A 72,089-nucleotide genomic window follows, 5' to 3' on the forward strand; every position below is an offset into this window, starting at 1 on the left:
AATGAGCTGCACAGTGAGAGAGGAGCTCCTATGCAACAAAAAGGGGTTCTTCAATTACAAACACATGATGCCTTGCTAGCTCAAAATAAAATTCTAACTCAACAGCTGGAGACTCTGACTAAAACTCTTGCACAATTACCTAAAGAGTTGAAAACTGCTGCACAGGTACAAACCCAGTTGTGCGAATTATGTGGAGGTGATCATATCAATGGTCAATGTGCTTTTCCAGTGGAAGCTGATGGACAAATTTGTAAGCACCAAAATATGATGTCACAAACTTGTTTCACAATCGGCAAGTATGACCGAATCGTTCAAGTAATAAAACTTGGTAAGACCAAGTATCGTTCTTCCCAAAGGACTCACGGCCTAGTTTAGTTATGTGGTTTCTTGATTAACTAAGACTTACAAACGAAATATTTGGGTTTTAAATGCAAGACAGAAAATAAACATGTATGCATGAATTGATCAATGGCAAAGATAAAAGATAAACACTTTCAATGGAATATATGAATGAATATGTTGTTGGGGGTCAATTTCATCTCATCCACTCTCATATATTTTAGGAATTCCTCTTTCAAATCATCATTGTTAATGCCACTCTCTAATGTACCATTCTAGATGGCTTCTCCCTAATCAAATAGTTCATACAATTCCTAGCATTCCTAATGATTAGTTCATGAGTGCAGGAGCTTAAGGCAACCAATATAATGTTGTCAGTAAAATATTGGGAGAAATTCCCCGGATCTAGATTTCCCCGTACGTGTCCGTATCAACAAAACCAATAATCATGCATTAGAATGAGTTAAACAATGCAAGCATTGAGCAAAGAAGAAAAACCCTAACTAATGATGAAAAGAAAGCATATGTCTTAATTCAAAGATGTATTCAACAAATCCATATATGAGAGCTTCAAGAGATTACATTGATTCCCCAACAAACATACAAGGTTTAGTTCACCATATTCATGGTGAACCTAGATGAATAACAATGAAAGTATGAAAGAATAAACCCAATAAAGGTGAAGAGGTAGCCTGAGCATCCAAGATCCTCCTTCAAAGGGGTGAAAGAGAGAGTGTTTTCCTTGTTTCTGCCAAAGATACCTAACTAAAGGACGTGCAAGCCCTTATATACTAATCTAGAGTTACAAAAGATTACAAAAGCCCAAGCCCAAAAAGTGCCGCTCAGCGCCATTTACCGCTCAGCGGTGGTTACGCGTCTTCTTTCTTCCCCTCAGCGGCCATTTGCCCCTCAGCGGTTCCAACGCCACCTCTTGAGTGCCGCTCAGCGGTAGTTTGCCGCTGAGCGGTGCCTTCGACTTCTCCTTTTTGCACTCTTTCTTGTCTTTTCTAATGTCCTCTCTCTTATTCTTCACTTCTTTCACCAAATTCACCTCAAAACCTGCACAAAAACACTCAAATCAAGCATAAACCTGTCCAGCTCTCTTATTTCTGAAAATATAAACAAAATGCATGATTTCAAGCTAGTTTCTAAGTCTAAAGGTTGCTTTTAGTATCACTTTTAAGCATGAAAATAACAGTTTTTCAACTGTTATCACAACCCCAAACTTAGAACTTTGCTTGTCCTCAAGCAAACAAAATGTAACTCCATCTCCAACCAATTCATATGATGGTTCACTCATTCAAAATCCTCTTTTCAAGATAAGTAATAACTTCACTCAAACTTAAGACCAAGAGTTCAATCAAGATGTGCACATGCTTTAGTGTTCACAAAGTCATTTAAATTCCAACAAATGCTATTTTTCATGAATGATCAATCAATTAAGCATGGATGTTCATGTGCTTATGGAATATTTCCTCACTAGGTAAAGTGTTTCACTAAACACACAAGTGTATAAGAGGTAAAGTGTTTCACTCATTCACTCCACTATCACAATGTCACATGAATCAACTTTGCCTTTCATTTAACCACAATCAAATACATTCACAAGCATGCATCATCACAAGGACTTTTCAATGGCTTATAATGTGGCTGGGCTAACAAGAAAATTGGTTTTTCTGGATCACAAAATCCTTGAGTTAAGAGAATCATAACAACACAATCTTCTTATTCATTCCCAACTTTCTTTTGCCTTTGCTTTTGCATTTGCATTGAGCTTTGCTTCTTTTTCTTTTCTTTTCTTTGCATATTCTTACTTTTTAGCTGTTAGCTCAATGCTTTTTCCTTTTTCATGTGTTCCCAATAACCCCAAACTTGAACATTTAACAATACCACACAAGATCTTCTACTTAACTCAAGGTAAAGATTTTCAATCAAGGGTGTTCAGTGTATTTTTAAGGCTAAGGGTTCAAAGGATAGAACACAACGTGTTCTCTTTTAGAAGGCTAACTTTATGAATTTGGCCAATAAAAAGGGTTTCAAAAACACGGCCTTTGATCATATGATGCAAAACAAGCAATTGATTCAATCATAGAAAACCTGGGCAAAGTCATTCATGCTTTCAAAGTAATAGCATTCAACAATAACAACTCTGGAGCTCAAAACCTCACATATAAGCTCATTCACATTTGACATGCACATCCTGCTTAATTTCACAATCACAATCATGATATTATGCATTTGTTCACAAAGCTTGTGAATCACCTGTATAAGCATTTTAATGTGCACATCATCTCAACATCAATCAATCAATAAGCATCATCAAGCATTACTTATCACACAATCACAGTTAATAGCAAACCATCATAACAGACCAGGTGTTCAATAGAGTACATCAAACCCTAATCTAAAAACAAAAACAAATAAGTTCAGAAAACTTAAACCATAAAAGCATAATCATATGATAGCATTCATCAGTAAATGCTATCTCAGCTCCTCATCAGTCCGAGCTCTCTGTATCTTCCTCTTCCTCTTCATCATCATCTTCATCAACTGCATCCTCCTCCTCAGCTTCATCTTCCTCCATATCTCTGGCTGAAGCTTCAGCTGCTCCAGCTCCTCCATATACTGGTTCTTCTGGCCAAGCTACCACATTATGGAATTCATCCATAGTCCACCTGTGTGCTGGAGGAGTATCATACATCCCCACTATCATCTCAGCCGTGGCCACCTGCCCTCTGTGGATAGACTGCAACTGAGCACCTATAAGAGACATATACATGTCCCTCATCTGGAATGGTTCTGCCTCATGAGTATCAGCAGAAGTCCTGCTCTGTGCTGGCCTTCTCTCTCTACGAGCCTGGCGTGGTGGCACTGGCTGGGCTGCCTCCTCTCCTCCACAGTACTGTCTGTAATAGGCCTCATCTATAGCTTTTCTTGGCCTCTCAAATGGTGGAACAGAAGTGTCCACCCCAGCTAGCTCGCAAAGGTGAGTGATCAAAGAAGGATGTCCCAGTGGTGCTTTGTTGTTTGAGGTGTTAGCACACACACTAATCTCATCAGCTATCACCTGCCCAATATTAACATTCAAGTTTCTGATAACACAGTAGATGAAGAGTGCCCTGCTGAGAGTAATATCTGACACATGTGAACATGGCTGAATGTTGGCATGAGAAAATGCCATCCAATACTTTGCAAGAGGAGTCAAATCTGTCCTCCTAATGTTAACCACTGAGCCAGATCTATTCCTTTGGAAGTGTCCTCCAGGTATACACAATACTCTCTCCACATCCTCATAATCAGCACCTTCCTCCATGCTAAGAGCAAACTGGCATTGCTCACCAGCCCACACAGTATCCAGAAAGTTATTTATGGAGTCAGGATCATACCTGATAGCATGGCCTCTAACATAGCCCAAATAATTCTCAGCTGGATAATCACCAATCTTCTTTGCATTGGTGTAAAATTCTTTCACCACAGCTATGTTGGCAGGTGATGGATAAGTGGCTAGCTTCCCCCAATCATTCCCTAACACTTGCTCTCCAAATTGAGGAGCAAAGTTAGGTATCATTCCAACCTTTCTCTCCATTAGAAGTCTCCTGTCCTGAACCACCCTAAAGTGCTTCTCATGTTTCCTAGAGAGGAACCTGCCATTATGGGGCTGCTCTGGTTCCTTTTCCTTTCTCTTGGTTGCCATGGTTTTCAATCTCTTTCCTGAAGACGATGCCATTCCTGCATTCAAACATTAATCCAAAACCACAGAACATGATGTTAATCATTAGTAAACACAAAACAAAACTCCTTTTGAAGCTAAACCACCGCTGAGGGCCAGAATTTCCCCTTAGCGCCACCAGTGCCACATTCAAACACGCAACAAACCAGAAAAAACAAATCTGGCAGAGTGCCGCTCAGCGGTAAATGCCGCTCAGCGGTGATCTGCAGATTTTTGCAAATCTCGTTTTTAAACTGTCCTAACTCCACCCAAATGCAATTTTCAGTTTTCCAGTTCATAATCAAGCAGTTTAATCGGTTCAAACATCAAATATATCATCAAATCATGCATAGAAATCAAAACCCCTAAATATTCATGCTTTGACAATCACATTCAAATTCAAGAACCCTAGAATGAACAAAATGCATTTTACTTACTTGGGTGGAGATACTAGATGCAATGAGAATGCCTTCAAACTAGAATGCTCTCTTCCAACCCCAAACTTTGATGGCACACTAGTGAAAAAGTGAATAGAAGAGAGATTTTCTTAAGAGGGAAGAGTGAAAAGATGTGGAAAACCTAGGAGAAGGTGTGTGGAAGTGTTTGTGCAGAGAGAAGTCTGGAAATAAACCCTAAAACGCAGCTTGGGGTATAAAAATACCCTAATGGGCTCGGGTCCCGCTAAGGGGAACTTAAGCCCCTCTGCGATAGTACCGCTCAGCGGTAATTGCCGCTCAGCGGCACTTTCGTGAAATGCTCCCCTCCTTCTTTTCTTGACCTACGTGCCTTCCCTACATGTCTCTCATAGGTTCCCTGCAATTCAATGTTAAAAATGCTTATGCAAATCCTAACTAAAAATAAACAAACAAAAACAATCAATCAACTGGGTTGCCTCCCAGGTAGCGCTTGTTTAACGTCACGAGCCTGACCCAAAATCCACCAACACCCATCAGTAGGTGTTTCAAACTTACCAGCACCCATCAGTAGGTGCAAAATCTTCTCACCAACACCCATCAGTAGGTGTTACAAACTTAGTATCCTTCAGTAGATACTTAATCACCTAGCATCCTTCAGTAGATGCTAGATCCAACAAAATAATGTCCAGAATAATGTTCACAAATTATAAATTACAAAACCAAATCAAAAGTTTGTAAATTCACTGGGTTGCCTCCCAGCAAGCGCTCTTTTAATGTCATTAGCTTGACCCAGTAAAGCTCAAGTTCCTTCTTCTTTTTCTTCTTCTTCCTACTGAACTTCTTCAGAAATTTGATCAAACCAGGAATCTGTTGCAGTGTCTCAATCATAGGAACTTTAATCTCCAATTTCTTGAAGATTTCCATGAAGCACTTAAATTTCTTTTCCTTCCTATGATTCTTCTTTAGATGAGGATGTGATTTTTCATGTGATTTCTTCTTCTTTCCTCTCATCTTCTTTTTCTTCCTTTTTCTCTCCCTAAATTTTCTCTTTTTCTCTTCTTTTATTTTTTTCTTCCTTTCTCTTTTTCTCCTCAACTTCTTTATCTTCACACAAATTTTCTTTCTCTCTTCTCTCTCAACCAATTCTTTTTCTTTTTCTTCATCTTTATCTTTCTCACTCAACTCTTCTTTCTCTTTTCTCTCTACCCTTTCCTCATCTCCCTCTAATTTTTCCTCATCAAGAATCTTGTCACTTTCAGTGATAATGAGTTGCCCTTCCTCCTTAAGGTTAACATCAGTATTAACATCATCATTTAATATCTGACTAATGTGACGAAGTTGCATCTCCATTCTTTTACATGATTCTTCAATGCTTTTCTGAGTAGAGTCGGAATTTTTCAAAAATCGTTGAAAGGTGTCCTCCAAACTTTCTGATAGAGAGGATTTTTGCTGCCATTGTTGTTGTGGTTGGTTCTCAAATTGTCCAGCAGCTTGCCAAAATTGGCTTTGATCCATGCTTGAGTGAGGTTCCCACCATTGGTTGAGATTACTTTGGTAGAATTGAGTGCCCCTATAGTTAAACTCTTGACCAAATTGCATTCTGCAGACATTAGGCACAAAACCCTAAAAACAATTGTTAGCACAAAAAGATAGAGAAAAAAAACTAAAGATTTAAAAGATATAAGAAGATAAAAGATTTAGAAGATAGAATCAAATAAAATAGAATAAAACCTAATCTAAAAAATAAAATCTAATCTAAAAAGATAAAAATAAAATCAAATCTAACCTAACCTAAAAGATAGAATAAGAATAAAATAAAATCTAACCTAAAAAGATAAAAAGATAAAATCTAATAAAATAAAATAAAATCTAATCTAAAAAAATAAAATCAAATAAAATACAAACTGAAAAATATAAACAGAAAAATAAAATAAAATAAAATAAAAATTCGAAATTTAAAATAAAATAAAAAAAAATAAGTCAAAGATAATCAATAATCACACAAATTAACCAGTTAAACCACGAGTCCCCGGCAACGGCGCCAAAAACTTGATGGACAAATTTGTAAGCACCAAAATATGATGTCACAAACTTGTTTCACAATCGGCAAGTATGACCGAATCGTTCAAGTAATAAAACTTGGTAAGACCAAGTATCGTTCTTCCCAAAGGACTCACGGCCTAGTTTAGTTATGTGGTTTCTTGATTAACTAAGACTTACAAACGAAATATTTGGGTTTTAAATGCAAGACAGAAAATAAACATGTATGCATGAATTGATCAATGGCAAAGATAAAAGATAAACACTTTCAATGGAATATATGAATGAATATGTTGTTGGGGGTCAATTTCATCTCATCCACTCTCATATATTTTAGGAATTCCTCTTTCAAATCATCATTGTTAATGCCACTCTCTAATGTACCATTCTAGATGGCTTCTCCCTAATCAAATAGTTCATACAATTCCTAGCATTCCTAATGATTAGTTCATGAGTGCAGGAGCTTAAGGCAACCAATATAATGTTGTCAGTAAAATATTGGGAGAAATTCCCCGGATCTAGATTTCCCCGTACGTGTCCGTATCAACAAAACCAATAATCATGCATTAGAATGAGTTAAACAATGCAAGCATTGAGCAAAGAAGAAAAACCCTAACTAATGATGAAAAGAAAGCATATGTCTTAATTCAAAGATGTATTCAACAAATCCATATATGAGAGCTTCAAGAGATTACATTGATTCCCCAACAAACATACAAGGTTTAGTTCACCATATTCATGGTGAACCTAGATGAATAACAATGAAAGTATGAAAGAATAAACCCAATAAAGGTGAAGAGGTAGCCTGAGCATCCAAGATCCTCCTTCAAAGGGGTGAAAGAGAGAGTGTTTTCCTTGTTTCTGCCAAAGATACCTAACTAAAGGACGTGCAAGCCCTTATATACTAATCTAGAGTTACAAAAGATTACAAAAGCCCAAGCCCAAAAAGTGCCGCTCAGCGCCATTTACCGCTCAGCGGTGGTTACGCGTCTTCTTTCTTCCCCTCAGCGGCCATTTGCCCCTCAGCGGTTCCAACGCCACCTCTTGAGTGCCGCTCAGCGGTAGTTTGCCGCTGAGCGGTGCCTTCGACTTCTCCTTTTTGCACTCTTTCTTGTCTTTTCTAATGTCCTCTCTCTTATTCTTCACTTCTTTCACCAAATTCACCTCAAAACCTGCACAAAAACACTCAAATCAAGCATAAACCTGTCCAGCTCTCTTATTTCTGAAAATATAAACAAAATGCATGATTTCAAGCTAGTTTCTAAGTCTAAAGGTTGCTTTTAGTATCACTTTTAAGCATGAAAATAACAGTTTTTCAACTGTTATCAGAAGCCGTGGAGGATGTTAATTTCATGGCTAATCAATTTCCATACCGTCAAGGAAATTACAATCAAGGGTGGAAACCACATCCAAGCATTGGTCAAGGACAAACTGGGCAAGCTAATCAATATAATAAGCAGCAGCAGCAACCAACCTTTTGGTAACAGTTATCTATGCTTAATGAAAGATCAACAAGGTTGGAAGAAACTCTTCAGCAATTCATATAGAAAACTGAATCTTCTCAAAAGAGCACTGAAGCTGCTATAAAGAATTTGGAGATTCAAATGGGTCAGATTACCAAGCAATTGGAAGAAAGGCCAAATAGAAATTTTGGGGTTAATACTGAGGTTAACCCTAGAGAAGAGTGCAAAGTGGTAAAGAGTGTGAATGAAGAGATAATCGAGTTAGAAGAAGGAGAAACAGAAGAAAGAAGAGAAATAGAGAGCAAAACTACTTTTCCTTTTCCAATCAATCAAGAGAAACAAATGGACTTCACAGAATTATTCAGAATGGTGGATAATGAAGCACCTTGGGAACAGATTCTACAGAAAATTGCAGTTTACATAAAATCTGATGAAGAAATCTCTACAAAGAAGAGACGTAGAGATGATGAGGCAAAAGAGTGTATAACTGTTAAGAAAGAGTCATTCCCTCCTAAAGCATCAGATCCAGGCAGTTTTTCTATCCCTTGTACTATAGGGAAGAAAAAGGTAAAGAAAGCTCTCCTTGATTTAGGTTCAAGTGTTAACTTGATGCCTTATTCTTTGCTGGAGCAAATCGGCAATGTTAAAGTGAAACCTGCAAAGGTTAAAATAGTAATGGCCGATGGATCTTCAAAGGAGCCATGTGGGATTGTAGAGGACATTATAGTTTGTGTGGGCAAACTTCAGTTCTTGGCAGCTTTGTGGTGATGAAGATGGAGACCGAGAAAATACCTATCATACTTGGAAGACCGTTTATGAAAATGGCCAGGGCTATCATAGATGTAAATGAAGGTATAGTGGTACTCCAGGACAGAGAAGAGAGAGTGGTGGTAGATGTCTTCGAAGATGAGACGCAAGCAAAGGAGGAAGAAGCTAGTTATAAAGCTGCATTTCGAGATGCACCCATAACTAGCCGTAAAGATGAAAATCTTGAGGTTTCAGGTAACCATTGTTTGTTGTTTCAGGTACCCCAGGAAGAAGAGATTGGAAGAGGACAAGAAATTCCTAGAGACTGGAAGAAAAGAAGACTCCAACTTGGCACACCTGTAAGAATCAAGAACAAGTTGTGGGTTGTGAAGGGCTTTAAAGAGAAGGAGATGATAGAGATAGAGTCTCCATATTCTAGAAGAACTAAAACAGTTCAAAGGAAACAGCTAAGGAGTTGGTGGAATGACAACATCAACTATAAAGAAGATGGAACTTGAACTTTATTGGGTCAAGCTAATGACATTAAAAGAGCGCTTGCTGGGAGGCAACCCAGTGAATTTAAAGACTTTTGATTTGGTTTTGTAATTTTTAATTTGTGAAATTATTTTTGTAATTATTTTGTTGGAGATAGTATCTACTGAAGGATACTATGGCTGTAACACCTACTGATGGGTATTGGTAAGAAAATTTTGCACCTACTGATGGGTGTTGGTGGATTTTGGGTCAGGCTCGTGACGTTAAACAAGCGCTACCTGGGAGGCAACCCAGTTGATTGAATATTTCTGTTTGTTTATTTTAGTTAGGGTTTGCATAAGCATTTTAAATATTGAATTGCAAGGAACCAGTGAGAGGCATGTATGGGAGGCACGTAGGTTAAGAAAAGAAGGAGAAGAACACATCACGAAAGTGCCGCTGAGCGATACTTTACCGCTGAGCGGTACTCTCGCAGATTGGGTTTTAGTTCCCCTTAGCGGGACCCGAGCCCATTAGGGTATTTTTAAACCCTAAGCTGCGTATTCTGTCACACTTTCAGATTTTTCTCCGCACAAACACTCCCACATACCTTCTCCAAGGTTTTCCACATCTTTTCACTCTTCCCTCTTAAGAAAATTTCTCTTCCACTCAATTTTTCATTAGTGTGCCATCAAAGTTTGGGGTTGGAAGAGAGCATTCTAGCTTGGAAGCATTCTCATTGCATCTAGTATCTCCACCCAAGTAAGTAAAATGCGTTTTGTTCATTCTAGGGTTTTTGATTTTGAATATGATTGTCAAAGCATGAAGATTTAGGGGTTTTGATTTCTTTGCATGATTTGATGATATATTTGATGTTTGAACCGATTAAACTGCATGATTATGAACTGGAAAACTGAAAATTGCATTTGGATGGAGTTAGGAAAGCTTTAAAACAGGTTTTTCAAAAATCTGCAGAGTTACCGCTGAGGGGTAAACTACCGCTGAGCGGCACTCTGCCAGATTTGGTTTTTCTGGTTTTTTGTGATCTGGAATGTGGTACTGGTGGCGCTAAGGGGGAATTCTGGCCCTCAGCGGTGGTTTAGCTTCGAAAGGAGTTATGTTCTGTGTTTTACTAATGATTAACATCATGTTCTGTGGTTTTGTTTGTGTTTTGAATGTAGGAATGGCATCCTTATCAGGAAAAAGATTGAAAACCATGGCAACCAAGAGAAAGGAAAAGGAACCAGAGCAACCCCAATCTAGCAGGTTCCTCTCTAGGAAACATGAGAAGCACTTTAGGGTGGTTCAGGACAGGAGACTTCTGATGGAGAGAAAGGTTGGAATGATACCTAACTTTGCTCCTCAATTTGGAGAACAAGTGTTAGGGAATGATTGGGGAAAGCTAGCCACTTATCCTGCACTTGCCAACATAGCTGTGGTAAAGGAATTTTACAACAATGCAAAGAAGATTGGTGATTATCTAGCTGAGAATTATTTGGGCTATGTCAGAGGCCATGCTATCAGGTATGATCCTGATTCTATCAATAACTTCCTGGATACTGTGTGGGCTGGTGAGCAGTGCCAGTTTGCTCTTTGCATGGAGGAAGGTGCTGATTATGAGGATGTGGAGAGAGTATTGTGTATATCTGGAGGACACTTCCAAAGGAATAGATCTGGCTCAGTGGTTAACATTAGGAGGACGGATTTGACTCCTCTTGCAAAGTATTCGATGGCGTTTTCTCATGCCAACATTCAGCCATGTTCACATGTGTCAGATATTACTCTCAGTAGGGCACTATTCATCTACTGTGCTATCAGAAATTTAAATGTTAATATTGGGCAGGTGATAGCTGATGAAATTAGTGTATGTGCTAACACCTCAAACAACAAAGCACCATTAGGACATCCTTCTTTGATCACTCACCTTTGCAAGCTAGCTGGGGTGGACACTTCTGTTCCACCATTTGAGAGGCCAAGAAAAGCTATTGATGAGGCCTATTATAGACAGTACTGTGGAGGTGATGATGCAGCTCAGCCAGTTCCACCACGCCGGGCTCGTAGAGAGAGAGGGACAGCACAGAGCCAGACATCTGCTGATACACATGAAGCAGAACCATTCCAGATGAGGGACATGTATATGTCTCTTATAGGTGCTCAGTTGCAGTCCATTCACAGAAGGCAGGTGGCCACTACTGAGATGATTGTGGGGATGTATGATACACCTCCAGCCCACAGGTGGACTATGGATGAATTCCATAATGTGGTAGCTTGGCCAGAGGAACCAGTGCATGGAGGAGGAGCTGGAGCAGCTGAAGCTTCAGCTAGAGAGATGGAAGAAGATGAAGCTGATGATGATGATGCATTTGAAGATGCTGAAGATGAGGAAGAAGAAGAAGATACAGAGGACAACTCAGACTGATGAGGAGTTGAGATAGCATTTACTGATAAATGCTATCATATGATTATGCTTTTGTGGTTTAAGTTTTCTAAACTTATTTGTTTTTGTTTTTAGATTAGGGTTTGATGTACTCTATTGAAAACCTGGTTTCTTATGATGGTTTGCTATTAACTGTGATTGTATGATAAGTAATATTGAATGATGCTTATGATTAATTGATGTTGAGATGATGTGCACATTAAAATGCTTATACAGGTGACTCACAAGCTTTGTGAACAAATGCATGATATCATGATTGTGATTGTGAAATTAAGCAGGATGTGTATGTCAAATGTGAATGAGCTTATATGTGAGATTTTGAGCTCCAGAGTTGTTATTGTTGAATGCTATTACTTTGAAAGCATGAATGATTTTGCCCAGGTTTTCTATGATTGAATCAATTGCTTGTTTTGCATCATATGATCAAGGCCGTTTGTTGGAAACCTTTTTATTGGCCAAATTTGTAAAAATTAGCCCACTAAAAGAGAACACTTTGTGTTCAATCCTTTTGAACCCTTAGCCTTGAACATACACTGAAACCTTTGATTGAAAAATCTTTACCTTGAGTTAAGTAGAAGATCTTGTGTGGTATTGTTAAATGTTCAAGTTTGGGGTTGTTGGGAAAACATGAAAAGCATTGAGCTAAGAGCTAAAAAGTAAGAATATGCAAAGAAAAAGAAAAGAAAAGAAAAAGAAGCAAAGCTCAATGCAAAGGCAAAAGAAAGTTGGGAAAGAATAAGATGATTGTGTTGTATGATTCTCTTAACTCAAGGGTTTTTTGATCTAGTAAAACCAATTTTCTTGTTAGCCCAGCCACGTTATAAGCCATAGAAAAGTCCTTGTGATGATGCATGCTTGTGAATGTTTTTGATTGTGGTAAAATGAAAGGCAAAATTGATTCATGTGACATTGTGATAGTAGAGTGAATGAATGATTACCTCTTATACACTTGAGTGTGAGTAAAACACTTGACTTAGTGAGGAAATATTCCATGAACACATGAACATCCATGCTTAATTGATTGATCATTCATGAAAAATAGCATTTGTTGGAATTTAAATGACTTTGTGAACACTAAAGCATGTGCACATCTTGATTGAACTCTTGGTCATAAGTTTGAGTGAAGTTGTTACTTATCTTGAAAAAGAGGATTTTTGAATGAGTGAACCATCATATGAATTGGTTGAAGATTGAGTTACATCTTATTTGCTTGAGGACAAGCAAAGTTTTAAGTTTGGGGTTGTGATAATGATGGACAAATTTGTAAGCACCAAAATATGATGTCACAAACTTGTTTCACAATCGGCAAGTATGACCGAATCGTTTCAAGTAATAAACTTGGTAAGACCAAGTATCGTTCTCCCAAAGGACTCACGGCCTAGTTTAGTTATGTGATTTGTTGATTAGCTAGGACTTACAAACGAAATATTCAAAGTTTAATATGCAAAGACAGAAAATAAACATGTATGCATGAATTGATCAATGGCAAAGACAAAAGATAAACACTTTCAATGGAATATATGAATGAATATGTTGTTGGGGGTCAATTTCATCTCATCCACTCTCATATATTTTAGGAATTCATCATTCAAATCATCATTGTTAATGCCACTCTCTAATGTACCATTCTAGATGGCTTCTCCCTAATCAAATAGTTCATACAATTCCTAGCATTCCTAATGATTAGTTCATGAGTGCAGGAGCTTAAGGCAACCAATATAATGTTGTCAGTAAAATATTGGGAGAAATTCCCCGGATCTAGATTTCCCCGTACGTGTCCGTATCAACAAAACCAATAATCATGCATTAGAATGAGTTAAACAATGCAAGCATTGAGCAAAGAGGAAAAACCCTAACTAATGATGAAAAGAAAGCATATGTCTTAATTCAAAGATGTATTCAACAAATCCATATATGAGAGCTTCAAGAGATTACATTGATTCCCCAACAAACATACAAGGTTTAGTTCACCATATTCATGGTGAACCTAGATGAATAACAATGAAAGTATGAAAGAATAAACCCAATAAAGGTGAAGAGGTAGCCTGAGCATCCAAGATCCTCCTTCAAAGGGGTGAAAGAGAGAGTGTTTGCCTCGTTTCTGCCAAAGATCTCTAACTAAAGGACGTGCAAGCCCTTATATACTAATCTAGAGTTACAAAAGATTACAAAAGCCCAAGCCCAAAAAGTGCCGCTCAGCGCCATTTACCGCTCAGCGGTGGTTACGCGTCTTCTTTCTTCCCCTCAGCGGCCATTTGCCCCTCAGCGGTTCCAACGCCACCTCTTGAGTGCCGCTCAGCGGTAGTTTGCCGCTGAGCGGTGCCTTCGACTTCTCTTTTTGCACTCTTTCTTGTCTTTTCTAATGTCCTCTCTCTCATTCTTCACTTCTTTCACCAAATTCACCTCAAAACCTGCACAAAAACACTCAAATCAAGCATAAACCTGTCCAGCTCTCTTATTTCTGAAAATATAAACAAAATGCATGATTTCAAGCTAGTTTCTAAGTCTAAAGGTTGCTTTTAGTATCACTTTTAAGCATGAAAATAACAGTTTTTCAACTGTTATCAGATAACAGTTGAAAAACTGTTATTTTTATGATTAAAATTGACACTAAAAGCAACCTTTACACTTAGAAACTAGCTTGAAATCATGCTTTTCTTCATATTTTTAGAAATAAGAGAGCTGGACAGGTTTATGCTTGATTTCAGTGTTTTTGTGCAGGTTTTAAGGTGAATTTGGTGAAAGAAGTGAAGAAGGAGAGAGATGAAATCAGAAAAGACATCAAAAAGTGCAAAAGGAGAAGCCGAAGTCACCGCTCAGCGGCAGTTTACCGCTGAGCGGCACTCAGGAGCTCACGGGAGATCCGCTGAGGGGCAAAATGGCCGCTGAGGGGAGAAAACAAGACACGCACTTACCGCTGAGCGGTAGTTTACCGCTGAGCGGCACTTTAATGGGCTTGGACCTAATTTTTTGTAATTTACGAATGGTATTTAAGCTTTAGGGTTTCCTAGGGTTAGGTATCTTTGGCTGGAACGAAGCAAACACTCTCTCTTCTACCCCTTTGAAGGAGGATCTTGGATGCTGAGGCTTCCTCTTCACCTTTTTAGGGTTCATTCTTTCATTCTTTCATTGTAATTCATCTTAGTTCACCATGAATATGGTGAACTAAACTCTGTATGTTTGTTGGGGAATCAATGTAATCTTGTGAAGCTCTCATATATGGAATCTGTTTTTACATCTTTTAATTAAGACTTATGCTTTCTTTCATCATTAGTTAGGGTTTTTCCTCTTTGCTTAATGCTTGCATTGTTTAACTCATTCGATGCATGATTATTGGTTTTGTCGATACGGGCACGTACGGGGAAGTCTAGATCCGGGGAATCTCTCCCAATATGATATTGGTTGTCGTTAAGCTCCTGCACTTATGAACTGATCATTAGGAATGCTAGGAATTGTATGAACTCGTGATTAGGGAGAAGCCTTCTTGAAAGGTACTTTAGAGAGTGGCATTAACAATGATGATTTGAATGTTGGATTCCTAAAATATATGAGAGTGGATAAGATGAAATTGACCCCCAACAACATATTCATACATCTATTTCATTGAAAGTGTTTATCTTTTTCTTTTTGCCATTGATCAAAAACTTCATGCATACATATTTAATTTTCGTGTTTTGCATATATAAAAATCCAAATATTTTGTCTTTAAGTCTTAACTAATCAGTAACCCACACAACTAAACTAGGCCGTGAGTCCTTTGGGAAGAACGATACTTGGTCTTACCAAGTTTATTACTTGAACGATTCGGTCATACTTGCCGATTGAAAAACAAGTTTGTGACATCATAATTTGGTGTTCATAAATTTGTCCATCAGTTAAACAAGTTTTTGGCGCCGTTTTTCGGTGTTCATAAATTTGTCATCAGCAGTATTGCTCAAGAATGGGGGTATGAGTTCTGGTTGTGTTAAGCTTTTGTTCGTAAGAATTAATTATTAGGGATGACGAAAGATGTTATGATCTATAATTCAGGATAGGCTTTCTTCGCCGAGGAATCAGGTTTTAAGTATTTTAGATAGTGACATTGACATTAATGAAGAAGTAGAATTCATATATACATGAGAGCAAACTAGGTGAAATCTAACCCCAACAACATATTTATCCCATAATATCAAATTTGTTCATCTTTGCACTTTTGTCCAATTGATCAAGTTGCATGCATATTTACTTTTCTGTATTTGCATTTTACACCAAAAGAGTTGTTTCCAAGTCTTATTTAATCAAGAAATCACATAACTGTTTAGGTCGTGAGTCCTTTGAGAAACGATACTTGCTCTTAGCATCTTTATTACTTGATACGATTCGGTACACTTGTTGGAGTCTTAACAATAACTCAATACAGATTATCAATCAATTACCAATCAACATAATTCTCCCCCTTTGGGCATTAGCAAAAAAGGTAAGCACAATGATATTGATATAGAAATAATCAAGCATACAGAGATGCATTAAATAATCATCAAGAAACATATAATGATGCTGCCCTGTCAAAGATATGTTAGCAAAAATCAAAGATGAAGTTTTGATGATGAACAAATTTGCACAAGTCAAGATCCATAAAGACAAATTGAAGATCTCTGTATTTTATAAAGCTTTTATAATAATCAAAGTTGATGTAATAGTGCTCAAATATGTATTAGGGTTGATTCTTGTAATTTATATTTGATTTATTTAGTTAATTGATTATTACTGAGAATAATCAATTAACACTAGCCGTTGGGGGTTTCAGATTTGAAAAACTAGCCGTTGTACTCATTATTAATCGATTAATATTTATGTTAATCGATTAAATGCGTTAGATGGCCCGTTTCCGAAGAATGGAAGGGTATTAGGCTGAGTCTATAAAATGGCTCACTCTTTATCTCAAAAATAACTCTTCCCTTGAGCAAAAGATCTCTGAACTCTTTGAGAACTCTGTGAGATTGTTGAAGCTAAGGAAACTCTTGTCTGCAAAGTCTTGAAGTGCTACTGCGGTGACAGAGGAATAGCTTGTTCATCCTTGGTGTGTTCGAGGAAGTGCGTGGAAGAGAATCATCCTTCGTGAAGCATTCGGAGGAGGTGGTCATCCTTTGTGAAGATTCAAAGGAAGTGTAAGTTCGTCTCTTGTGGTTTCAAGAGAGGTGGTATTTCTAAACTCTTACAAATTGTTTTTCTTTGTGACTAATATTTGTAAGTGTTTTGTGTTAGTGAAAAAGGTTTATCTTGTTTGAGATAAGCGACTGGACGTAGGATCCTAGTGATCTGAACCAGGATAAAATCACTTGTGTAATTTTTCTCTTTCCCTTACTCTGTCATTTATATTTAATCATTCGCCTAGTAAGAAAAATTAAGAGAAAAATAATAAAAGGCACAATAAAAGTATATAACCAATTCACCCCCCCTCTTGGTCTGTTCCACGCTAATAATTCCGTTGCAGCGATTCTAACAAGATATTCACATGAAATTAAGATTTTGTCCCCCTTAAATGAAGACATGTGAAATATATCAATGATATGCAAAGCTTCCCCTGTGATTATGCATATTTCAATCTCAAAATACAGATGCACAATGCAGTAATCATAATATGTCAGAGCATTTATCAGTATGTATTAACATTGTATCAGATCAAATATATTACAGGAGTAACATAGCAATACTGATTCAATCAAATAACACATTTTAATCTCTTATTATCTCAGATATTTTATGCAGCAGATAAACATAGAGATATAAGAAGAAATAAATAATCAACAACAAATAAAACAAGATCTAAAGATATCAGATATTCCAGTTTTGGAATCTTTAAACCCCTGTTGATTGTAGCATATTGTTGAAAATAGAATGACTTAATTTCTCACACCAAGAAGGGGGGGGGGGGTGAGTTGGTGAAATATAAAAACAAAGTTTTCTTTAAATGTTTTTCACAAAGTTGATGCCTTTAAAATCTTTCTTGAAACGCAAGGAAAAAGATTTGTTTATGCAGCGGAAATATAATCGATTTAATGCAGTATGCAGTCAACTGAATAAAAAGTGCATGGATAGAAAGATCAAACACTGGATTAAAACATGTAGCATGTAAGCAATAGAACATGTTCTCCATGCTTTAAACAGATTTATACATTGATTAAAACATGTAGCATGTAAGCAATAGAACATGTAACATGTAAACATCACATGTGTTATTAAGTATGTTGTCATCATCAAAAACCATAAGCTCTGAGATTGTAGGTTCAGCTAAACCAATGCTCTTCCTATCAACAATCTCAGCACATATTTCAGATTATCCAGTTTCATCCAACCAGCAAGTGATATTCCTGCAAAACCTTTCAAAGTCTTTCCAAATCAAGCATTGTAGAATCAATGTTATACAGGAATTAATGTGTGAGTATGCAAATGTCTGAATGTAATAGTAATCAATAGTTCATTCGCATACGGGCACAATTTAATCGATTTAGTGCAATCAATTTTGTTCAATTCACTGATATACTCTTTGAATTACATATTTGATTAACACTGATTTTATTAATATCAAACTTGAAGTACAATCATATAAAGCCAAAACAAGAATGACATATAAAGCCATCTATTACAAAAGAAAACAAGACAATACACTCAACACAGAAAATAAATCACTAGAACCAAAACAAACTAAAACAAGCACTCCTAGTAACCCTATTCTGATTAAGATGTCTCCTAGTTACCAATGAGGAGCATTGGTGTTTTGAAAATGATTTTGATGATGTTACAAAGTGAGGAATCAGAAGACCTCTGTTGTATGAGTTTAAGAATTTCTGTATAAGAGAAGACACCAGGACCGAGCAGTCAAGACCGAACGGTAGAAGGCACGAACGAGACCGAGCGGTTGGAAGGTGAAGTGGTGGTAGAAAGAATTGAAGCTGGAAATCGAGCAGAGGCATGACTTAGACCAAACGATCACTATTAGTCAACGGCCAAATGCAGATGCAGACCGAACGGCTACAATCAGACGAAGGCCAAAAACAGCTGAAGGCAGAACACTGTTCATGGCCGAACACAGCTAGCAGACCGAACGGAGTTGAACATTGGCGAAACTCGGTTGAATACCAAACGCTCACTAACACTGGCCGAACACAAGTTGAGGACCGAACGATGTTGAACACAGTTGAAGGCTAAACACTGCTAAAAGGTTGAATGACGCATAACAGTTGAAGACCGAATGATGTCAAACACAAGCCAAATGATATTGAGTCCAAACACTAGAATAAAATGATGTGTTGGAAGGTATACCAGAATTAAGCAGAGCAGTGGAAAGTGTATGAGAGAAGAAGGGAACCGAACAACAGGAGGTTGTGACGAATCAAACCGAGCGGTAAAAGGTGAAGAACTCGAGCCGACCGGTTAACGTGTTAAATATCCTAACCGGTCCAAGTCTCGCATATAATCGATTATTACTTAAAATAATCGATTATCACTGGTAGTTGTAATGCGTAATTCATCTTTTCATTTTCAAACCAGTAGATTATAAATCTCTTTTCCAGAACCTTCCAAAGACAACTTTGCGAATTTGAGAATACAGTGAAATCTGAGGAAGTTCTCAAGTGCTAGTTCTTGCTCTTGTCAAGTCTTGCGAATAGGAGAAGCTCGCGCTTTGTGTGTCAAAGGTCAGAGCGGTTCTCTTCAAGTTGACAGAGTTGTTGCTTTCGGTTCGTTTGTTGAAGGAAGGTGTTATCATTTCATTAATCTTTATTTGAAATCTTGTAATTTGTACACACAATGTTTTAGTGAAAAGGTTAATCACTAATTATAGTGATTAACGACTGGACGTAGAATCTGTTGATTCGAACAAGGATAAAAATCATTTGTGATTTTTTCTACTCCCTACACTCTTATATTTTCTTCTCATCAACTGTTTGATAAAAAGTTTATAAGAAAATTAAAGGAACCATTTTTTAAATTGAGCGAACAAGCTCTTTGCTTTTAACAATCTGTATCGTACTCTGTTTTAATATTTCCACTGCGCAAAATCGGTACCGATTGTTCCAACATGCTTTCCCTTTGTTGTTGAGCATCTTCAACTTTTCTTTCAAGCTGATTAACTTTTTCAGTCAGAATTTTGAATTGATGAGCTGCAAAACTCTCAAAACTAGTTTCAGGGAAGAAATTTGTGTGGTCCTCATTGGCAACAGGTGTACTTCTTGAACCATAAACCAAACCCTCTTCACCTTTGAAACACCATCCTCTCATTGTATTAGTCAATCCAAGAGATGCAATAGTGTTCTTGTTTATCATGTTTGTGCAATTGCAAGAAAACTTTTGCTCTCCACTAATATCCACTCCTTGAAGCATAAGTATTCGACTTACAAAAACAACATAGGGCAGATAATCAGATTGCCTGAGTGCAACATTTGTCATATGATCTTTTAATACCTCCACCCAGTTGGATACTCATTCTATCTTATAGCAATCTTCCAGGTAGAATTACCCATGCAAGAAGGTAAGCTGTAATCCTTTCTTCCATGTTCAATCCTTCATGCACATAGAGTCTTTCAATAGTATATCTTCTCGGAAATCTCAGCCAGTTTCTGTAGATATCTCTCTTTTTCAGCCACCGATTTGTCTCAGAATTTAATAGATGAGAGAAGATGCCTTCTGCTTCTAGTCCCGCAATTTGTTGCCATACATAATTGTTAATGTAAATATTAACACCTTTCACTCTTGACTGAATAACACCATTTGTTATCCTCAAGTTGTTGTAAAACACCCTTACCAGGTTAGGGTACCAGTCGCCCTTCATTTGAACAAATGTAAAGAGTTCATGAGTTTCAAGCCATCCTGGAAACTGAAAGCCCTCTCTTTCAAACATACTTAGATTCAGATACTTGGGTGGAACAACAATCTTGACTCTTCCATCTAGAAATCTTTCTCTAGTCTCATCATCACTGATCCAACCTGAGGGATCAGGTCCTCTTGCAGTTGCTACTTCTTTGCCTCTGCTTCTCCCTGATGGACGATTTGAAGACTCCATGTGATGCAGAGTTCTTGGTCATTCTTCTTTAGTCTAGGGTTACAGGATTATGAGCATAAAACACCCTAAATACTAATATAGTGAAATAAATGAGACATCCATGAGGGCGCGAACAACAATGATTCAATCAGGCCCAATTTAAAATTTCAAAAATAGAAAGTCCATAACAGAAATTCTTAATCGGTTCCTTTAAAAAAAAAGTCGACTTCATGTTTTAATAGAGTGATTTCAGAAAAAAGGAATCTCATACATAGAACATATTCGACTCAACACATAATAAAATCAGTTAAAATACTCGTAACCAGATTTTTACAGAAACAATCGGACATACAACACACATGCATTTGACAATCAATCATCCAAACAATCATTATGCATGTTGCAATGAAAACACAGCAGTTACCACTTTTAGAATCTCAAGAATTTTTTATTTCATCTTGAAAGTTCATCCTTGAGTTGAATACTGCTTCAGCAACTACTGCTCCTTTCCTGCCAAACAATTAAAAGGTTTTAACGCTGGTACCCATTTGAACTTGGACCCTGTCTTATTAGTAGCAGGAGGTTGTTCATTGGGAACCCATTTGTATTTTCTCTTTGGAACTCCAACATTTCTAAAATAGCAATTTTTAACATTGTGACCAAGTGTGTTGCAGTAAAAGCATGCATTAGTAGTAGGTTTACCCAGATTAATAAATTTGTTTGAGTTTATCCTATTACTTTTAGCCTTATAACCAATACCTTGCCTGTAAATAGCTCTTCCAAATGATCTTAACACATCACCAAGATTTTCTTTGCCTTTTGTAAATTTAGCTAACATGCTAGTTAAGTAATCAATTTTCTCAAGGTGTACTGGACAGTTATCACAGTCTTTCTCAACAATTCGTATTTTGGTCTTAACTATCTTTGCAGATTTCAAAGCATTTTCAAGATCTTTTTCAAGCTTTTCATTATCCTCTACTAGATTATCAATTCTGTACTCATAGTCTCTTTTCTCAGAGGATAATCGATTCACCTTATACTGGAGTCGCATGGCTTCTGCATGTATCTCCTGAAATGCTTGGTGAATTCTTTCTGCTTGTTCTTCAAGTCTGGACCAGTCAGGCTTGATATGACCATCCTTTCCACATTCATAACATTGTACAGCGTTGCTTCTTGAGGTCTTCTTTCCTCCTCTTGAAAAGCCTGCATTGTTAGTTGTAGAATTTTTATTCTTCATGAATCTGTTAAATTTTCTCACCATCATATTCATGATTTCCTTTTCTGGTACTTCTGCATCTGATTCAAGTGCAGGTTCAAGATTCTTTGTAGCTTTCTTGCTTGTGGCCTTTAGAGCAATTGATTTCTCTTCTTCAATTTCTTCTTCCTCCTTTAGCCTTCTAATATCCAATTCATGTTCTCTGAGTTTTCCAAATAAGGTGGCCATATTCATGCTGGTCAAGTCTCTTGATTCAGATATTGTAGTGACTTTCGGCTGCCAGCTTCTGTTGAGGCTTTATTGGATCTTTATATTGATTTCTTCTTTATCAAACACTTTCCCGAGAGCCATGAGGTGATTGACTATGTGTGTGAATTGCTTCTGTACTTCATAGATAGTCTCTCCCGCTTTCATTCTAAACAACTCATACTCCTGTATGAGAGAATTCTTTCTGGCCCTTTTCACTTCATTTGTTCCTTCATGTGTGACTTCAACAACCTCCCACATTTCCTTAGCAGTTTTACATTGGGAAATCCTGAAAAATTAATCCATGGTTAGTGCTGATGCAACCACATTTCTAGCCTTAACATCATATTGAGCTCTTTGGTTCTCATCTTGAGTCCACTCTGAAAAAATTTTCAAAACAACTTTTCCATTTAAAATATGAGTGGGCTCATATGGACCGCTTAGAGTTGCATCCCAAACTCCTTTATCCACCGATTCAAGAAAGATTTGCATCTTTACTTTCCAAAAAGCATAATTTTCTCCAGCAAATAGTGGTGGTTTATTTGTCGAAGCACCTTCACGAAAGGTCTGAGAATTGAAAGCCATTTTCCAAGATCAGTCAATTTAACGACAATATTAATCGACTAGCTTTTTCAAATATTTTATGAAAACCATCTCTGGTGCCAATTGTTAAAATAGAATGGCTCAATTTCTCACACCAAGAGGGGGAGTGAATGGGTGAAGTATAAAAAATAAAACTTTCAAAATCTTTTTCACCAGAAGAGATGCCTTTAAACTTTTCTTGAAACACAAGTTAAAAGATTTTCAGTGCAGCGGAAATTTAATCGAATGAGTATAAAGTATAATCGATTGAATGTAAAAGAGTAGGGATAAGATAGATCAAACACTGAGTTTTTATACTGGTTCAGCCAAGCCTACATTCAGTGTCCTTCCAACCACAGGAAGCCAATGCACTATAATGGTCAAGGTTTTTACGACAAGGTTTTTATCGAGATCTCACGTCAAAAATATAAAGCACCTCTCTAACCCTCTAATCAAAATATAGGCAGTACATAAACAGACTAGCAGCAAGAATCCCCTCTCCTGCAGTCTAACTCGTTTGAGGCACCCTCAAAGTCAAGAACGCAGCACGTCCTTCTTCCTGTAATCAACACAGGGAACTCAACCCAATCTTCAATAGATTGTAGAACCCGATCTTGTAGTAGACACCCAAATGTGCAGATAGATCAGACTTTGAAACTCAGCAATCTTTCTCTTCAAGAAATCACAAGTAGTTGACCACCCCGGTCAAACTAGTTTCTTGGTTTTTTTCCTCTTTCTGTAAGAATCAAAGTTTGTGCAAAAAAATATGAAAATGTCAGAATCACAAAAGTTCTCTACAGAACTCAAATTCGCGTCAATTTATAGTATAACACATCTCTGACACATTTTAATTGACTAAGCTACTAATGCAGTCGAATATAAAAATTTTGTTATAACAATTAGTAGCAGCCAAAGCAATTAATTGAATTCACAATTAATGCAGTCGAATAACATTTAATGTTTGGTCAACAAATTTAAAAATATAGCCGTTGTCACAGTTATATTGTAACACCCCGATTTTTGAGATGTCACGGTTTAATTTTTTTTTTCAAAACTTTTCTATAGAATATTTATTTCAGATAATCAAACTTTATTGATTGAAATGCGAAAGCAAAACATAGTAATAAATGTTGTCTGTTCAAAACGAAAATCTCAAATAATCTCTTTTACAATAAAAAATAGGGTTAAATATGTTTTTAGTCCTTAAACTATTGGCCGTTTCTGGTTTTCGTCCCTCTTTCAAAATAAGGTACAATTTGGTCCTCATTCTTTTCGAAACTCTAGTTTTAGTCCTCGAAACTTTGGTTTTAGTCCTCGAAAACTAACCCCGAAAACTACCACATTTTTAACGATGTTGGTTTTCGATGACTGATGAACCAATATTTTCCTCACTTCACTTAGTTTAATGTGCTAGAATTAGTCGGGGAATTATGCTTAAACGTCCGGTATTTTCCTGTTTTTCCTAATTGTGCTTAATTTGATCGGAAATTCTTATTTTAACTAATTTGAATTATCTGAGCTTATTATTTTGCATTATTAATTACGGGAAAATTTTGGATAACTTTTTGGGACATTAGAAAGCGAAATGAGAAATGGAAATTGAGCCAATGCATCTTAGCCATTTTTATTTTCGCTGGCTGCCGCGTGAATGTTGTGTCAACTTGTGTGTCTTCGTTTGAGTTCAATTCTTATCCGTTTTCCATGCAATTTTTTTTCATAGTTTCGTCTGGATGTCTATTTTAACATATAGTTTTTACTTTGTTCAAATTCATTCTGTCTGTTCCCAGTATTTATTTTACTCTCATATGTCAGTCCAGTGATTACTGCTGTTTGTGTCGACTTGTGTGACCTCGTTTGAGTCCAATTCTTATCCGTTTTCCATGCAATTTTTTTTCATAGTTTCGTCTAGATGTCTATTTTCATGTATAGTTTTTACTTTGTTCAAATTAGTTTTGTACTGTTCCCAGTAATTTGTTTACTCCCCTATGTCAGTCCAGTGATTACTGTTTGAGTGTTCTAATATGGTTGCATTGATTTATTTTGTGTTGAATAGAAAAGTTGTGCTGATCCGTGGAGACTTGAGCTGGAATATGCTGTTTGGTTTGGCTAAAAGAAAAGAAATAGAAGAAAACACATGTGTGCTTAGAAAAAGAGAAGCTGCCACCGAGAAAAGAAACTTCACTTTCATTTAATGAAGGGGTGCACCCAGCAAATTAAAAAGCACGCGGGCAGCAGCATCCAAGGGGCAGCTCCCATCCAGCTTGGCACCACGGAGAGGAGAGTCCAGCGCGGCCCACAAAGCAAAGAGGCCTTCACACGGTCCAGCAAGAAGGAGACCCGTGGAGCTGGATGAAAAAGGAAGTGTGAACCAGCCGCCACTCTCGGAGATTCTTTGTTTTTAGGCTTTTACTTTGAACGTTTCTTTGGGATGTAAGGATTGGGGGGAGTGTATTCACGCCATTACAGTTTGTAGAATGAAAGACGCACATAGACATTAGGAAGAGGGTTGACGGCCAGGGAGAAAAAAAAAAGACTCACACGGTGATGGATTTTGGGTGGTGCACATAACTTACTTCAACAAGGTTACGTCTTGGAATTTTGATTATTTTCTTAGAAAAGATGAAGGCTATTTACTTTTGGAGCATGTGCTGATTTCAATGGGACAATGGTGACACATTTTTCTATAGCGGTGCACTCATATTTTCTTTCCTTTGCTTTGCTTTTAAAAAAAAAGACAACACGCTGATTTCATATATTATCTTCATTTCTATTCATCACGAAAGATGGATTTTAAGATTTTACAATTTCATTTCTAACTTCTGCATTGCTGATTTGTGCGTTCAGCCCTTTTTTTTCTGCATTGAATAATTCATTTCCAAGTTGCATTGTGCATTCGTTTACTACCAGACGCATATATGTGTTTCCTTAAGTTTATTTCCAGCAGCACGAAAGCTTTCATTTTTCTTTCTTAGAAAAGGGATGGCGTGTTTGAAAGAAAGAGGGGCAACAACACGTTAATGAGATTAAGCACACAGCTGCACATTTAATTGGTTTGGTTGTCGTTTTAAAGTTGGAAGCAGAAGCACATTGAAGAGAAGCAGACAACTCAACTTTGCTTGTCACGCTGATTCATGGAAAGGAGCGAATTTGTGGCTGTCACGTCCAACATCATTAGTAAGAGAATTCATTTTTTTTAATTGTTTTTAAAGAATGGAATGCGCTGATTTCAATTTGAAGCAGAGGAGGCACATTGGATGTTGCTTTCTTTTAAAAAGCATTACGGTGATTAGGTGCTGGAAGAGTGTTCCATGAGGTGATTACTTGGCATGGAGAAAGGTACAGCCTCGGGATGGACGTCTAGGAGAAGCATATGTGGGACGTTCATTTTCTTTTAGAAGGAGCTCATTTAATTAGTTGAATATGTCAAGGCCTCGGATGGAAAGACGGTGCAACACGAATTTTATTTTACAGCAGCTTATTCACTTATTTAAGTTAACTGTTCAAACGCATTTTCTTGGTGTCATGTCCCTGATGAACTGCTTTTGATATTTAGCTTACTCGTTGCATTGAGATGGATTCATGCACTTTTGTATTTCGCTTTATTCCAAGGGGTTTTAAGTGTTTCAGTTTACTGTTTTCATTCACTTTAATGTTGTCTATTCTGTTCGGCTTCTTTATATTCCCGTATTTTCAATTTCCTCACTTCCTTTAGAGACTGTTCGTTCTCAATGTAGAACCTTCGGTCATTTGTACTTCATGCTTTCTGCATTTATTTCAATGTTTTCAATTATGTTTGGTTGTATTTAATTTTCAATTTTAATTTAGTTCATCTGCATTCACAAAACTCTTCACCCCCCACTATGTGTGTGATCTGAGACTCGAACCACAATTGGTCCTTGAGAGACGACCTAGGAGTCACTTCCTAGTCTATACTGCATTCTTTTATGCACAACTTTTGTTGGGAGGTGCGACCCTCTCATCAAAATGGCGCCGCTGCCGGGGACCAATGGTTCGGTCTTAGGTCTTTTTGTTGTGTCAGTGTGTGTTGTGTTTTGTCTTGTGTTGCGTGATGTGTTTTAGGATGTTTAGTTAGTCTTGTTTGGGTTTACTTCTTTTATCGATTTTTGTGGTTTTAGATTTTTATCATTTTTCTTTTTGTATTTTTTTGCATTTAGTTGTTGTTTCTGGAAGTTTCAAATTATGTAAATAATGGTTTTTCCCCATGTTATGTTTCTATATGTTTGGTTTAATCTTTGTTTGAAGTGGAAGTCTAGGTCTGAGACAGGTTTTGCACTACAATAGAGGAGATGACAGATTCTCAAGACTGGATATATGATCTGATCCAGAGTCTTCCCAAATTCCATGGGTTGGCACATGAAGATCCATACAGGCACCTCAAGGAGTTTTGTTTGGTGTGTTTGTCGATGAGGCCTCCTGGTGTTTCAAAGGAGACAGTGTTGATGAAAGTGTTTCCAATGTCCCTTCAAGGTGCAGCAAGAGACTGGTTCATATACCAGTATCCTTTTGATAGTTGGCAGGAAACACAACAGAGATTCCTCAACAAGTTCTTTCCAGCAGCAAAGGTAAGCAACATTAGGAGGGAGATCACTACCATTGAGCAATTTCAAGAAGAAAGCCTGGCAGATTATTGGGAGAGGTTTAACAGGCTCTGCACAGCCTGTCCAAACCACCAAATTTCAGAGCATTTGCTCTTGATTTACTTTTATGAAGGGCTCCTGGACAATGAAAGGATATTAGTGGATGTAGCTGCTGGTGGATCTTTGATGGACAGAACTCCAACAGAGGCAAAGAAGTTGCTCTGCAAGCTGGCGGGTCAAAATCCAAGTGAGGTAGTAAAGGAAAAACCTGAGCAGGTTTACTGTAAACTTGAAATCCCTACTCATGTATCTGAGGTTCAAGTAAATTTTAATGCTTTTGAATTGGTAAAACTTGAACCATTTAAGCCTGTTCTGGATTCTGATATTGATACACATGTGCACACTCATGTTGTGGATTCATTATTCCCTGTAGAGCACATTGACATACCTGATGTTCACTATCCTTGCACTGACCTTGATTTAAATGATAGCTTTGAGGATGCAGCTGATGACTTGGAGATTGGTAAGAAAATTTTCAATGAGCAAAAACAGGTTTATTCTGAACTTGAGATTCCAAACACTTTACCTGATTTGCTTATGCATTCAAATGCCTGTGATTTGATACACACTGATTCTATAGGATTCATGACTGATACTGATACAGATTTGATTGATCATTCTAAAATTTTTGATTCAGTATCAGCCATTGAACCCATTGGTCTAAGGGTTGTTTTGAATGGACATGATTGCTGTGATGAAATTTTGAATGATAATAGCCTTGAACTGACCTTTGATTCTGTTGATGATGCATATATCAATATTGATTTTGAGGTGGAAACTGTGCAATCTGATAACTCTATAGAGTTAGGACTGAACTTTGATCTGACACAGTTCTCTGAGAACTTTGAATGTGATTGTGAATCTGGTTCTTGCCCGATCTGTATTGAAATTGATTATGTGTTACAGACAGATTCTAAGCGTATAACAGATGCTATTAATTGTGAGTTTGATGACCATGCTGCAGAATTAAATGAGAATACAAGTGCTGACATTAAGGAAATCGTGATTAATGAAGGAGAGTGTACTGCTACTTCTTTGATTGAGCCAGGGATCTCCATTCCGATGTCACACACTGAACAACTGCCAGTGGAAGGAAAGCTACTGATGGAACAGTTTGCTGGGAGAAGAAAGAAGAAACATCTCGTTTTGGATGATATGGCAGTACTGATGAAGTTGGTCCTCCTCAAAACTCGTTTGCTGAATCTAATGGTGGAAGACATCTCCCTGAAAGTCCAAAATTGGCAGCTTCCACCATAACTCAGGGGAGTTTTCCTTTTCTCTTCTCCCCCTTTCCCTACTTTTATTGCACTTGTCCATGATCTGTTGACTGTTTTGATTTCCGATCTTATGCTTATGACACATTGAGGACACTGTGTAGTTTAAGTGTGGTCTATTGGGGGAGATTTTTATTTTTTCTTTGTTAGTTTTTGTTTTCTTGGTTAAATTTTTTCTTTTCTAGTTAGTTTTTGTTTTGTCGTGTGTACAGTTTTACATGATTCTCTTCATTTCTGGACTTTGTTTGGGTTGTAGACTTATCATTTCCTTCACTTGATTGATATTTATTTGTTTGAAATCCTTGCTTTTCTCTGCTTGGGAAGATGATTATGATGTTTGAGAGGTTGAATTGATTGTGACAGAATTACCCTGTGTGAGATTTGAGCCACTTTATGTTTTTTTTTCTTGTGTGTGATATGTCTCTTGATTGCTTGCGCATATGCCTTGGCTTGACTCTTGTTGATAATTCTTGATTGATATGCATGTTTGGAAGTGATAAAGGCAATTTTGTTCTTGAGCCTCTCTAGCCAAATAAGCTTACCTTGTTTTGATCCTTTGATAACCCCTTTTGAGCCTATACTTTCCCCCAATTCTTTATTTCGAATGCTCATACACTAGTCCTAAGTGAAAAAAACCATGATTACCTTAACCTTAGGGAATTTTGGAGCTTTGGAAGTGTCTTGGGAACAAGTGTGGTCTCCTTGGGGATTCTGATAAATTGGCTAGTTGGTTCCTCTTCTTGTTTTGTTTTTAGAATTATGATTTATATCTTGTCTCTTATAGTTGTGTGCTAAAGAGAGAAAAGAAAAGAGACAGGATGGAAAAAAAAATTTAAAAAAATGAATGAAAAAAAAAAGGGGTGCGAATAATGGAGTCAAGAAGAGGATTGAATTAGAGGTTTTGGGTGTGATTTGACTGTGTTTACACTTGTTCCCCATTGCTCCTCTATTTCTTTTGGTTTGTAACTTCTCATCCATATTTATCCTCCCTTGTCCTTGGCCCCATTACACCCATAAAAGACCTTTTGATTTGAACATGCGTATGTGCTTGAGTGTTGATATTAGAGGCTTGCCAAGTCTATTTGTGATTGCTTTCTTGAGTGCATTGAGTGACATTGTTTTACCTTAAACACTTGAGAGAAACACTGATTGTGTGCATCTGTGAGGCTCTGTTGCTTTTGATTCATCTCTTGAACTGATTGAATATTTTCCTTGTATTGAATTGCTTGGATGATTTCATTAGTATCTGCTGTCTCTGATTCATTCTGTGTTGGAATTGTCTACTTCTTTTCTCTGTCCAGATTTCTTGAGGACTGTGTAATTCTGTTTCTGTCCTTGTTGAGTCTTTGTTTTCTGTATGCTGAGTCTGTGTCACCTTCCTAAAAGCCCTTTGAACTATTCCCTGATTTGCGTCTTGATTTTGCCCAGGAGTGCAAAAGACTAAGTGTGGTCTATTTTGATGAACCAATATTTTCCTCACTTCACTTAGTTTAATGTGCTAGAATTAGTCGGGGAATTATGCTTAAACGTCCGGTATTTTCCTGTTTTTCCTAATTGTGCTTAATTTGATCGGAAATTCTTATTTTAACTAATTTGAATTATCTGAGCTTATTATTTTGCATTATTAATTACGGGAAAATTTTGGATAACTTTTTGGGACATTAGAAAGCGAAATGAGAAATGGAAATTGAGCCAATGCATCTTAGCCATTTTTATTTTCGCTGGCTGCCGCGTGAATGTTGTGTCAACTTGTGTGTCTTCGTTTGAGTTCAATTCTTATCCGTTTTCCATGCAATTTTTTTTCATAGTTTCGTCTGGATGTCTATTTTAACATATAGTTTTTACTTTGTTCAAATTCATTCTGTGCTGTTCCCAGTATTTATTTTACTCTCATATGTCAGTCCAGTGATTACTGCTGTTTGTGTCGACTTGTGTGACCTCGTTTGAGTCCAATTCTTATCCGTTTTCCATGCAATTTTTTTTCATAGTTTCGTCTAGATGTCTATTTTCATGTATAGTTTTTACTTTGTTCAAATTAGTTTTGTACTGTTCCCAGTAATTTGTTTACTCCCCTATGTCAGTCCAGTGATTACTGTTTGAGTGTTCTAATATGGTTGCATTGATTTATTTTGTGTTGAATAGAAAAGTTGTGCTGATCCGTGGAGACTTGAGCTGGAATATGCTGTTTGGTTTGGCTAAAAGAAAAGAAATAGAAGAAAACACATGTGTGCTTAGAAAAAGAGAAGCTGCCACCGAGAAAAGAAACTTCACTTTCATTTAATGAAGGGGTGCACCCAGCAAATTAAAAAGCACGCGGGCAGCAGCATCCAAGGGGCAGCTCCCATCCAGCTTGGCACCACGGAGAGGAGAGTCCAGCGCGGCCCACAAAGCAAAGAGGCCTTCACACGGTCCAGCAAGAAGGAGACCCGTGGAGCTGGATGAAAAAGGAAGTGTGAACCAGCCGCCACTCTCGGAGATTCTTTGTTTTTAGGCTTTTACTTTGAACGTTTCTTTGGGATGTAAGGATTGGGGGGAGTGTATTCACGCCATTACAGTTTGTAGAATGAAAGACGCACATAGACATTAGGAAGAGGGTTGACGGCCAGGGAGAAAAAAAAAAGACTCACACGGTGATGGATTTTGGGTGGTGCACATAACTTACTTCAACAAGGTTACGTCTTGGAATTTTGATTATTTTCTTAGAAAAGATGAAGGCTATTTACTTTTGGAGCATGTGCTGATTTCAATGGGACAATGGTGACACATTTTTCTATAGCGGTGCACTCATATTTTCTTTCCTTTGCTTTGCTTTTAAAAAAAAAGACAACACGCTGATTTCATATATTATCTTCATTTCTATTCATCACGAAAGATGGATTTTAAGATTTTACAATTTCATTTCTAACTTCTGCATTGCTGATTTGTGCGTTCAGCCCTTTTTTTTCTGCATTGAATAATTCATTTCCAAGTTGCATTGTGCATTCGTTTACTACCAGACGCATATATGTGTTTCCTTAAGTTTATTTCCAGCAGCACGAAAGCTTTCATTTTTCTTTCTTAGAAAAGGGATGGCGTGTTTGAAAGAAAGAGGGGCAACAACACGTTAATGAGATTAAGCACACAGCTGCACATTTAATTGGTTTGGTTGTCGTTTTAAAGTTGGAAGCAGAAGCACATTGAAGAGAAGCAGACAACTCAACTTTGCTTGTCACGCTGATTCATGGAAAGGAGCGAATTTGTGGCTGTCACGTCCAACATCATTAGTAAGAGAATTCATTTTTTTTAATTGTTTTTAAAGAATGGAATGCGCTGATTTCAATTTGAAGCAGAGGAGGCACATTGGATGTTGCTTTCTTTTAAAAAGCATTACGGTGATTAGGTGCTGGAAGAGTGTTCCATGAGGTGATTACTTGGCATGGAGAAAGGTACAGCCTCGGGATGGACGTCTAGGAGAAGCATATGTGGGACGTTCATTTTCTTTTAGAAGGAGCTCATTTAATTAGTTGAATATGTCAAGGCCTCGGATGGAAAGACGGTGCAACACGAATTTTATTTTACAGCAGCTTATTCACTTATTTAAGTTAACTGTTCAAACGCATTTTCTTGGTGTCATGTCCCTGATGAACTGCTTTTGATATTTAGCTTACTCGTTGCATTGAGATGGATTCATGCACTTTTGTATTTCGCTTTATTCCAAGGGGTTTTAAGTGTTTCAGTTTACTGTTTTCATTCACTTTAATGTTGTCTATTCTGTTCGGCTTCTTTATATTCCCGTATTTTCAATTTCCTCACTTCCTTTAGAGACTGTTCGTTCTCAATGTAGAACCTTCGGTCATTTGTACTTCATGCTTTCTGCATTTATTTCAATGTTTTCAATTATGTTTGGTTGTATTTAATTTTCAATTTTAATTTAGTTCATCTGCATTCACAAAACTCTTCACCCCCCACTATGTGTGTGATCTGAGACTCGAACCACAATTGGTCCTTGAGAGACGACCTAGGAGTCACTTCCTAGTCTATACTGCATTCTTTTATGCACAACTTTTGTTGGGAGGTGCGACCCTCTCATCAATGACTAAAACCAAAATTTTGAAAAGAATGAGGACCAAATTGTACCTTATTTTGAAAGAGGGACGAAAACCAGAAACGGCCAATAGTTTAGGGACTAAAAACATATTTAACCCTAAAAAATACCAAGTCTGAAAACTTTTAAATAGAATAAATTATTCCCAAAAATAAAGATCCCAACTCTCACGTCAGCTACGCCAATCCAGTCTTATCTACAACGCTATCTACTGCCGTACAAGTACGATCATCGTAGGTGGAAACCACAACCACAACATTTCAGGGTGAGCAACCACAAATATCATAACATACAACAAAACATATTATTTTAATCACAAAGAAATATAATCATATAAACATATTCCACCACAACATTATCATTACAGTCAAGCCATTCATGAACAAATGTCGTTTTCTTATACTGTGTCGTCATAACCTGTGATCACTAACAGGAAACATGTTCTCAGTAACAGGGAAATTCGAGTCGTCTTCCATTGCAACTTCCAACCTATCTCCCCGACTTCTCAAGGACTAACGAGTAAAAACACTGACATTACGCGCACCAATGCACTATACTCAGCACGAGCCGAAGTCTTTTGGGCGAGACATCCAGCTCCCCGCGCAGAGGGAAGTGACACTCGAATCACTGTCTCTAAACAAGAGTCCAACACATTCTTAATGTAGCGCAGTACGAAAAGCTCACACATGACCGACGATAGTACAAGGAAATAACATAGTTTCAAGTTCATATCTCACATCAATACTCATTCCCAATAACATCCATTGCTCACCAATCATAAAGTTTATAACGTTTTTGTCATTATTGTTTCAGTAGGGATTGTGAGACCGAGACACTAACCTTCGACTGGTGCGCTTCGCTTGTCTACTTCCAGTTTGGACCGATCGGTCACCTTCAGTATTGGCCGCTCGGTGAACTTCAATCTTGACCGCTCAGTTGTAAAAGAGGGGAGGTACCTGCAAAAGGCACTCCGACGCTCAAGTTAGGAGCGGTTTTATGAACTGTTTGTTACAGTTAAATATTGAAGTCCTAATAGGACGTAAATAGGGCGTATTGTAGTATGAGTGGAATATGTCTTTACCTCAAACCTAAACCCTTATTTATAGAGTTTAAAGGAATCTAAATTAATTTACCTCTTAATGGTCATTAATGCAAACCTTAATTGTTTAACGGTAGCTGTTATCACATTCATTGTGCGTTAACTCTGCTCAATAGTTGTCGAGACCGAACGAATGCGAAGCTGGTCGAGACCGATCGGTAGCCTATGAGCCCATAGTAACATAAGCCCCCCAAGTCTGAGTTAATCGTTCGGCTTTAGCCAAACGGTTAACTATAGGACTTATGAGTTTGAGGGAGGTTGTTCTCATTGTATTAAGGAGTTTGCTCTCCGTGTGCTTCAAGTCGTTATATCGTATTTGTGCCAAACAGTTCCATGTATTGAATTTGGCGCATGCTTGACAGTCCTTGTTATCAGAGCTTCCTAATTGATGAGAGTGAGAACTGTTCGGTTGAGAGGAATTTTCTTCTCGGTCTTTGGCTTCAACTTTGACGAGAGGGTTTTACCTCTTGGCCGAGTGGGATTTACCGCTCGGTCTTTGGCTTCGACCTTGACGAGGGTTTTACCTCTCGGCCGAGTGGGATTTATCGCTCGGTCTTTGTTTTCAACTTTGACGAGAGGGATTTACCTCTCGGTTGTGATTTGTAGTATACTGTTACCTGTACTGAAGAAATATAACAACTCGAAATTTGATATGGTGAGAAAGAGAGTAGCCAAACAAACCAATGCTTTAATGTCAGAATAGGTTGTTATAAGACCGGTCGGCCAATGAAATATGATCGTTAGGTCTTCAATCTTTATAGAGGAATTTACCTCTTGGATGAGTGGGTTTTCCCGCTCGGTCTTCAAATCTTTACAGAAGGATTTACCTCTTGGTCTTTAATCTTTATAGAGGGATTTACCTCTTGGATGAGTGAGTTTTACCGCTCGGTCTTCAAATCTTTATAGAGGGATTTACCTCTTCGCCTAGTGGGATTTACCGCTCGGTCTTCAAATCTTTATAGAGGGATTTGCCTCTTGGACGAGTGGGTTTTACCTCTCGGTCAAAAGGGCTTTACCTCTTGGTCTTTATCTTCAATTTTGACGAGAGGGATTTACCTCTCGGCCGAGCGGGATTTACCGCTCGGTCTTTTTCTTCAGACTCTTCGAGAGACTTTTTTCGTTGGATATGCACTTCTTTAGCAACGTTTAGGAACGACTAATTGGGCATCAATTACCTGGCCTTATTTATTCCATAATGAAAGCGTAGGACAATAACAAAAGTCTAAATCAAATGAAACTAAATTTAACCATGACATTAATAGAATTTTGGAGGTTTCTCCTTTCTCCTGCTTAGTATTTACCAAATCCGCCGGTGTTACCTCCTGTTTCCGATTGGATGCGTATTGTCTCCTAAAGAGGTTTTCCACAATAGCGAAGCAATCCACTGTGTTGGGAGGGAGAGTGTTATACCATTCCAATGCCTCTTCCTTAAGTGATAATGAGAAGAATCTACACATGATCGGGTCGCTGTTTGTATAGAATGCCATTGCATTACCGAACATCCTTAAGTGATTATCCCGATCAGCCGAACCATCATACTTATCTAATACGGGGGGAGTCTTTTCTGGCATTGGGGTTTGCATGATGGTCGCCGTGAAGGGCAATAAACTAGTAGGCTAAGCGGTCTGCAGGGGTGTTGGTTCCCTTCTAGCCCGACCGTTCGAGTTGGCGTGATTATGGCTTGCCTCATTACCATTCTCTCGATTCGAGGCGGACCGCTCGGGAGGTTCCAGTTCGGCTCTTTGCGCCCTCATCTCCTCCTCATGCCTCTGCCGCATCTCTTGCTACGCATGCGCCTGCGCTTGTATAGTCTGCGCCTGTGCCTCAATCTGGGCTTGTAACTCTCTTATTAAATCTCTGGTGCTCTGTGTTGGAACAATCGGTACCGTTATAGAGTCGCGCAGCGGAATAAAATATTCGGAAAGCGTGTTACGGTCACAAATCAAGTTTAATGGTCCATTTTAGAAAAACAATTTTCTTAGAGAAAATTTATCAAACAGTTGATATGCGTAAAAGATAAAGAGTGTAGGGAATAGAAAATCACACAAGCAATTTTTATCCTGGTTCGATTCAAAAGAATCTACGTCCAGTCGTTAATCACTATAAATAGTGATTAACCTTTTTCACTAAAAAGTTATTTAACAGATTACAAGAAATAGTGAATAAAGCAGATAAATAAACCTTCCTTCGACGAACGAACCGGAAGAAGAACACTCTGCCAACTCGAAGAGAACCGCTCCGACTATCGACAAACGAAACACGAGCTTCTCCTATTCACGAGACCAGGCAGAGCACCTTGCTAACTCGAAGAGAGCTTGCTCCGACTATCGACACACGACACGCGAGCCTCTCCTGTTCACGAGACCAAGCAAGGGAACTTGAACTATAGCTTCTGAGAACTTCCTCTGACAAACAGTATTCTGCAAGAGCTTCTGTTCAACAACGTTACCTTCTGATTTATCCAAATCAAAATATATAGCCAAGTACACTGAATGCCAAAGGACAGCTCCCAACTGCCATGAATAATCGATTATTGTAAGTGATAATCGATTATTCAAGTCCGTTACAGGTTTTCAAAAATGTGATAATCGATTATATGAAGTGATAATCGATTATTCAAGTATGACTTGTGATAATCGATTATTGCTTAATCATAATCGATTATTTAAGGTTAAAAATGCAAGTTTTACAAGGTTTACAAGAATTTCCTACTACATTTAATTTCTACAACTTGCTTTTAACTAATTCTAATATCTTCTTCAACTAAAACTTCTTGTAGCATCATCAAAACAAATTTCTTCAAGATTTACCAATACTCCTTATTGGTAACACTCTGCTCCTCCATATTTCTTGTGGTCACCACTGGGTGTCTTCATCTTGCTCTCGGCCCCACGATGGGCGCCAAAATGTTTTAGTAGGGATTGAGACCGAGACACTAACCTTCGACTGGTGCGCTTCGCTTGTCTACTTCCAGTTTGGACCGATCGGTCACCTTCAATATTGGCCGCTCGGTGAACTTCAATCTTGACCGCTTAGTTGTAAAAGAGGGGAGGTACCTGCAAAAGGCACTTCGACGCTCAAGTTAGGAGCGATTTTATGAACTGTTTGTTACAGTTAAATATTGAAGTCCTAATAGGACGTAAATAGGGCATATTGTAGTATGAGTTGAATCTGTCTTTACCTCAAACCTAAACCCTTATTTATAGAGTTTAAAGGAATCTAAATTAATTTACCTCTTAATGGTCATTAATGCAAACCTTAATTGTTTAACGGTAGCCATTATCACATTCATTGTGCGTTAACTCTTGCTCAATAGTTGTCGAGACCGAACGGATGCGAAGCTGGTCGAGATCGATCGGTAGCCTATGAACCCATAGTAACAATTATCATTCACGCATAGTCTCAATATTGAACATTAACTCACCAATCACCAATCACAAATCAATACATTCTCAGTGATATGTATTACAACAAATCATCGATTTAAACACATTCTCAATACTTTTCACTCATAATCTCAATATATTAATATTCGCAACAGCTAATGCCAATCAAACATTCGTTCAATACAATCTATTTCAATAACCACTGCGAGGTCTACCTCCACTCGAACAACCCCTGTTTCAAATAAAATTTCAACCAAGAACACAATACCTATTCACTACAAGAATGATTGAGATTACCGATGGTCATAATTCGTTGGTAATGTATAAAATCCGTTGGTAATTAGCATTTATCGACGGCTTACCGACGGCCAAGATACCGTCGGTAAAAACGTTGTCGGTAAACTTTACCGACGGATCTTTCGTTCGCCGGTAATTACCGAAGGCTTTTGGCCGTTGGTAAAGCCTTCGGTAATTATCGAAGGATCTAGACCTTCGGTAAATCCGTCGGTAAATGTCGCGACCTGGTTCATCTTCTTCCTCTTCCTTCGTCACTGTGTCAATTTTTTTTTTCATTTCCACAAACTCCGCCACCAAAACGGCATCACGCGAATAACCGTAGGGAATCATGGAGAGTTACGCTCACCGGAAAAGTTTAGGACCGGTGATGTTGTGTAATTTTATCATAGAGAGTTGAGCTCGCCAGAAAAAGTTAGGACCGGTGATGTTGTGTCATTTTATCATGCAGAGTTGAGCTCACTGGAAAAGTTTAGCACTGGTGATGTTGCACAAATAAACTTTACAACAGCCCACCAAAAAACTTGAGCTTGTTGGAAAAGCGGAGCTCGTTGGAAAAGTGGAGCTCGCCGGAAAAGTTGAGAGCATCCCGTGATGGTGGAGACTATCCTGCGATGGTGGAGAGCAACCCGCAATGGTAGAGAGCTAAAGCCACAAGACGGTAAGGAGAAATGAGTAGTAGTGGTGTGAAACTGAGTTGGTAAAGAAAATGAGGAGAAATGAGCGTCTGTGCCACATATATTGACACTAGAGCCAGAATTTGGGCGGGAAAATTCCCGCTCTTTTTACCGACGGACATGGACCTTCGGTAAATCCGTCAATAATGTCGGTAAGTGAAATAATGGGCGGAAAAATTCCCGCTTTTTTTATCAATGGCCAAAAGCCTTCGGTAAATCCGTCGGTAAGTGAAATTGACATTACCGACGGATTTACCGATGGAACATGTCCGTCGGTAATGTATATGTCAGTTACCGATGGATTTACCGAAGGCTTTTGGCCGTCGGTAAATAAAATTCAAAATCTGTCGGTAATGAAAATTTACCTACGGAAATGTATCCGTCGGTAATATTAATAATTTTTGTGGTGATTGTACTTCAACAAATGAATATAAGGTCATCTACTGTTCCACCACCTTCGTATTCCACTAATAACTAAAAGGACAAAAAAACCCAACAATCAAAATTAAAGGATACAAGCCTAATTTTATACGCAAATTTCCAAACTAACGAGAGCACTCACTCAATGATGTTAACTACCCAAAATTCCCAGGTGTTGCCAAAACATGCTAACGTCAAATCCAACAAATTACCGATTCTATTAAATCTGTACTTCCAAGCCATGCTTGCAACCAATAAAATAGCCTTTTCCTACTATATTAAACTAAGACTCAAGAAATCCAACTTCTAAAAATTCCCTAAAAACATAAACCTCCTTCCTCATTACAGAACTCCACCTACATATATTTTTTTAAAACACACCTTTCCTCTCTATTTATAACACCAACCCCAACCTAAACTAAACTAAGAAAGTATATCTCTCTCAGCCTTCTACCCTCATATACAATACATTACTTACCTCTTTCTTCTTTCCTTTCATAAAATACTCACATACACCACGCAAATCCCATGCAACACAAATAAAACCCCTGTAGCTCCACTTTGTGTAATCCTCTCACCACAACCGAAAACGCACCCTCACAACTCACTACCACTCAAATATTTATTCACTACTTCTTTCTTTTTTGTTACAACTAAACCCACCTTCCTTTATAATCACGACAGCTACTTCTTCCTTCTAATCTTCCTTCTTTCCTTCCTCAACCACCACAGACCAAAACATATCCCCTCCACCACTCAAACCAACCTGAAAACACGTAAAATTCTCATCTGACCTTTAACCCATGTAACCCTCCTCGGCTCAACGAGACTCCCATCCTTAGTAAACGCATAAACATTCATAAATATCTATATACCACTAGTGCAGAAAGGGCTATAGACGTCCGTTCTTTAGGCTTTTTGACGTCCGACGTTCGACTGACGTCTTTGCGGGTGACGTCTATGTAGACGTCCATTGTGTCAGGCCGGACGTCTATATAGACGTCCGTTGTGTCAGGCCGGACGTCTATATAGACGTCCGCTGTGTCAGGCGGACGTCTATATAGACGTCCGCTGTGAACCTCTCGGACGTCTATACACTACTGCAGAAAGGGCTTTATTAGACGGGGTTATTTAGGGTTATTTACGGGTTATTTAGGGTTATTTAGGATTATAGGGTTTGGACGTTTGTTTGTGCACTACAACACGTCTGAAGAGCAGATTTGAAATGAAAATGGAGGGAGATGGAGGAGTAAACGACCTAAAACGTAGGACAAAAACGCCGCCCAAGAACACGCTACAAACTGCACAAAAACGATTTTTAATCGGTCCAAATGAAAGATATTTCATCACTGAACAATTTAATCGGAATAAAAGTAAGATTAAATGGTCCAAAACAGATAAAAACCAACCTGGAAATGCAAGGCGCAGAGGGAACTCTCACGGGTTCGCATAACTCCTCGCGGGTTCGCGTTTTGGTTAGTAAGTCCTTATTTTAAACGTCTTTTGAACGTCCGTTGTGGCGGGGGCGGACGTCTATAATATAGTAGACGTCCGTCCCCCTCCAGAACGGACGTTCAAGAGACTGACAGTAGTTCAACCCATCAGTCTCTTGAACGTCCGTCCTGGAGGGGGACGAACGTCTATATATATTAAACGTCCGTCCCCTCCAAGACGGACGTTCAAGGGGCTGACAGGTTCAACTACTCTCTCAGTCTCTTGAACGTCCGTCCTGGAGGGGGACGGACGTCTATATATATTAAACGTCCGTCCCCCTCTAGGACGGACGTTCAAGAGACTGAGAGAGTAGTTGAACCTGTCAGCACCTTGAACGTCCGTCCTGGAGGGGGACGGACGTTTAATATATATAGACGTCCGTCCCCCTCCAGGACGGACGTTCAGGAGACTCACAGTAGTTCAACCCATTAGTCTCTTGAACGTCCGTCTTGGATGGGGACGGACGTCTATATATATTAAACGTCCGTCCCCCTCCAGGATGGACGTTCAAGAGACTGAGAGAGTAGGTGAACCTGTCAGCCCTTGAACGTCCGTCCTGGAGGGGGACGGACGTTTAATATATATAGACGTCCGTCCCCCTCCAAGACGGACGTTCAAGAGGCTGACAGAGTAGTTGAACCAGTCAGCCCCTTGAACGTCCGTCCTGGAGGGGGACGGACGTCTATATATATTAAACGTCTGTCCCCCTCCAGGATGGACGTTCAAGAGACTGATGGGTTGAACTACTGTCAGTCTCCTGAACGTCCGTCCTGGAGGGGGACGAACGTTTACTATATACAGACGTTCGTCCCCCTCTAGGACGGACGTTCAAGAGACTGATTGGTTCAACTACCTTGTCAACCTCTTGAACGTCCGTCTTGGAAGGGGACGAAGGTTTACCTATAGTAGACGTCCGTCCCCCTCTAGGACGGACGTTCAAGATGCTGATAGGGTAGTTGAACCCGTCAGTCTTTTGAACGTCCGTCCTTGAGGGGGCAGGACGTTTACTATATATAGACGTCCGGCCCCCTCCAGGACGGACGTTCAAAAGGCTGAATCTTCAACTCTCCCGTCAGGCTTTTGAACGTCCGTTAGAGGGGTCGGACGTCTACTATATTATAGACGTCCGGCTCCTTCTAGGACGGACGTCTCCACACTCAATTATTTACATTTATGCCACCGGTCAATTATTTACGTTGGGGTTTTGGTGGACGGACGTCTATGGGGTGACGTTAAAAATCAATTTTTCACTAGTGTACACAACTCTCTTGCAACCCAAACATGTTATTATCAAAGCCATCACCCAAACTCCATGCATGTATAGATAAATCATAGTCACTCCCCTTACCTGAACTCCAGAGGCTTTGCTCAAGCTTTTGATTCTTCACGATTTAGCTTCCTAAACCTTCTGTACACTCACTGAGATGTTAACGGTCTCTCCCCAAGAGTTTTGCTAAGAAATAGTGAGGTTTTTGCACCAAACTAGGCATATTTGCCTTTAATATTACCAAAATGGGCAGATTCAGCCGAAATTACAAAAATGGGGAAGTCGTGGGGGGCCCAAACGACTTCAATTGAAGAAGTCGTGCCCCCCTGCACGACTTCACACTGTACATATCTACAGTGTTGAAGTCGTGCACCCCAAAAACGACTTTTGGGTGCTGTAATCGATTACAATGTAATGGTAATCGATTACAGAGTGTTGTTATCGTGACACCCCTGCACGACTTCAATTCAGTAGGCCAAATATGTACTGGTAATCGATTACGACACTTCTGTAATTGATTACCAGTGTGTTATTTGTGCAAGAACCACTCTGGTAAGCGATTACAAGGTTGTTGTAATCGATTACTAGTGTGTTTTTGGTAGGTTTTTGAAAATTTGAAAGTTAATTAAGTGTATTGATATGAATTTGTGTAAGCAGACATTTTTGTTGATTACATTGTGATGTATTGTTATGTATTGGAAGAGTTTTTTAATTTATGTAAATCATAAGACAAAATCGTAAGACAAAATCATAATATAAAATCATAAATGAAATTTGTAGTATTTTATTGAATGAAATATGCATTACAAAAGGAAGAAGCTTAAATTAAAAGAAAAGGACACTACAAATTCAAAGGCATCTAGGAAGATGATCCACCATGTGGAGCAAAATGACGACGCAGATAGTATCAATAGTATCGAAGCAGTCACCCATGTTCAGCTCCAATTGTTCAAATCTTGCATTCATGCTTTCATTGAGTGTATTGAAGCTGTCTCCAACAAATGTTCGGAGATCGTTTATCCCCCTCATGAGGTCATCAAATGAACTAGTTTGTTGTTGAAGACGTGGTTGTGGTTGTAGTTGAGGAGGTGGTTGATTTTGTTGTTGATGTGGACGAGGAGAATTTCTATGAACCCATCTGTTGTCAGCATTTTGGGTCAACCCAATGATTATATCACTCCTCCTGATATTGTGCAATGCCTACTAGGTGGGATAGATATTTCATCCTCCAATGGAACTTCAAAATGTTCTAGGATGCGGGTGACCAAAGTTGGATATGGTAAAGGAGCACCTGGCCTCAAAGCCTTCTTCATCCTATGTCGGATGAGATGGGTCCAGTTTATCTGCTTTGCCGTCATTATTATCCACATTATCAGAAGATCTTCCTCGGTTTCCTGTGCAAAGTTAGAAACACGTGGAAACAAAACACGACATATAGCATAATGTAATACTCTATAGCCTCAGCTGTCATATTGCCGGGTAGAATTCTAGTGGTAGGAGGATTGTGTGGCAAACAAATTAATTGTCTGGCAACGTCTATATTGTATTCATCGGCCCAATCCTCAAATAATTTTCCCTCAAACTTCAACCCAACAGAGGGAAGGTTGGCTATGGAAGCAAAAATGCTGGGTTTGATAATAATTTGCACATTGTTCACCTCAGTTTTCATTGTTCCATTTTCAGAAAATTTGAGGTTACTATAAAACACACGTACCAAATCAGGATAATAATGCACAACATCGCAGCAAAATTCATCCAATCCCAAATTTTTGAGCATTCCAAAAAATTCAAAACTATGACTTTCAAAATATTCGTCATCTAGGTATTTTGGCTCAATGATTTGACGATCTTTATATAGTCAGAAATACCTTTGGGCTAGTGCAGGAGTTGAAAATTGAAGATTTTGGTGTGGAGCAGTCGGTGACGGTGGTGGTGAGGGCGAGGGTGAGTTTTCTGCGGGTGAAGGTTGACGGCGGCGACGTCCCCCAGCTGTAGAAGATGAGCCCCTAAGTCTTTGCCTCTTTGAAGATTCCGCCATTTGAAAATCCAATCGGTGCAAATTGAAGATAATTGGAAGGGGAGTTGAAATAATGGTGTTTTAAAGTGAAAATGGTGGAAGAGAAGATGATTTTTGAGGTTGGAGAGGAGGGAAAACGGTGGGGAGGCGCTGCTACTGAAGTGGGAGTGGTGTGTGTGCGTGAGGAGAGAGAAAAAGTTGAATATATAGACTAGGGTTGCGCTGGTAATCGATTACGGGGTTTATGTAATCGATTACCACAGTGCACTGGTAATCGATTACTTAAACCCTGTAATCGATTACCACAGTGCACTGGTAATCGATTACGGAAACCCTGTAATCGATTACCAACCTCTCTGGTAATGGATTACAACAAATCCTGCAATCTCTTACTAGGAGTATCTGGTAATCGATTACGGGGTTTGTGTAATCGATTACCAGTGTGTGGAGGAACAAATTTTGTTTACTCTTTGCTTTAGTATTGATTGAATGCATCATCTATTAAAATTGACTTATATATAAATTTGTTTTGACATGATGTGCAATAATAACGTAAGAGGATAACAGTTTATAAAGTTATAAATTTTATTGATTAATTAAAAAATTAGAGACAAATTACATATTTATAGATAAACAACGCAAGCAAACTATCTATGTCCTTCAGTCCCACACGTTGGTCTTCGTCGTTGTCGTTGGCCTCGCCTTTGTGATTGTTGTTGTTGTGTGGGACTCTGCGTGTGTTGGTCTTCATCCGTGGGATGACTTTCATTGGATTGTTGAAGGTTTTGGAAATCATATGTCGGTCGATACACGTTGTGTGACGATGAAGCGTGTGGGTGTGAAGATGGTGGAGTCATTGTCGAGGTTCCAAAATAATTGGAAGGACCTCCAATAAAGGATGATGGACCTCCACTGAACGGTGTTGATGGTGGAAAGGCGAAATAAGAGGTCTCAACCCCAGGATATGTTGATGTCGGTGGGATGTGTTGTTGGAACCTTGAATTTAGAGATGGATGTTGATAGTTGACATGGTCAGAGGTAGACCTTTGTGGATCATGATACGGTGGTGATGCACGGTATGCAGATGGCGGTTGGAAATACACCATCGTTGAATCGAAGCCCAACATTTATGTTATTCATTGTGTGGAATATCACAACGGTTGTCAATGGCGTTTGAGGGCAGCTTATAGCAAAGTCCGTAAATATTGGGAAATCAAAAATATAGACGGACAACATTCTTATTTCTCGACAATACTATCTGAAGATCATACAAATCTTGATAGTACTCACATTGCCGCGATCATATCAAATTCAATCCGGACAAACCCATCCATTCCAATCAAGAGTTTGATTGCAGATATTAAAGGTCGATTCGGATATTCTGTGTCGTATAGAAAAGCTTGGATCGCTAAACAAAAGGCTCTTGCTATGGAGTTTGGAGACTGGGAGGACTCTTATAACCACATGCCGAGGTGGTTGCATGCCGTCAAGGAAGCAAACCCAGGTACAATTTTACAATGCACTGGTTCTCCAGTGCAGATTGATGGACAAACCGACAATAATTGCTATATTATGGAAAGAGTTTTCTGGTCTTTCGGTCCTTGCATACAAGGATTCAAATACTATAAACCCATTCTCCAAGTTGATGGTACATTTCTAACGGGTAAATATCATGGCACTTTGCTCACCGCCATAGCTCAAGATGGCAATAGAAATCTTTTCCCATTGGCCTTTTCCATTGTAGAAGGTGAGACAAAGGAGGCCTTGATATGGTTCTTTCAACTACTTCGAGAACATGTTTGCCATCAACAAAATATTTGCATCATCACTGACAGAGGAAAGGGTATCCTATCGGCCTTGAGATCGGAAGAAGTTGGTTGGGAACAATATGGGATGAACTCTGTTTATTGCATACATCATCTAGCATCCAACTTCAACAACAGATTCAAAAATCACGACCTCAAAAAACAATTCATCAATTTAGGTACTACTACAAACATTCTTCATACATTTATACTTTTATAATTTTGTTAACATTATTCTTTAATTTATTTATTCATTACATCATTACAGCTTACGAGGTCAAGCAACCAACTGTGACGGCAAAACTTGTTGCATTGAGAAACCAATACCCACAACAAGTTGATTGGATAGATAAAATCCCATTACAAAAATGGTCTCAGGCTTTTGATGGAGGGAGAAGATATGGACATATGACGACTAATCTTGCTGAGTGCACCAACTCCATTTTAAAGGGAGCACGTTCATTACCAATATGTGCTCTCATCAGAACAACATTTGAGAGGACACAATCATGGTTTGTTGAACGCAGATTAAAGGCGAACTGTATGCTACAAGCAGGACACTAATTTCCTGAACAAATCGCCGACATCATTAGGAAAAATCAACAACAATCCGCATTTTGTCATGTTCATCGCTACAACCGTGAAAATTCTGAATTTGATGTTCAGGAAATTTCAACACCTCACCACTACCGTCCTGTTCCACTTTCCTACAAGGTCAGCCTAAATGAATGGTGGTGTGATTGTGGTCACTTCCAGGCTACTCGTCTCCCATGTCATCATGCCATTGTTGTTTGTGCATTTTCGCATATTCCACTAACCCAAGTAATCGATCCAGTGTACAGTCTTAACAACATTTTCAAGGCATACGAAGTACAATTTCACCCAATCCAAAATCAAGATTATTGGTCTGCGTATACAGGTCCAAACTTCATACCAGATCCTAAAATGCGACGCAAGGCATTCGGAAGACCATCTACAAATAGGCTTCATAATGAAATGGATCAATCCAATCCAGATAAGCCAAAAAAATGCTCTTACTGCCGCAACGAAGGTCATCATATGGGAAATTGTCCCTTTCGTCATTAGTTTTTTCTTAATCTTACCCAATTGTAATCAAATTCATTATTGATATATTACTATTAATATTTCTTATTAATATTTATTTTCTCTTTTCTTATAACACAACCAATACATAACATATGTAAAATGCAAAATCATTTTCAAAAACCAACCAAAAACACACTGGTAATCGATTACAAGTACATTGTAATCGCTTACCAGAGTGGTTCTTGGACCACAAACACATGTCGTAATCGATTACCAGTACGTTTTCTGCCTACTCATTTGAAGTCGTGCAGGGGGGTCACGATTTCAACACTCTTAATCGATTACCAGTACATTGTAATCGATTACAGCACACAGAAGTCGTTTTTGAGTGCACGACTTCAACACTGAACACATGAACAGTGTGAAGTCGTGCAGGGGGCACGACTTCTTCATTTGAAGTCGTTTTGGCCCCCCACGACTTCACTTTGGGTCAAAATTTGCCCATTTTGGTAATATTGAAGACATATTTGCCTAGTTTGGTGCAAAAACCAAATAGTGAGCTAGGGTTTCCTTTTTTTGAATATTCTCACGGCAGGTGCAAATCTTATAAGTTTCAACCCTAACCAAAATTTAAATACCCTAGATGTAACCTAAACCTTCTAAACTAACTAATCAACGCTCTAACTCGTAGAATAAGAGATAACAAATAAACTATGTTCCCTTTCCTCTCCTAAAATCATTCTGTTAAGATTCTATCTCTCAATATTTCCTTTATCTTGTCTAGCCTTCTGTTAATATTTTCTACAATATCTTTTCTATCTTTAAAACAAACAAGCTTCTCACTAACCCTCTTGGACCTTTCTCGCCAGCCCAACGAAAAGCATAAGCAAGTCTAAAAAAATAAGAAACTAAACTCCATACAGAGAAATTATTCACGCTCCACCAGAACCCAAAGCCAAAACAACTATACCCATAAAACATTCACGTACTGCATACAAAAAGGGGAGAGGGAAAAGAAACCTGAACCTAATTTCTATAGGTTATCACTATACCCTGGGTCCACCAAAAACCCAATCAAAACGAAATAAAATGACCATCTCTCTTATGCTTTTACGAGAAAAGAAATGTTTTTTCTCTCACCTCTATTAAAGTTCCTTATAAAAGATTTCCATACAAAAATATAATTTGTTCCATTCTCTACATCAAAGAAAAATAAAGAGAGAATCTTTTGTAACATATAAAATATATATATATATATATATATATATATATATATATATATATATATATATATATATATATATATATATATAAATCTATATTATATTAATATAATATATATAATCTTACTCTTAGAATATTATCTTATTATAATTAACTACCGCTTATTAACAAATAAAATAACAACCAACCTCCGTTTTTTTTCTAATATACTAAATTTTAATACTATCATACGAAAAAGATATTTAACAATCCAACCTATTCCTTATTTACTTAGCTTTAAAATAATAAAATATATTATTTCTATTCATCCCATATTTTAATTAACATGGCTTCATAAATCTTTATTCAAATATGCAACCACCAACTCATTATTCATTTTAACTTAAACTATAGAAAAATATAAACCGCCCATTACACCGATAATACATCATAAATAAATAAGTATTTTCAGAAAATATAACAATAAAAATTATTTTTATTTTATCCGGATCTTACATATATCAAGCATTAATAGATTTCAAAACATTAACAAACTTAATCGAATACATATAGCATGTAATCGATTATACAATAATGTTAAGCAAAGTTTTGAAAATTTTTCTTTTTGAAAAACTCTCACACAGCACACTTGAAAAAAGTTTGTGCAAAGATACGAGTTTTAATCGATTCAACCTATAATGTAATCGACTTAAAATTGTCGTTTTGTCACACAATTAAAATTCAACATTAGTGTTGTGGTTTTTCTCATCCAAAAACATGTGTCATGCATTCATGTATAAAATCACATATATAACACAGTTGTTGAAAAAGAATGGCTTAGTTTCAATACCAAGAGGGGATGAATTGTTGAAACACAAAAATCAGAATCTTTTAAAAATCTTTTTTCACAAAAGGATGATCTTTCAAAAGTTTCTTGAATCGCAAGGAATAAGATTTTTTAAGTGCAACGGAAATAGTTGACTACGTGAAAAGTAAAGTCGACTTAGAAAATTAAAAGTGCAGGGATAGAGAATTCAAACACAGGTTTTTATACTGGTTCAGCCAAACTGCCTACATCCAATGTTCTTCCAATCCCAGGAAGCAAATGCACTACAATGATCAAGGTTTTTACAACAAGGCTTTTATAGCGACCTCCACGTCAAAATATACAACACATCTCTAACCCTCTAATCAAAATATAGGTGATGACAAATTTATGAACATCGAAAAACGGCGCCAAAAACTTGTGTAACCCTCGGCAAGTGTGACCGAATTGTATCAAGTAATAAACTCGGTAAGACCAAGTATCGTTCTCCCAAAGAACTCACGGCCTAGTTAGTTATATGATTTCTTGATTATTTAAGACTTGTGAGCAAATTCTTGAGGTTTCAAATGCAAAAGACAATAAGTAAACATGTATGCATGAGTTTTGTTCAATGGAAAAGAGGAACACAAACACTTGAACGAATTAGATGGATGAGTATGTTGTTGGGGTAATCAATTTCATCTTATCCACTCTCATATACTTTAGGAATTCATCATTCTTTTCATCAATGTTAATGCCACTCTCTAAATCACCTTGTGAGAAAGTCTATCCTTAATTACGAGTTCATACAATTCCTAGCATCCCTAATAATTAATTCTGAAGCACAGAAGCTTAAAGGCAACCAACCCTCATATCCCTATGTCTAGGCAATATGCTATTGGGAGAATTTCCCCGGATCCAGATTTCCCCGTATGTTCCCATATCGACAAAATCAATAATCATGACATCGAATGAGTTAAACAATGCATGCTTTGAGCAAAGAAGAAAAACCCTAACTAATGATGAAAGAAAGCATGTATCCCAATTAAGATGTTTAAACACAAATTCCATATATGAGAGCTTCAAAAGATTACATTAATTCCCCAACAACAATACAAACTTTAGTTCACCGTATTCATGGTGAAACTAGATGAAATACAATGAAAGAGTGAAAGATAGAACCCTAGAAAGTTGAGTAGGTAGCCTTAGCATCCAAGATCTTCCTCCAAGGGGTAGAAAGGTGAGTGTTTGCTTCGTACTCTGCCAAAGATACAAACTCTAGGAAGTCCTAAAGCTTATATACTATTCGAAATATTACAGAAAAGTGGGCCTAAGCCCAAAAGACCACCGCTCAGCGGTAAACTGCCGCTCAACGGTACCAGCGCGTGGTCAATTCTCCCCTCAGCTGCACTTTCACCCCTCAGCGGAACCAACGGGTGTTCTTGAGTGCCGCTCCGCGGTAAACTGGCGTTGAGCGGTACTTGCGGCTTCTCTTCTTTTGCACTTTTTGAGTTCTTTTCTGATGCCATCTCTATCCTTCTTCACTTCTTTCATCAAATTCATCTTAAAACCTGCATAAAACACTGAAATCAAGCATAAACCTGTCCAACTCTCTTATTTCTAAAAATATGAACAAAGGCATGATTCTAAGCTAGTTTCTAAGTGTTAAAGGTTGCTTTTGGTATCAATTTTAAGCATGAAAATAATAGTTTTTCAACTGTTATCACAACCCCAAACTTAGAACTTTGCTTGTCCTCAAGCAAACAAGATGTAACTCAATCTTCTACCAATCAATACAATGGTTCACTCCATTCAAAAATCCTCTTTTCAAGATAAGTAAGTACTCAATTAAGCTCATGACAAAAACTTCAATCAAGACATGCACATGTTTTAGTGTTCACACAATCACCTAACATTCAACAAATGCTATTTTTCATGAATGATCAATCAACTATGCATGGATGTTCATGTGCTCATGGAATCTTTCCTCACTAGATAAAGTGTTTCACTCAAACACACAAGTGTATAAGAGGTAATCACTCATTCACTCTACTATCACCATGTCACATGAATTTACTTTGCCTTTCATTTAACCATAATCAAATACATTCACAAGCATGCATCATCACAAGGACTTTTCAATGGCTTATAATGTGGCTGGGCTAACAAGAAAATTGGTTTTTCTAGATCACAAAACCCTTGAGTTAAGAGAATCATATGAACACAATCATTCTTACTTAATCCTAACTTTCCTTTGCATTGAGCTTTGCTTTTTCTTCTCTTTTCTTTCTCTTTTTCTTTTTTTTTTCTTTTTCTTTTCACATTCTTATATCTTAGCTCTTAGCTCAATGCTTTCAATTTCCCTTTCATAACTTCCCAACAACCCCAAACTTGAACATTTATCAATACCACAAAATATTTTCTACTTAACTCAAGGTAAAGTTTTCACAAAGGGTTTTCAAATTATGTTCAAGGCTAAGGGTTCAAAGGATAGAACACATAGTGCTTTCTTTTGTGGGCTAAACATGCATTTGGCTAATAAAAGGGTTACCAACAAATGGCCTTGATCCTATGATGCAAACAAGCAATTGATTCAATCATAGAAAACCTGGGAAAAATCATTCATGCTTTCAAAGTAATAGCATTCAATCTCAAAAACTCTGGAGCTCAAAACCTCACATATAAGCTCATTCACATTCCACATATACACATCCTGCTTAGTATCATAATCACAATCACAACATCATGCATTTGTTCACAAAGCTTGTGAATCACCTGTATAAGCATATAATGTGCATATCTCAACATCAATCAATATCAAAGCATCATCAGGCATCACTTATCAATCAACAATCATAAGCAAACCATCATAACAGACAAAGTTTCCAATTAAGTACATCAAACCCTATTCTATAAACAGAAGCAAAAAAGTTCAAAACAAAACAGAAGATAAAAACAAATCCTACTCTAGTGCTGATAGCATCCATCAGTAAATGCTATCTCAGCTCCTCATCAGTCTGTGTTGTCATTTGTATCCTCCTAAGCATCATCAACATCATCTTCATCCATGGCTGAAGCTTCAGCTGCTCTAGCTCTGTCGCCTTGGGCCTGCTCCTCTGGCCAAGCTACCACATTATGGAATTCATCCATAGTCCACCTGTGTGCTGGAGGTGTATCATACATTTCAACAATCATCTCAGCTGTGGCCACTTGCCCTCTGTGGATAGACTGCAATTTTGCACCTATAAGAGACATATACATGTCCCTCATTTGGAAAGGCTCTGCTTCATGTGTCTCTGCAGATGCCTGACTCTATGCTTGTCCTCTTTCTCTGCGAGTACGGCGTGGTGGAACTGGCTGAGCTGCCTCCTCACCTCCACAGTATTGTCTGTAATAGGCCTCATCAATTGCTTTCCTTGGCCTCTTAAATGGTGGAGCAGAAGTATCCACCCCAGCTATCTTTCACAGGTGTGTGATCAAAGAAGGATGTCCTAAGGGTTCTTTGTTGTTTGTTGTGTTAGCACACACCCTTATCTCATTAGCTATTACCTGTCCAATATTGACATTCAAGTTCTTGATCGCATAGTAAAGGAGGAGTGCCCTACTAAGAGTGATGTGTGAAACATGAGAGCATGGCTGAATGTTGGCATGAGAAAATGCCATCCAATACTTTGCAAGAGGATTCAAGTCAGTCCTCCTAATGTTCACCACAGAACCAGTTCTGTTCCTCTGAAAATGTCCTCCTGGTACACACAAAACACTATCCACATCATCAAAATCAATGCCTTCTTCCATGCTTAGAGCAAACTGACACTGTTCACCAGCCCATACAGTACCCAAGAAGTTGTTGATAGAGTCAGGATCATACCTAATAGCGTGACCTCTGACATAGCCTAAGTAATCCTCAGTGGGATAATCACCAATCTTCCTTGCTTTGGTGTAAAATTCTTTCACCACAGCTATGTTGGCTGGTGCAGGGTATGTGGCTAGCTTCCCCCAATCACTTCCCAGTAGTTGCTCTCCAAATTGAGGAGTAAAGTTAGGTATCATTCCAACTTTCCTCTCCATAAGGAGCCTCCTATCTTGGACCACCTTAAAATGCTTCTCATGTTTGCGAGATAGGAACCTACTAGAGTGGGGTTGTTCTGGTTCCTTTTCTTTCTTTTTGGATGCCATGGTCTTCACTCTTTTGCCTGAAGAAGATGCCATTCCTACATCAAACACAGATTACAAAACCACAAGACATATTGTTAATCATTAGTAAACCAAAAACAACACCCTAATTCCATGCTAAACCACCACTGAGGGTCAAAATCACCCCTCAGCGCCACCAGTGCATCAATCCAGTACAGAATTCAGCCAAAAATCAAAATATGTCAGAGTGTCGCTCAGCGGCAATTTATCCCTGAGCGGTGATTTTGCAGATTTTTGAAAAAACTCTTTTGACCTTTCCTAACTCCACCCACATACAATTTTCATGCTTCCAAATCAAAATCAATCAGTTCAATTGGTTCAAACATTAATTAATTCATCAAATCATGCATAGGAATCAAATCCCCTAAAAATTCATGCTTCAACAATCAAATTCATGCTCAAGAACCCTAGAATGAAAAATGCTTGACTTACTTGGGTGGAGATGCTAGATGAGTGGAGAATGTTTTCAAACTATGAAGAACAATGATGCTCTCTCCCAACCCCAAACTTAGATGGAAAGCTAGTTAGAAAGTGAGTGGAAGGGAGATTTTCTCAAGAGGAATGAAGGGAAAAATGTAGAGAACCTTTGGAAAAGTGATTAGGACTGTGTGTGCAGAGAAGAATCTGAAAATAGAGGCCAAGGCGTGACTTAGGGTATAAAAATACCCTAATGGGCTCGGGTTCCGCTAAGGAGCAACCTAAGCCCAATCTACGACACTACTGCTCAGCGGCAGTTTGCCGCTCAGCAGCACTTTCGTGAAGTGCTCTTCTTCTTCCTAGCTTAACCTAGGTGCCTCCTACTCATGCCTTTCACTTGCTCCCTGCAATTAAATTCTCAGATCACTCATGCATCCAAATCCCTATCATGCACCAACACCCATCAGTAGGTGCAAATCTTTCTTACCAACACCCATCAGTAGGTGTAACAAACCTAATATCCTTCAGTAGATTCTATACCCAAAAATTTACAGAAGTAATGTCCAAGTTTATAAAAATTTACAAAACCAAAATAAAATCAAAAGAAAAAATGTCCACAAATCACTGGAATGCCTTCCAGCAAGCGCTCTTTTAACGTCACTAGCTTGACCCAATAAAGCTCATGTTCCATCTTCATGGTTGATGTTCATATCACACCAACTCATCAACTGCTTCTGGTCCACTTTTCTAACTCTTCTGGAATGTGGAGACTCTATCTCTATCACCCAATTTTCTTTGTAGTCTTTCACAACCCACAACTTGTTTTTGAACTTCACAAGTTTACCAAGTTGGAGTCGTTCTTGCATCCAGTCATTATGGACCTTTTTTCCTTTTCCAATCTTTTCTTCTTCATTGTACCTGAAACAAAAAACAATGTTTACCTTTGACCTTTGGCTTTTCATCTACAGGGCTAGTCATGAGTACATCTTGATATGTAGCTTTATGACTAGCTTCTTCCTCCTGCATCTGCCTCTCTTCTTTGAAAACATCTACAACAACTCTTTCTTCTTGGTCTTGGAATACCACTATGCCTTCATCTACATCAATGATGGCTTTGGCCGTTTTCATAAACGGTCTTCCGAGAATAATGGGTATCCTTTCATTCTCCATATCCATCACCACAAAGTCCACGAAGAACTGTAGTTTGCCTACACAAACTATAACATCCTCTACTATACCATAGGGAGTCTTTGAGGATCCATCTGCCATTACTAAATTCATCTTTATAGGCTTCACATCAGGATCACCAATCTGCTCAAGTAAGGAATAAGGCATCAAGTTAACACTTGATCCTAAATCAAGTAAAGCCTTCTTTATTCTTTTCTTCCCTATAGTGCATGGCATGGAGAAATGATGGACAAATTTATGAACACCAAAATATGATGTCACAAACTTGTTTTTCAATCGGCAAGTATGACCGAATCGTTCAAGTAATAAACTTGGTAAGACCAAGTATCGTTCTTCCCAAAGGACTCACGGCCTAGTTTAGTTGTGTGGTTTATTGATTAGCTAAGACTTAAAGACGAAATATTTGGATTTTATATGCAAAAGACGAAAATTAAATATGTATGCATGAAGTTTTGATCAATGGCAAAAGCAAAAGATAAACACTTTCAATGAAATATATGTATGAATATGTTGTTGGGGTTCAATTTCATCTTATCCACTCTCATATATTTTAGGAATTCAACATTCAAATCATCAATGTTAATGCCACTCTCTAAAGTACCTTTCAAGAAGGCTTCTCCCTAATCACGAGTTCATACAATTCCTAGCATTCCTAATGATCAGTTCATAAGTGCAGGAGCTTAACGACAACCAATATGATATTGGGAGAAATTCCCCGGATCTAGACTTCCCCGTACGCGCCCGTATCGACAAAACCAATAATCATGCATCGAATGAGTTAAACAATGCAAGCATTACGCAAAGAGGAAAAACCCTAACTAATGATGAAAGAAAGCATAGATCTTAAATAAAAGATGTAAAAACAAATTCCATATATGAGAGCTTCAAAAGATTACATTGATTCCCCAACAAACATACAGAGTTTAGTTCACCATATTCATGGTGAACCTAGATGAATAACAATGAAAGAATGAAAGATAAAACCCTAAAAAGGTGAAGAGGAAGCCTCAGCATCCAAAATACTCCTTCAAAGGGGTGAAAAAGAGAGTGTTTGCTTCGTTCCAGCCAGAGATACCTAACCCTAGGAAACCCTAAAGCTTATATATTATTCGTAAATTACAGAAAATTAGGTCCAAGCCCATAAAAGTGCCGCTCAGCGGTAAAGTACCGCTCAGCGGTAAGTGCGTGAGACGTTTCTTCCCCTCAGCGGCCATTTTGCCCCTCAGCGGACCTCCCGTAAGCTCCTGAGTGCCGCTCAGCGGTAAACTGCCGCTGAGCGGTGACTTCGGCTTCTCCTTTTGCACTTTTTGATGTCTTTTCTGATTTCATCTCTCTCCTTTTTCACTTCTTTCACTAAATTCACCTTAAAACCTGCACAAAAACACTGAAATCAAGCATAAACCTGTCCAGCTCTCTTATTTATGAAAATATGAAGAAAAGCATGATTTCAAGCTAGTTTCTAAGTGTAAAGGTTGCTTTTAGTGTCAATTTTAATCATGAAAATAACAGTTTTTCAACTGTTATCACAACCCCAAACTTAGAACTTTGCTTGTCCTCAAGCAAACAAGATGTAACTCACTCTTCAACCTATTCATATGATGGTTCACTCATTCAAAAATCCTCTTTTTAGATAAGTAAAAACTTCAATCAAACTTATGACCAAGAGTTCAATCAAGATGTGCACATGCTTTAGTGTTTCACAAAGTCAGTTAATACCCAACAAATGCTCTTTTTCATGAATGACCAATCAATTAAGCATGGATGTTCATGTGCTAATGGAATATTTCGTCACTAGGTAAAGTGTCTCACTCAACACACAAGTGTATAAGAGGTAATCACTCATTCACTATACTATCACAATGTCACATGAATCAACTTTGCCTTTCATTTTACCACAATCAAAAACATTCACAAGCATGCATCATCACAAGGACTTTTCAATGGCTTATAATGTGGCTGGGCTAACAAGAAAATTGGTTTTTCTGGATCGCAAAATCCTTGAGTTAAGAGAATCATAACACACAATTATTCTTATTTTTCCCAACTTGCCTTTGCATTTGCATTGAGCTTTACTTCTTTTTCTTTTCTTTTCTTTTTCTTTGCCTATACTTCCTTTTTGACTTTTAGCTCAATGCTTTTCCTTTTTCATGTTTTCCCAACAACCCCAAACTTGAACATTTAACAATACCACACAAGATCTTCTACTTAACTCAAGGTAAAGATTTTCAATCAAGGGTTTCAGTGTATGTTCAAGGCTAAGGGTTCAAAGGATAGAACAACAAGTGTTCTCTTTTAGTGGGCTAACTTTATGAATTTGGCCAATAAAAAAGGTTCCAACAAACGGCCTTGATCATATGATGCAAAACAAGCAATTGATTCAATCATAGAAAACCTGGGCAAAGTCATTCATGCTTTCAAAGTAATAGTATTTAACAATAACAACTCTGGAGCTCAAAACCTCACATATAAGCTCATTCACATTTGACATACACATCCTGCTTAATTTCACAATCACAATCATAATATCATGCATTTGTTCACAAAGTTTGTGAATCACCTGTATTAGCATTTTAATGTGCACATCATCTCAACAACAATCAATCAATAAGCATCATTCAGCATTACTTATCACACAATCATAGTTAATAGCAAACCATCATAACAAACCAGGTGTTCAATAGAGTACATCAAACTCTAATCTAAAAACATACAATACTTACAGAATACTGGGTTGCCTCCTAGTAAGCGCTTGTTTAACGTCACGAGCCTGACCCAAACTTTCAAGGATCAACCAACAACATCATTGTGGAAAATTGTTGCACCTCTCCCCCTAGATAGGGGTTGAGACGTTGACCATTCACCACCCAACTTCTCTGTGGATCATCAGCAGCTGGATTAAATATTTCAATTGCTCCATGCGGATGCACTTCTTTTATCACATATGGTCCTGACCATTTTGACTTCAGCTTCCCAGGAAATATCTTCAATCTTGAATTGAACAATAGTTCCTGTTGTCCTGGATTGAAAACTCTATTCACCAACTTCCTGTCATGATAAAATTTAATTTTGTCTTTGTACGCCTTGGATGAATCATATGCATGTAATCGCATTTCTTCAAGCTCCAAAATCTGCCGTCTGCGTGTGCATTGAGTTTCATAAGGATCAAAATTCAAGAATTTCAAAGCCCATAATGCTCTATGCTCCAATTCTACTAGCAAATGGCATGCTTTCCCATATACTAATTAAAATGGTGATAATCCCATAGACGTCTTCATTGCTGTCCTATAAGCCCAAAGAGCATCATCCAATTTAAGAGACCAATCCTTTCTTGATGAAGTCACTGTTTTTTCCAGGATCCTTTTTATCTCCCTGTTAGACACCTCAGCTTGTCCATTGGTTTGTGGATGATAAGGTGCAGCTACCTTATGTTTTACTCCATAGTGTTTGAGTACTTTCTCTAACTGATAATTGCAAAAATGAGATCCTCCATCACTGATCAACACTCTTGGAGTGCCGAAACGTGAGAATATCTGCCTCTTCAAGAATTTAATTACCGTGCTAGCATCATTTTTAGGACAAGCTAATGCTTCCACCCATTTACTCACATAATCTACTGCTACCAGAATATATTCATTGTTGAAAGATGGAGGGAAGGGTCCAACAAAATCAATACCCCAACAATCAAAAACTTCAACCTCTAAAATACCTTGTAAAGGCATCTCATGACGTTTAGTGATTGTCCCTGCTCTTTGACATTTATCACAATTTCTAGCATGATTATGGGCATCTTTAAACAAAGTTGGCCAATAAAATCCTGATTGAAGGACTTTTGCTGCTGTTCTTTCTCCATTAAAATGTCCTCCATAAGGTGAATCATGACAATGCCAGAGAATTCCTTCTGCTTCTTCATTTGTAACACATCTCCTCAGAAGATTATCTGCTCCAATTTTGAATAAATAAGGATCATCCCAAACAAACTGCTTGGCATCATGCAAAAATTTCTTTCTTTGTTGCCAAGTTAAGTCTTCCGGCATGACCCTTGCAGCTTTGAAATTAGCCATATCAGCAAACCAGGGTCTCTGTTGAATATACATGAGTGATTCATCTGAAAAAGATTCCCAGATTTCAGACTCCTTGCTAGTGACCTCATTGTTGACTAACCGTGACAAATGATCAGCAATTAAGTTCTCACTTCCTTTCTTATCACGGATGTCTACATCAAATTCTTGCAATAGTAATACCCATCTAATCAGACGTGGCTTAGAATCTGGTTTTGTCAACAAATATTTGATAGCTGCATGATCTGTATAGACAGTCACCTTGGACCCAATAAGATAAGGTCTAAATTTCTCTAGAGCATACACAATAGCAAGAAATTCTTTCTCTGTGGTAGCATAATTCAATTGAGCATCATTCAGAACCTTGCTAGCATAATAAATTGGATGAAATTTTTGTTCTTTCCGCTGGCCAAGGACAACTCCTATTGCATAATCACTTGCATCGCACATTAATTCAAAATTTTGATTCCAATCTGGCGCTACAATTACTGGAGCTGACACTAACTTCTTCTTCAATGTATCAAAAGCTTTCAGACATTCTTCATTCATTACAAAAGGCGCATCCTTCATCAAAAGATTATTCAATGGTTTAGCAATTTTTGAGAAATCTTTGATGAATCTTCTATAAAACCCAGCATGACCAAGAAAACTTCTAATCCCCTTTACATTTGTTGGTGGAGGTAGTTTCTCAATGACTTCTACTTTAGCTTTGTCTACCTCAATTCCTTTAGCAGAAATTTTATGCTCCAATACAATTCCTTCAGTTACCATGAAATGACATTTCTCCCAATTAAGAACAAGATTTGTCTGAACACATCGTTTGAGGACAGTGTTCAAATTAGCCAAACATCTTTGGAAAGAATCTCCAAAAACTGAGAAATCATCCATGAATACTTCAATGCATTTTTCTAAGAGATCTGCAAAAATTGCCTGCATACACCTCTGAAACGTAGCTGGAGCATTACATAATCCAAAAGGCATCTTTCTATATGCAAAGATACCAAAAGGACAAGTAAAAGCCGTCTTCTCCTGGTCTTTTGGATCTACCACAATTTGATTGTATCCCGAATATCCATCTAGAAAACAATAGAAAGCCTGCCCTGATAACCTTTCTAACATCTGATCCATGAAAGGAAGAGGAAAATGATCTTTCCTAGTAGCTTTATTTAGCTTCCTGTAATCAATGCACATACGCCAGCCAGTAACTGTCCGAGTAGGAATAAGTTCATTCTTATCATTATAAATTACTGTCATCCCACCTTTCTTTGGAACCACCTGTACTGGACTCACCCATTCACTGTCAGAGATTGGATAGATGATACCTGCTTCTAGTAGTTTCAACACTTCTTTTCTGACCACCTCCTTCATAATAGGATTTAACCTTCTCTGTGGTTGAGCACTTGGTTTATAATCTTCTTCCATAAAAATCTTGTGCATGCAATAAGTTGGGCTAATACCTTTGAGATCTGATATTGACCACCCAATTGCTTCTTTGTTGGCTTTCAAAATTTCTATCAACTGCTCTTCTTCTTGTAGAGATAAAGAGTTATTGATGATGACTGGCTTTGTTCCATCTTCCTCTAGAAAAACATATTTCAGATGTGATGGCAATCTTTTTAATTCTGGTGTCTGTGCTTTGACTGCTTCTTCCTTATCAATTATTTCGAATATTGGATCTTCCTCCGGACTCTTTTTCAATGTTTCCAAGTCCATCAGACATTCATCAATCAATTTCTCTTCTTCATCTAAATCTTCACATGCATTAATGAGAGTTTTTTCCAATGGAGAAATATTTCGCACCATCCTTTCTTGCACCATACAAACTTCATCAAGTTCATCAAATTGAAAACGTGTTTTGTCATCATTTGGATATGTCATGGCCTTGGATACGTCAAAAGTGACTTCTTCATCATCAACTCTCATTTTAAGCTTACCATTCTCTACATCAATCAAAACTCTAGCAGTCTTCATAAAAGGTCTCCCAAGAATAAGAGGAACATCATTATTCCCTTCCATCTCCATCACAATAAAATCCACTGGGATACAAATTTGTCAACCTTTACTAGAACATCTTCAACCACTCCAGAAGGATATTTAAGAGACCTGTCCGCCAATTGAAGAGCCATTTTGGTTGGTTTAATTTCCAACCCCTGAATTGTTCTGCACATGGATAGCGGCATTAGATTAATGCTAGCTCCGAAATCAATCAATGCTCTTCCAACTTTCACATCTCCTATGGTGCATGGAATAGTAAAGCTTCCTGGATCTTTAAGTTTAGAAGGTAGTTTCTGTATGATTGCACTGCAGTTACCCTGTACATTGATAGTTTCCTTTTCAATATATGTGTTTCTTTGTGAGGAGTTCCTTCAAAAACTTTGCATATGCTGGCATCTGTTGCAATGCTTCAGAAAATGGTATGGTGATCTCAAGCTTCTTAAACAACTCCATGAATCTTTCCAACTACTTTTCTTTCTCCTTCCTTGAATAACTCTTTGGATAAGGAAGTGGCTTTTCATACTCTTTTTCTTTTTGTCTCTCCTCTCTCTCTTCTTCTTTTTTCTTTTTCTCTCTCTCTCAACTCTTTCTTTCCACTCACATGTTTTTTTTTCACTCTCACTCTCATTTTCTTTCTCTTTTCTTTCTTGTTTTCTCTCTTCTAACACTCTACCACTTCTAGTCACAACAGTTTTACACTCCTTTCTGAGATTATCATGTTTCATCTTGTCAATTATTCTCTCAACATAAACCTCCATATTTTTAAATTCAGCATCTACATTCTGACAATAAGACGCATTTGTCTTCAAGAATCTTTGGAAAGTCTCTTCAAGTTTTGTTGTTTTCTCAATTGGAGTAGATTGCATTTGCCATTTTTGTTGTTGCACTTGAACCATTGAGACCTGTTGTATTTCCTGTGTTATTTGAGAAAGCTTCATAATTACCTCTTCAAGCTGTTGAGATATAATTCTATTTTGAATAAGCAAAGCATCATTTGACTGTAACAACTCCTTCTGACTATGATATCCTCTTTCAATGTTGAATTCGTTGTCACTAATAGCCATATTTTCAATAATTTCAGTTGCTTCCTCTGGAGTTTTCCATTTAATGTTTCCTCCTGCTGAGGCATGAAGCATCATCTTAGTTTGTGAACCAAGACCTCCAAGGAAAGTTAGGACTACTTTTTCTTCTTTGAAACCATGCATGGGCGTTTTTTGTAACAGGCTTTTATATCTGTCTCATGCATGCCCCAGTGATTCTTCCATGCCCTGCTTAAACGAAGATATCTCTTGCTTGCCTTTTATCCTCTTAGATTGTGGAAAGTACTTGTTTAAGAACTTTGTCACCACTGCTTCCCAATCTGTGAAACTTCCTTCTGGAAAAGAATTTAACCAAAGTTTAGCATTGCCTCCCAATGAGAAAGGAAACAAGCTAAGTTTGATGGCTTCATCTGGCACCGCATTAATTTTAACTGTGTTGCAAATCTCATTGAAGGTTGTGAGGTGCTCATATGGGCTTTCATGAGATAACCCATTGAATTGATTGCTTTTTACCAGTTGGATTAGTGCTGGTTTGACCTCCATGTTAGCTGCATTGACTCTAGGTCTAGCTATACTGTTAAAGTGCTGAGGTCCAGCTATATTGGTGTAGTCAGCAAGAGTTCTTCTGATATTATTGTTCTCCATATTTTTTGTGCTATGAACAGAACCTTGTGGTGATGGTTGTAACAGAGTTTCCGGAGGAGGGAAAAGTTCTCTAGATGTTCGGATTCTTCTCCTCCGTCTACTCTCGTCTAGACCTTCAAGAAGAGGTTCTGTTGTTTTCTTGCTCCTAGTTCGAATTGCCTCCTGCATACACAAGAACACAAAACCCTAGAATATTTGATTAGCACAAAAAGATATAGGAGAAGATAAAAACAGAAAACAGAAAATAAAATAAAATAAAAACCGAAAAAATAAAAACAGAAAATAAAAACAGAAATTCAAAATTAAAGTCAAAGATAATCAATAATCACACAAATTAACCAGTTAAACCAAAGTCCCCGGCAACGACGCCAAAAACTTGATGGACAAATTTATGAACACCAAAATATGATGTCACAAACTTGTTTTTCAATCGGCAAGTATGACCGAATCGTTCAAGTAATAAACTTGGTAAGACCAAGTATCGTTCTTCCCAAAGGACTCACGGCCTAGTTTAGTTGTGTGGTTTATTGATTAGCTAAGACTTAAAGACGAAATATTTGGATTTTATATGCAAAAGACGAAAATTAAATATGTATGCATGAAGTTTTGATCAATGGCAAAAGCAAAAGATAAACACTTTCAATGAAATATATGTATGAATATGTTGTTGGGGTTCAATTTCATCTTATCCACTCTCATATATTTTAGGAATTCAACATTCAAATCATCAATGTTAATGCCACTCTCTAAAGTACCTTTCAAGAAGGCTTCTCCCTAATCACGAGTTCATACAATTCCTAGCATTCCTAATGATCAGTTCATAAGTGCAGGAGCTTAACGACAACCAATATGATATTGGGAGAAATTCCCCGGATCTAGACTTCCCCGTACGCGCCCGTATCGACAAAACCAATAATCATGCATCGAATGAGTTAAACAATGCAAGCATTACGCAAAGAGGAAAAACCCTAACTAATGATGAAAGAAAGCATAGATCTTAAATAAAAGATGTAAAAACAAATTCCATATATGAGAGCTTCAAAAGATTACATTGATTCCCCAACAAACATACAGAGTTTAGTTCACCATATTCATGGTGAACCTAGATGAATAACAATGAAAGAATGAAAGATAAAACCCTAAAAAGGTGAAGAGGAAGCCTCAGCATCCAAAATCCTCCTTCAAAGGGGTGGAAGAGAGAGTGTTTGCTTCGTTCCAGCCAGAGATACCTAACCCTAGGAAACCCTAAAGCTTATATATTATTCGTAAATTACAGAAAATTAGGTCCAAGCCCATAAAAGTGCCGCTCAGCGGTAAAGTACCGCTCAGCGGTAAGTGCGTGAGACGTTTCTTCCCCTCAGCGGCCATTTTGCCCCTCAGCGGACCTCCCGTAAGCTCCTGAGTGCCGCTCAGCGGTAAACTGCCGCTGAGCGGTGACTTCGGCTTCTCCTTTTGCACTTTTTGATGTCTTTTCTGATTTCATCTCTCTCCTTCTTCACTTCTTTCACTAAATTCACCTTAAAACCTGCACAAAAACACTGAAATCAAGCATAAACCTGTCCAGCTCTCTTATTTATGAAAATATGAAGAAAAGCATGATTTCAAGCTAGTTTCTAAGTGTAAAGGTTGCTTTTAGTGTCAATTTTAATCATGAAAATAACATTTTTTCAACTGTTATCAAGAAACCTCCTGGATCTTTTGCTTTTGGAGGGAATGGCTTCTTTTTAACAGTTTTATACTCCTTTGTCTCATCATCTCTACGTCTTTTCTTTGTAGAGACTTCTTCCTCAGGCTTTGTATAAACTGCAATGTGCTGCAATATCTCCTTCCAAGGTACATCATTATCCAACATCTTGAATATTTCTGTAAAATCAAATTGTTTCTCATGATCTATTGCAAAAGGAAGAATTTCTTCACTCTTTATCTCTCTTATCTCTTCTTTCTCTTTTCTCTCTTCTCTTTCTTTTTCTCTTTTTTTTCTCTCTTCTTTTTCGTTCTCTCTTTCTAACTCAACTGTTTCACCATTTACACTCACTAACACCTTACATTCTTCCCTGGGGTTAACCTCAGTATTAGCCCCAAAAACTTTTCCAGGCCTTTCTTCCAACTGCTTACTAATTTGACCCATTTGCATCTCCAAGTTCTTAATAGCAGCTTCAGTGCTCTTTTGAGTGGATTCAGTTTTCTGTATGAATTGTTGAAGAGTTTCTTCCATCCTTATTGATCTTTCATTAAGTGTAGACATTTGTTGCCATAAGGTTGGTTGTTGTTGTTGCTTGTTAAATTGCCCTGCTTGTCCAACTTGCCCACTTTGTCCTTGACCAATGCTTGGGTGTGGTTTCCACCCTTGATTGAAATTCCCCTAACGGTATGGAAATTTATTGGCCATGAAGTTAACATCCTCTAAAGCTTCTGCTGGAAAGGCGCATTGACCATTGATATGGTCACCCCCACATAATTCACACAACTATGGTTGAACTTGTGCAACAGTCTTTAACTCTTTTGGCAGTTGTGCAAGTGTTTTTGCGAGATTCTCCAATTGTTGAGTTAGTATCTTGTTCTGAGCTAGCAAGGCGTCATTGGATTGCAACTGTAGAACTCCTTTTTGTTGAATAGAAGCTCCTCTTTCACTGTTCAGCTCATTATCATTAGTAGCCATGTTTTCAATTATTTCCGTGGCTTCCTCTGGAGTCTTCCATTTGATATTGCCTCCAGCTGAGGTGTCAAGCATCATCTTGGTTTGTGAACCAAGACCTCCAAGGAAGATTAGGACTACTTCTACTTCGTCAAATCCATGCGTGGGAGTCTTTCTTAGCAGGCTTTTGTACCTTTCCCATGCATGACCTAGTGATTCCTCCATGCCTTGCTTGAAAGATGATATCTCTTGCTTTCCTTTGTTTACCTTGGATTGTGGGAAGTATTTGTTCAAGAACTTTGTCACCACAGCTTCCCACTCTGTAAAGCTCCCTTCTGGAAAAGAGTTCAACCAAAGCTTATCGTTGCCTCCTAATGAGAATGGAAACAGGCTAAGTTTGATTGCTTCGTCAGGCACCCCATTTATCTTCACTGTATTGCATATTTCATTAAAGGTTGTGAGGTGCTCATATGGGCTTTCATGAGACAACCCATTTGGTTACTCTTAACCAGTTGGATTAATGTCGGTTTCACCTCCATATTAGCTGCATTGACCCTTGGTCTTGTTATGCTATTGAAATGTTGAGGGTCGACTACATTAGTGTAATCTGCAAGAGTCCATCTAACATTATTATTCTCCATCTCCTTAGTGCTATGGTGAGAACCTTGTGGTGAAGGTTGTAAGAGATCTTTCGGGGGAGGGAAAAGTTCTCTATCTATACGGATTCTTCTCCTCCGTCTACTCTCGTTTAAGCCTTCAAGAAGAGGTTCCGAGGTTTTCTTGCTTCTAATTCGAATTGCTTCCTGTATACACTAGAAAACAAGTCCCTAGAAAAATTTGTTAGCACAAAAAGATATAGAAGAAGATATAAAATAAGAGATAAGAAGATAAAATAAAAACAGAAAAATAAAAACAGAAAAATAAAAACAGAAAACAGAAAAAAAATAAAAACAGAAAAAAAAATAATAACCGAAAAAATAAAATAAAATAAAAACCGAAAAATAAAAATAGAAAATAAAAATAGAAAAATAAAAACAGAAAATAAAAATAGAAATTCAAAATTCGAAATTTAAAATTTAAAATTCAAAAATAAGTCAAAGATAATCAATAATCACACAAATAAACTAGTTAAACCACGAGTCCCCAGCAACGACGCTAAAAACTTGATGACAAATTTATGAACACCGAAAAACGACACCAAAATTTTGTTTAACCCTCGGCAAGTGTGACCGAATCGTATCAAGTAATAAACTTGGTAAGACCAAGTATCGTTCTCCCAAAGGACTCACGGCCTAGTTAGTTATATGATTTCTTGATTATTTAAGACTTGTGAACAAATTCTTGAGGTTTCAAATGCAAAAGACAATAAGTAAACATGTATGCATGAGTTTTGATCAATGGAAAAGAGGAACACAAACACTTGAACGAATTAGATGGATGAGTATGTTGTTGGGGTAATCAATTTCATCTTATCCACTCTTATATACTTTAGGAATTCATCATTCTTTTCATCAATGTTAATGTCACTCTCTAAATCACCTTGCGAGAAAGCCTATCCTTAATTACGAGTTCATACAATTCCTAGCATCCTTAATAATTAATTCTGAAGCACAGAAGCTTAAAGGCAACCGACCCTCATATCCCTGTGTCTAGGCAATATGTTATTGGGAGAATTTCCCCGGATCGAGATTTCCCCGTATGTTCCCACATCGACAAAATCAATAATCATGACATCGAATGAGCCCTTTTTTTACTTAGAAACTTGTTTGCTCTCTTGATTTTGGTTTATTTTGGGAAATAAGAGAGTTGAGGTTACACTTGAAGATTTTATTACTAAATCCCCTTGGTTTTGTAGGAAATTGGGATGGATTGGAAGAGGAGTTAAGTTGTCAAGAAGTTGGAACTCATAAAGGACAAAAAGAGCACCAGAAGAGAAGGTTATAGAAGGTCGCACTCACGCTTGGCCGCCCTTTTCATGACCCTCAGCGTTGACCGCTATCTTTCCTGCATCATTTCACGCCTGAGCGCCCTCCATTGGACGCTGAGCGCCATTCTCTCGCAAGCACGCTTAAGCGCCGTAAGTAGGGACGCTGAGTGGTTGCAACGTTGGCCCATGGCCCAATTTAGTCCTATTTAAGGATTAGCTCGACCTAGAGAGAGCATCTCTTGACAGAATTAACACAAATTCATATTTTCTTCAATTCTCTAGAGGCAGAAGTGGATGCGGAAGCTCTCCTCTTGAATTTTTAGGGTTTTTCTATCTTTTTCATTCCATTGTTCATCTAGTTTCTCCATGACGATGGGGAACTAAACATTCTTTGTTATTGGGGGATGATGTAACCTTGTGAACTCTCATGTATTTGAATTGATTCTTATTTATATATGCTTCTTTCATTAATTGTTAGGGTTATTCTTCTTTGCACAATGCTTGTTATGTTTAACTCATTCATGGCATGATCATTGATTTTCGTGATATGGACACATACGGGGAAACCTAGATTTGGAGAATTGCTCCCAAAAGCAGTATTGCCTAGACATAGGGATATGAGTTTTGGTTATCTTAAGCTTCTGTCCGTATGTAAAGCAGAATTAATTGCTAGGGAGACAAGACATTATAAACTAGTCGTTAAGGATAAGCTTTCTTCGCCGAGACATCGGGTTTTAAGTACTTTAGAAAGCGATATTAACATTAATGAAGAAGATGAATTCATATATGCATGAGAGGAAACTTGGTGAAATCTAAACCCCAACAGCATACTCATCTCATATTTTCAACATCCTTCATTCACCTTTGTGTTTTTCTTTCAGTTGGTCAAAATTGCATTCACGTTTACTTTTATAGCATTTACATTCAAAACCACTCAATTGTTATTCAAAAGTCTTAATTAGTTGGGTAATCACATAACTGTTTAGTACCGTGAGTCCTTTGGGAAACGATAATTGGTCTTACCCTTTTATTATTACTTTATACAATTCGGTACACTTACCGACATCTTAACACTAAGCAAAACTCACCAGACAGTGGACCAGTCTCTCGACTCACTCGCTTAGCCACCCCAATGTGCTGGTCGAATAGAATCATAGTGCTCCCAGACCTCAACTACTTGCTCAGCGACTCAACCTGCTGCGCGAATCACTAAACAGAGAGCTAACCTCTAAAACCACTCGCTGAGCGAGTGGAGTCGCTCAGCGAGTCTGCATAATCTGCAGGACCAAATTTGCAGAATTACGCAACCTATACCAAGTTTACCAATTCCAACTATTTTTCCCAACTTCTAACCCTCCTAGATTGTGTTATATACCTAAATATACTTAGCCAATGTTGTCCAAACACTTTTAACCTAATTCTAAACAAAGAAACTCAAAATCTTCCCCAAAAACTCTAAAAACCTCAACTTAGACACCCAAATTGAATTCTACCATTTGTGGCACAATTCCAAGCAACTTAGGGACTCTAACAAGTTCCAAATGACTTACCAAGACTGCCCAAACTGACTATTTGCACACAGAACCCCAAACTCAAGTTTTTACTACCTCACTTCCTCCAAATTGAGTTCTAACACAAGTAGAACTCTACTTCTTTACTAACACACTCTACTAACTCAATTCTTTAACATTCCAAATGTTAAATAAAACCCAATTTAGTTCATAAACAACCTCAATTCCACCAATTCAGTTCAACAACCCTATCTCACCCTTTTTACTATCTTAAACCTTCATTTTAGACCCAAACCACCAAACCAAGATTTACTATTCTATTATGACAGTCTAAGTTTTGGTACAATTCAGCTCAAGCACATCAACGACAACATCATGAACACATATATATCAGATTCCACACATGATCAACATCAATCAACATACAAAGCATGCATCCATCCAATTACTACTTATAAAATCACACTTTTCAATTTAAACAGCTTAATTATAATAACTATAAATTCATACAACATATTACAAAATTTCAATAAAGCTAACTAGCTTCCCTTACCTCTAGAAACCTCACATTGTTCTAAAACACCCCGACCGTGACTTGCACCTCAAGGAACCACTAAAAACACCTACAAATCACCGGATAGTGATAGAAGATAAATTTTAGAACCCAATTGGAGTCAGAAATTGAAGGAAAGAAACTCTTGATCTGTGCAAATAGAGTCATTTCGTAGGATCAAGAACCCTAAACGCTAGAGAAAAGGGTTAACCGCTTACCTGCTCGATTCGACCAATTGATCATTCAAATTAGTAGCCCTTAACGTTGTGATCGTCTAGGTACTTCCTGATCGTCAAATAGATGCTCCAAGCGTGAGAAAACTTAGAGAAATGTGAGAGAAAGGGAAGAGAACAATATTTTAGAGAGATAGAAAGTATTTAGATAATGAGATGAGCTTTAGAGTTTTCTATTTATATTATAAAATTATTTATAATAAAATACTCAATCTTATTATTTTAATACACCTATCTACTCTAATACTCCATTTTCAAGGTTCTTACATATATTGTCTTAACTTGTAAAACAAAATAGCTTTAAATGAATCTCAAGGTTATGCCACATCCTCTCTCGAGTCAATCACGCCTCCAGAACATCTATAACATTATTTTCTCATGTATAACACATTATACGATCAAAGTCGATAATTTCTTTCACAAATACAAACATGTATGGGGTAAGCTACCGATAAAATAATCATATCAAAGAGATGCGTACATACTTATTATATCAACCATAATTAAACACAGTAAGATACATATCTTCTGATTATACCAACCATAATCAAACACACAACAAGATACATACCTTTTGATTATATCAACCATAATCAAACACACAACAAGGTACATATCTTCTGATTATACCAACAATAACCAAACACACAACAAGATACATACCTTTTGATTATATCAACCATAATCAAACACCTCATACATAGTATTAATAACAATAGGATTCTTAATCCTCTAACATAAGCAATTCAATCATGAACAACACAATGAGCATCATAGTACCATAATACCATAATGGAAAGAGTTCATCTCACTCTTGTACCCTACCTCACTTATTGTAGTCGCTCCTACAGTCCACCTATAGCCTCCCCTATAGGACATATGTAGCCTTCCCAACAATTCATCTCCTTCTAATGCACACATGGCAAAAAGAAGCACATATCCGCAGCTATAACCAAGATTTACGAGGTACAAGAATATACTTATCTTTCACTCTCATGCTCATCAATCACATACTCAGGTACATCCCAACACTCACTCATGCCCCACTCTTAACCATAACTCAATTTGACCCTAAACATAACCACTAACCTCAATCCATGCTTATCATCATGTTCCACAGCTCCTCAGGCTTGGTTCATGTCCCTTCTTCATCAAATTCATCATTTTTCACCAAAATGCACTATCATAATCGATTATCACTTAAGATAATTGATTTTCTCACTGAAATTTACCCAAAAACATCACGCAGGAAGGTATAATCGATTATCATCCCAGATAATTGATTATCATCCCAGATAATCGATTATCATACCAGATAATCGATTAATCCCGAAACCACACTTAATACCAATGCACAAATAATCGATTATTGCCGAATCGAAACACTTCTTGGACATGATTCAAGCATTGAAGCATACATACATCAACCCTAGATCACGTGGAAACATAAATAACACATCATACATGCAGTCAAACATGACATACCCATGTAAACATATTCAAACACATATAATACATCACTTGAATAATCCAGATCCAATCATTGACATGTTATACCCAATAATAGGGTGCAAAAGAGTCTCCGATATAAGCACCTAATAGGGTTTTCAATCAACCAAACTAACTAAGCATAATGCTTACAAATGAGAACCAATAAAATGAAAATTCTTTAAAATAGAGTTGCCGATGCAAGGCTGTTTTCTCTTAAACTAGATTTCGAATTGACGATCCGAATGGTTAGAATGAAGAACCATACATCTGGAACCCACTATCCAAAAATTAGTTCCATCCAATGGTGAACGACTTAACAACGACGAAAACACTAGTGCAGATTTTATGAAATTCTTTAAAATAAAGTTGTTGATGCAAGGGGATCCTAAAATCAACCCGATCCAACGGTGAACAACTTCACGGTGATGAAAACACCAGTGCTAGTTTTATGTTATGCAGGAATCACTTCTTCTCTTCCTTTCTCTTTCACTTGTTTTCCCCCCTCTTCAATTGACTCTAATGTGTCATACTAATCTGACTCATCTCTATTAAAACAAAGTGAGACATAATGATTCACATTATTTTTCCTATTTTCCATGCAAATAAGGGAACCCAATAACCCAACACTTACAACATATATTTGCATGGAAACCCCCAAACATCATAATTTTGTTCTCCCTTAGAATCAAACCCTTTGTTGGGATAACCCAACAAAACATACATAATACATTCATAGGGAAAAGTCATAACAAATATTACATAAACCCTATGCCCATTTATACACAAACTCTTACCCAACAATAACCACAAATAATCCTAATCATATACACATGTATCAAAACAAGGATTACCAATCAAGATAATTAAGAACACATATAACATATAACCATAAAAAAAACAAAGGTAAGCTTCCCCATATCTTGGTCAATAATAAGGCTTTATCTACAATCCTAAAATAATACCAATCTTCCTTTACACTAAGAGTTTCTTGTTGCTCTCTTTCTTCTTGTCTCAAAATGTCAATCTCCTCTCTTCCTCTATTTTCTCTCTTTGATTTAGAGTTTCTAGGGTTTCTAAACACCAAACTATCTCTTAATTAATTTCTACACCAATTAAATAAAGGTAAAAGACCCTTTTTCCCCTAGACAAAAATATAAAAATAAGGAAATAATATAACAATTATGTTTTAACAAAAATATACACTCAACAACACTAATTTTCAAACAAAAATCTAAAGTCTCAAAACTACTTTAATTTTAAAATCCTTAATTTCCTTGAATTTACAAAATTTTTTTTGTCTTTTTTATTATATTTGTAGTTTTTATCACTAATATTTTTTATCATTTTCAATTTTTTTCAAAATATATTAACTTTATATATATATATATATATATATATATATATGTGTGTGTGTGTGTGTGTGTGTGTGTGTGTGTGTGTGTGTTGTACTTGATGTTATCATTTAATATAATAGGAATACATAATATAATTGAAATGCAGGCGCCTATCATTCGAAAAGTAAATAATGAGAGATTTTAGTCCATTAATGCTTTGTTCACTTAAGATGATTTGGGGGAGAGTGATTGAATGGATTTGAGGAGAAATTTTTTATTGTTTGTTTTGAGTAGATTTGGAGGTAATTGAGAGTAGATTTGGAAGTAAAGTTTGTGAGAATTAGTGTAGGATTTGATAGATGTGACAGATTTAAAATAATTGTTTAATTGGTAGAAATTAAAGATTACTAAAATGCCCCTAATTATTAAAGTAATATAAAATTATATTTGTTAATGTTATATTTAATTGTAAAAATGTTTATAAAGAGTAAAAAAATTAAAATAATTATTAAATACACAAAGCCTTATTCTCTTCTTCTTTGCCATACCCTAAACTTATATTCATATCAAATACACCTTTACTAAACTTCATTCTTCTATTTCCTACCAATAACACTCACGGCCTCCCTTTCTTCCTCAATCTTTATCTC

At 37.6% G+C, this 72,089-nt stretch overlaps 2 protein-coding genes across 3 annotated transcripts; both read left to right on the top strand.

Annotated features, from left to right (window-relative positions):
- The first annotated feature begins 24,063 nt into the window (after positions 1–24,063).
- LOC148203545 (uncharacterized) lies at positions 24,064–32,638 on the top strand. Of its 2 annotated transcripts, none has more exons than XR_015784182.1 (2): positions 24,064–31,291; positions 31,682–32,638. XR_015784182.1 is itself a non-coding variant. In XM_088106346.1 (2 exons), the coding sequence occupies exon 2, from the start codon at positions 26,996–26,998 to the stop codon at positions 28,601–28,603; it is 1,608 nt and encodes a 535-aa protein (XP_087962472.1). In that variant the 5' UTR covers positions 24,064–25,270; positions 25,661–26,995; the 3' UTR covers positions 28,604–31,327. The 2 variants fall into 2 exon arrangements, 1 of the variants encoding a protein (XP_087962472.1); XM_088106346.1 differs by lacking the exon at positions 31,682–32,638 and having other exon boundaries at positions 24,064–25,270; positions 25,661–31,327.
- A 10,812-nt stretch (positions 32,639–43,450) lies between these two features.
- Positions 43,451–46,249, top strand: LOC148203546 (uncharacterized). The gene is made up of 5 exons (XM_088107646.1): positions 43,451–43,528; positions 44,023–44,140; positions 44,443–45,342; positions 45,432–45,675; positions 45,757–46,249. Exons 1-5 carry the CDS (start codon positions 43,451–43,453, stop codon positions 46,247–46,249), a joined length of 1,833 nt encoding a protein of 610 aa, XP_087963772.1.
- The last annotated feature ends 25,840 nt before the right edge of the window (positions 46,250–72,089 follow it).

Source organism: Vigna umbellata, chromosome 2 (assembly GCF_029865625.1).
Source record: "Vigna umbellata cultivar VRB3 chromosome 2, Vumbellata_1.0, whole genome shotgun sequence".
In the NCBI taxonomy this organism is placed as follows: Eukaryota; Viridiplantae; Streptophyta; class Magnoliopsida; order Fabales; family Fabaceae; genus Vigna; species Vigna umbellata.

What these genes read in the sequence shown, in the direction of transcription:
- LOC148203546 (XM_088107646.1), top strand. Translation starts at nt 43,451, where the DNA reads ATGGTGGAAGAGAAGATGATTTTTGAGGTTGGAGAGGAGGGAAAACGG. An exon ending in CTGCTACTGAAGTGGGAGTG is followed by an intron (nt 43,529 to 44,022) that starts GTGTGTGTGCGT and finishes TATGTCCTTCAG; the next exon opens with TCCCACACGTTGGTCTTCGT. An exon ending in TTTGAGAGGACACAATCATG is followed by an intron (nt 45,676 to 45,756) that starts GTTTGTTGAACG and finishes CGACATCATTAG; the next exon opens with GAAAAATCAACAACAATCCG.
- LOC148203545 (XM_088106346.1), top strand. Translation starts at nt 26,996, where the DNA reads ATGACAGATTCTCAAGACTGGATATATGATCTGATCCAGAGTCTTCCC.